This window comes from Gigantopelta aegis, chromosome 3 (genome assembly GCF_016097555.1).
Source record: "Gigantopelta aegis isolate Gae_Host chromosome 3, Gae_host_genome, whole genome shotgun sequence".
NCBI lineage: Eukaryota > Metazoa > Mollusca > Gastropoda > Neomphalida > Peltospiridae > Gigantopelta > Gigantopelta aegis.
This window is the reverse complement of record NC_054701.1, coordinates 26002249-26074337: the sequence shown is the minus strand read 5'-3', so window position 1 is coordinate 26074337 and position 72089 is coordinate 26002249. Positions and strand designations below refer to the sequence as shown.

At 38.5% G+C, this 72089-nt stretch overlaps 2 protein-coding genes across 2 annotated transcripts in view; both read right to left on the bottom strand.

The window, feature by feature from the left end:
- The window catches only part of LOC121367769 (putative universal stress protein SH1215), a 50349-nt gene extending 36234 nt beyond the window's left edge, over nt 1–14115 (bottom strand). The window contains exon 1 of the mRNA XM_041492131.1: nt 13823–14115. Within this exon, the coding sequence (XP_041348065.1) occupies nt 13823–13946 (124 nt within the window). The 5' untranslated portion in view covers nt 13947–14115. The remainder of the gene's footprint in view (nt 1–13822) is intronic.
- A 28146-nt stretch (nt 14116–42261) lies between these two features.
- LOC121368566 (MAM and LDL-receptor class A domain-containing protein 2-like) lies at nt 42262–71408 on the bottom strand. The gene is made up of 18 exons (XM_041493304.1): nt 71231–71408; nt 67138–67391; nt 66115–66196; nt 64872–65051; nt 63636–63889; nt 63293–63374; nt 59431–59733; nt 58176–58430; nt 57437–57613; nt 56094–56350; nt 54719–54800; nt 52993–53172; nt 51001–51254; nt 50304–50385; nt 47497–47888; nt 43748–44015; nt 43105–43218; nt 42262–42476 (listed from the first exon to the last, which is right to left on the bottom strand). Exons 1-18 carry the CDS (start codon nt 71406–71408, stop codon nt 42313–42315), a joined length of 3558 nt encoding a protein of 1185 aa, XP_041349238.1. The 3' UTR covers nt 42262–42312.
- Between the last annotated feature and the right edge of the window lie 681 nt (nt 71409–72089).

Here is a 72089-nt window from a genome sequence, read left to right as displayed (position 1 = left end):
AGACAGGACAGTACATACCATGGCCTTTGATACACCAGTGGTGGGGCACTGAGCTACATGTACATCCCACCATGAAATTATTATTAATACTGATGGATTTAGGTGGATATAAGAACATTCTGTTTTTGTTATCTCCACCGCCTGTTACCGGCCCCGGTAGGACTGCTCGTGATCTCTTGCACCAGCTAGTGCAGGCGGTCCCCTCTCCAATCCACCCTACCTCTTTCCTGTCCTGGACGGAGGAGCCGGCCAAGGCCGGCACTTGTGCCCAGGACAGGCGTGCGCTACAACAGCTTGTTCTGAACGTGCACGTTAAACACTCTGACCTGACCTGACCTGACCTGACCTGGCCTGACCTGACCTTGTTATCTCAATTCAGAGTATCGGTTTGGCTCTACCGATGCGACGGTCGATTATAATAAAAACAAATTAAAAAATTATTGTGTTGAAAAACGTCAACTCCAACTGTTTTTCCAGTGTATATATATATATATATATATATATATATATATATATATATATATATATATATACATTGATGTAAATAGGTTTGTTTCATGTGTACATAAAGAAAAAAGAAATTAAATAGTCATTAAAGATAAGATTAGCCATCTGTATGCAGGGTTTAGATCCGGTAAGTGCATGGTCTTTATTTTCCAAATCCTTCTTATGTTTATATAATTCCAACCGACTGTGTAATAGCAAGGTGATCGGTTGGTGCCAACTGATTATAACCGATGATCGATGATGAAATCCCAACCGATTCCCTGCACTCATTCTGAGACATCTGAAATCCGCTTTTCCATCACTTGGTTGACGCCATCGCTCCAAACCATCTCGCTTACTCTAACAAATGTGCATAAACAAATGTAAATTTGAATAAACAAAAATGTATTGAAAGGTTTATTTGTTTATTACGCAAGTGATATGGTTAACGGATCGTGCTGTTAGAAAAAAAGAAAAAGATATGTGATTTATGGATGGTACAGACTACCATTAATTGTTTACCTTCAGATTCGGCAAACCTGACAGTATGACAGTTTGAAATTTCAATCTTTAAAGTAGTTTCACTTTGCCGCGATATTTCGTAAACAAATAAATATAATAAGAGATCTCTAAACATTAGACGTATTTACATATGATAAAGTAAATACGGATATCGGTTTTATCTGACAAGTTCCATTTCACATAAACAGCGTTTTCCAGTTATCTCTACGTTCAGCCCACAGCTCTGTTACAATATACTAGATTGTTAAAGTGCACAGAACTGTGGTTTTGGCACACAACTGTGTTTTTGGCACATTGCTGTAATTTATTTTAAAGATGTAGCAATATTTTGTAGTTCTTGTGAAACATCACCTTTTTTTGGTGTTGGTTCTACAAAGAACTCTTGATTCATCCATCCATCCATCCGTCCGTCCGTCGATCCATATACAAGATAAGACAAGACAATTTTTATTCAGTATAAAGGCCATAGACTCATAATACAGTCAGAAACTTTTATACATATTTGCTCCTGTGTAGTGTTTGCACAGTATATTATAGGTATATATTTAAATATATTAAAGTATTTCTAAGTTTTTGCACGTTATAAAGATAAATACATATATTGAATAATACATCCACATTTTCTGATGTCATAATATCTATAAAGGTTTGCAATGAATGATTTGTTTTTATAAATAGAAATATGGTGATCTCTTAGTACATTATAACGCTTACATACAAGCAAAATATGGAGTTCATCCTCAATATATCTTAATCCCTGATCCAGGCAATATGGACAGAGTCTTTCAGTGTAGGCTATGTTGTTATATCTTCCTTGCTCAACAGCAAGTCTAAAGTTACTACATCTAGATCTTGTATATATTACTTTAAGATAAACAGGGATTTCATAAGTGAGCTAAAATTCTACATTTAACAATGACTTATAATGCTTATAATAAAAAGTATCAGATAAATCTGTAACCGAACTACACCAATTTTGCTGAAGATTATGAAAACAATCGTTGTCTAAATTTAACTATAAACAATTTTACATCTCCAATATTCTGAGCTATCCAAACGTAGCCAAATCCTGATCTAAAAAGAATAGTTTTAATATAAGTCACCCACGTGGTGCGTCCTGCTTCATCCAGTGTCCGTAGCATTTTATAACATTGACGGGGCAGCCTGTTTACATTCAGCTGTAATAGCCTATACCAATACTTAATAGCTCCAGCAGTGTAAATAAGCTGTAAATGAGCTCTACCACATTCACATAAAGCCATAATATTACTGGTGTTTTCCCCTAATTTTAAAAACCATTTACACATTTTAATCGGAACATCTTCAATAATTGTACAGTAACAAGTACCCATACTTCTGGACCATAATTGTACAGTAACAAGTACCCATACTTCTTGACCATAATTGTACAGTAACAAGTACCCATACTTCTGGACCATAATTGTACAGTAACAAGTACCCATACTTCTGGACCATAACCTAAAATTGATTGGTGTTACCACAGAATCAAATATCTTAAATAGATCTTTACAAGGAATATCACCAAATTTCTTTTGATACCTATATATTACCATCACGGCTTTTTACCTTGTGCTGCAAGACAAGTAGGGGTTTAGTCCATTTTAGTTTTGGTGTAAACATAATACCTAAATATCTATAGTATGAGACAACCTCAATACTATTTCCATTAAAAAAACATTTTTCATTATTCTTTAGAGGACCTCCATTTCCATATATCTATCTATCCATCCATCGATCCATCCATCCATCCATACTTTCATCCTTCCTTCCTTCCTTCCATCCATCCATCCATCCATCAATCTTCCATCCTTCCATCCATCCATCCATCCTTCCATCCATCCATCATCCATCCATCATCCATTCATCTATCAATTCATTCATCTATCCATCCATCCAAATATTCATCCATCCATTCATCCATTCATTCATTCAGGGTTTGACGTAGCGCAGTAGTTGAGCGCTCTCCTGGGCTGTGATAGGTCATAGGATCGATCACCATCGACGGACTAGCGTTTTCTCCCACCCCATCCATTGCTACACAACTGTTACCTCAAATGTTGTGGTATGTAATGTCCTGTCTATAGCAAAATTATATAAAAGATCCCTTGTTGCTGTTTCGGCAGGAGTCGCCTATATGTGGAGACCGCGGGTATTTTCTCTGTCTCTGTCGACCGAGGGTCAAAATAACCACATGTCAGATACGAAATAGCTAGCGAGCTAAAATGTCGAACATATTCCTTTCTTTTTATTCATTCGTTCATTCGTTCATTCATTCATTCATTCATTCATCCACCCATCCACCCATCCATCCATGCAGTTTAGCTCTTCCTGTGTTCGGGTTTAAAGGCGGATCTTAAGCAATTCATTTATGTCAGTTTTAAAATAACGAATAGCAATTACATTGCAAAATGGCAACGGCATTTTAATTGCATTGTCGGCTGGTGATGCTTATTGTCAATGAAAGGTACGAGTTTCTTAATTGTAGTAACAGTGTGTTTCACATAGTGGGTTTACTGGATGAGAAAAATATAACTTTTTAACACCGTTGTTAAAGTGTGTTGCACATATAATGCAGCTAATTGGTAGAGAAAAATGTAACCGTTTAACACCGTAATTTAATGCAGCTAATTAGTAGAGCAAAATATAACCTTTTAACACCGAAGCTTATGTGTGTTGTACATATGATGTAGCGCACTCGTAGAGAAAAATATAAGAGTGTTAACACCACACTGTGAAGTTATAATGCGTTTTACGTTAAGGGAAATGTGATGAATTATTACAAACGACGTAGCCACTTCCAATATAAATGTAGTCCCAGCAGGTGCTTGTTTAATAACCTCGATCTGGGTAATGAGTTCGTCCAGAGCGCTCGCTTCGCTGGCAGTCTTTGCATTTAGACGTTTCCGGACCAACAGCCCACGTGTTGCTGTATCCATCAATATTAGATGCCATCTTGAGCGCAAGACAGAACCGCTTCGGTGGAATAAGGCTATTTATTATTCAGATGGATGGTAATAAGTTACCGTAACACCTGCCTTGGTTATAACGCAGGCCGTATTCAGCAGGTGGAGTGTGTTGGTTGGGTGTGTGTGCACGCACATTCACGTCAACAGTCCTGTCATGTCTTAAAACTGGAATATGACCATTTCACGTAATGCTCTCCTTTTTGACTTGTCAGGAATACTCTGTTTATTACAAGTAATTTTAAAACAAAAACAACGATTAAAATTGCCTACTTTTGTAATTATTTATAGGGTTTTTAATCACTACAATTTCAAACGTTTAAAACAATTCTTTGCAATAAACAGAATGTTCCGGACGGGACGTAAAGGAAGCGCTTAAATATGAAATGGCCCAAAGCCGACTTTAGGGCACTGAATTGTGAAACGTTACATGTGGAGGGCACCGTGAAGCAAGCAAACATTACGTCAACGACAAATCTGTATGTATTTGATTTGGAATTGGTAGGGCATGCTCATCTTTCTTGAACACTTAGTGTCATCACTGGATTGGCAATAATTCATCAGTATATGCCGTCTCATTTGTTACATTTTCCACTGAGCTCTGCTTGAGAGTGGCAGTCCCTCTAAAGACAAAACAGGACGGATATATTGTCCTGGGGAGTGGTTGTCCTACAGGGGAAGCACTTGACAGTGACACATGGGAACATACCATCTCGACCTTGTCAAAACATCATTTGGGCTTTGCCTTCTTCAGTGTAATTTTAGAGTTTAAAAAGTCTGTTAGTCATAAATATGTTACAGCATCTACAAAGTCAGAAATATTCTTTTAAGTAAAGTACTAATTATTATTTTTTAAAATTAGAATGCAGACGTTGTACAAGTTACTTGCTGTAAGCTGAATTAAAAATATATCACAATGTACTTTATATAATATGACACAAGTGACACACACATTAGTTTAATATATGCAAGTGTACTCATCAAATAGTACTCTTAATAGATATCTGTACGTCTTTTGGTCCGGTATTTGAAAAGGAAGACGATTACTGATTAGCACAAAAAATATATATTACATGTAACCATATTACAAAAGAAGAAGAAGAAGATGTTAGTTTTGTTTAACGACACCACTGGAGCCACATTGATTAATCGGCTATTGGATGTCAAACGTTTGGTAACTCTAAATCGTAGTCATCAGAGAGAACCCGCTACATTTTTCCTAATGCAGCAAAGGTTCTTTTATATGCACTTTCCCCACTGATAGGGAAGCACATACCACCGTCTTTGACCAGTTGTGGTGCACTGGTTGGAACGAGAACAATCTCAATTAGTTGAACGGATCTACCGAGGAGGTTCGATCCTGCGACGCAAGCGCCTCAAGCGAGCAATCAACCGACTGCACTAAATCCCGTCCCCAATACAAACGAAGACGATGCAACACAATATTTCACTTGAGCTGTCATTCCGTTCGCATGTTGCTGTTGGTTACGCTACTTGAAATGCATCCAAACCTCCCAATACATGGTCAACCGTTATATTCCAAAATTTAAAGTTGTACACTTGAGGATCACAAGAAGTTTACTCATATATTTAGAAAAATACATGTAATTTAGGGTCATTTTTGTACACTTGATGCTTAGCATATTAGTAGTCAAGTTTAAAAATACTACCCTATTGCAAATCCGTTTGTTTAAAATACAATTATGAATCCCAATGTACAGAGCTGTAGTATAAATATAAAAAGGCGATGCCAAACGATACGAGTGCCTTATATGAGAATTGCCACGACAATAGCCGATTTTACCAAGACAAATATTAGGATTTCATCGATTGATAAGCAATCGGCTATCCGCGTACGATGAACTAGTATTGTATGGCTTTGCTTATAAAGTTAGGTAACTCACTAGTTACGCCTATATAAATTACATTGTTGAACAATCTGGGTTAAAATTACGTGAACAGACTTTCAGTTTAATACCTGCGGTTTATAAATACTGTACTCTCCTGCGATGTTTGTAATATTTCTGACATTGCAGCTTTAACCACTGAGCTTTCTCTTTGTTAAAGGGACATTCCCGAGTTTGCTGCAATTTTAAAGATGTTATCGACTAACAGAGACTTTTTAACGATTGTAATTACATATCAAATATATTTTTTCTGTATAACATATTAGTGGTTGTGTATCAAACGTGTTTCTGATCGTTCTAATATTTGTACTAGGTTAAATTTCATTTTATTTCCTAAAATATTATTTTTTTCGTACGTACGAAATTATTTGAAGACAAACTCCAGTTTGGGCTTCTTACAAATATTAAGACGACCAGAAACACATTGAATATACAGACACTGATATTCTGTACAAGTTAATATATTTAATATGTACGTTTAATCGTAGAAATATTTTATTAGTCGGAAACATCTTACAATACAGCAAACTCAGGAATGTCCCTTTAATGGAAGAAAATAGAGAGATATCTGCTCGCCAAGTATAAATAATTAAATTATGTTTTGTATGCAGCTCAGTGTACGACTCGCTATAGTGTTTCACCTTGGGATTTGTTTTTACTTGCAGCCATCGAAATAGGATTACAGTACTCCTAGATGAAGACCAGATCTCTGCGCAGTGCACGGTCCAATGGACATTTGGCAAAATAGTGGTTGATTGCATGAATGTCGCTTTTACATTTTAATGTCGCATTTACATTTTCATTTCATTTCAACTTATGTTCGTGCTTATATCCAATTAAGGTTCAAGCACGCTGTCCTGGGCACACACACACACACACACCTCAGCTATCTGGGATGTCCGTTCAGGACAGTGAGTTATTTGTTGTTTGTTAGTGGTTAGTAATAGAAAAGAGGGTGTAGTGGTCTTACACCTAAACACTGAGTCGTTAAAACTCACTCTGGGTGGGAGCCGGTACCGGGCTACGAACCCTGTACCTTCCAGCCCTATGTCCGATGGCTTAACCATAAGACCACTGAGGCCGCTTTCATTTACAAAAGACAGCCACTCCCAATGAGATCCTTTACGGACAATGCGTCCTTCTTGCACCGCCACATAGAGGACTGCCACTCCCAGACTAGTTTAAATCAACTCATATAACCTTTGTATTTCTTGGGGTGACCTTTTTTTAAACTTTTTTTTTAATTTGTATTTTTGATGCTTCTTGAAAGTGAAATGATGTATATCGTTGCATCACGTTTCTATTTGTATTACTTTCTGATAGATTCTTGCTTTTAACTAACATCAAGTTCAAACTCTTTGGTTAAAGATTTGGGTTTTAATGTTTTAATTTTCAGGCGATGTCATGTAACGTGATATTTTTGTTATCAGCCCTCATTTCGGTTTTTTCTTCTGTTTACTCGAAATAAATCCCAAGGTAGTTCTGACCTTGAAACGTAATTGGTAAAACACGACAACAAATTCAATGCATAACGTCCCGACATGCATTTGTAAAGAAGGTTTGCAACAACAAAAAAAATCTACAAAAAAATCAAGACAACGTAAATGATGCTTGTTGCAGCTTGCACACATATCGCACTAAAAGCTAAGAGCCTGAGTGAACATTTATCTGGAACCGAACCACGTTTTTTCTTCCCACACATCTTATCTTTCACAACCAACAAGATCAATACAACATCCAGTTAAGCATTGTTTGAAAACCACTCTTTTGTATAGGCACCAATGTCACTGCCGTCTTCGAAACTGCCAAATACTGGAAAGAGAAACTAACGGGATCTTATGGACCATTACGAAGTATTGCTGAACACAGGCAGTTTGCCATAAGATTGATATCTCGTTCGATTGTAGTTCTATTTTTCTTGGGCCGATGTCAAACGCATGGAAAGGAAAGGAATATTTGTTTAATGACACCTCAGCACATTAAAAAATGAAATGAATGAACGAAAGAACGAATGCATGAATGAATAATTGAATGGATGGATGCATGCATGGAAGGATGGATGGATGGATGGATGGATGGATGGATGAATGGCTGGCTGGCTGGCTGGCTGGCTGGATAAATGAATTAGTGTTTAACGACATCTGAGCACAAGCGGATATTGGGTGTCAGACGCAATTCGAAACAAACATTTTGTCAAAATTAGTGTATGGAAATGTGGTGAATAATTAAAGTTAATGTTTAAAATGTATTGTTTTAAATTATATCATTTCAAATATTCGTTTAACGACATCCAGCAGAAAATTAACACCAATGAAACAATATACAAAATAAAATGAACAAAATAGCCACTGTTTGGAACGGGGTAAAACCAGGGCTGAGTTCAGTCAGAAATGTTTCGCTGACGTGACCCATTAAAGTCGATTGATTTTACGATCGAACGCGTCTCCAGGGAGAGTTCTACCACTGAGCTACATCAAACCCGTAAATACAAGGAGTGTTTTTTGTGTGTAGATTGTCCAAGTCTGAGAAATAAAAATCTATAATATAACTTTCGAATCGTTCTGACCGCTTCTCCTCTTTTGATATGCACCGGCGATAGCATTCTTTCTACTTTTCGCAAGGATTGTTTTGCGCTCACACCCTGTTGACTACCGCGCACACATCGTACAAAGATTAATTTCATAGACAGACAGACAGACAAATTCTTTATTTACGTCTCATCTTGTGTACAGATTAAAATAAAACAAGAGTTCAACAGTAATAATACAATAATACAGTAGTAAAAGTACACAAGACACTCCTATGGAGTTACGATAGACTTTAAAACTATTAAAAGACTATCAAAAGCATTTTAAAAATATTGCATTTACAAGAAGTAAAACTAAAACCCCTAAAATGTGTATATTTTCAAACGTAATGGAGGTCGCCACCTGTGTTACTTAACACATAAGTGGCTATATACAGTGAACACGACGACCGTGTATATAACCTTAGCTAATGAGCGCTGTCTATCTGTGTTTGTGGGTAAAAGCCGAGTGTAAGTCTGGCATCTGCTATCTACACTTTACCGTGCGTAGTACGGGTTACAGCCAGTAATCATAATAAAGGTATTTAATTTGGTTCATATATTTATTACTTAAATACTATATAAAGCATGAACGAAGACATCAGCTACCTCCACTTAAGCAGCAAGTGGGTTTTAAAACACATTTCTGGTCAAACTAATGATGGCATACACTAAAGTCTTTGATGTAATGCCGAGTCGGAGTGGAAATAATCCACCGTTATCCCTGAGGCGGGTTGATCTTATGATCCTTTGTACCCCAGACGGAAACAGTATCTGTGAGTGTATCTTGATCTGACGCACGTGCGTGGACAGAGGTTAACCAAGGGCATAACACTGGTGCACGGATGATGAGAGAGACTTCCCGATCAAGGTGTACGTTTCCGGAAAGACCATTTTCAAGATCTTATCGTTTTTCAAGATCAATAAATAATAACTGATGAAAGAGGAGGTGTTGGTGGTTTGGCAATGAACGAGAGACGAGAAATAGTTATTACACGTGTAGCTCGATCATAAAGTAGATCGTTTTCAAATGTAAACGGCTAAAGGACTTTCTTGAATATTTGAATTATATATATGGATATATATGATATGGAGAATAGGGAGAATAGTACATGAGTGGCAGTTAAATACCAAAATTTTATTTTACAAGTTGTTTCGGAACGTACATTCCAACTAAAACGTATTTACAACTGAGTACGTGTGTGTGTGCGTGTGTGTGTGTGAAAGAGTGAGTGAATGTGTTTACTTTACATGTGTGTTGAATGATAAAAAAAACCCTCATGTAAAACCATTTACGTAATTTAAGTAACAGAATTATAGAAAGTAAACTGATATTTATTTCATGATTATCTGAATTTTATTTTATTTTTATTTTTTGTAATATTTGTTTTTCATTATTATAATTATGTTTATCTCGCCTTCATGTAAAATTCTTTAATCCCATTGGTTGTTTGCCGTTGGACAAATCCCTTATCCCCCTGTGGGCGGAGCCAAATTCTCTTATACCCCGTCTGTAATTTCCAACAGTTTCCAGCCGCCCCAGTTAATGCTAAAGCAATAATTAGATTATAAATAACATTGATGATCAACCAAGTATACATAATTAATTTTATTTTTACTATAAAATACACTATTTCAATACTTTTAAAAGCTACAATGTTGAACTCGGCCACCTAATTACGGTCGTGGTGTTATTGTATTAATGCGCGATTTTTTTTTTTTTTTTTTTTTAATATATATATTTTTTTACTACATACATTTCTGATATAAAAAAAAGTTTGTTTTTTTTAATTTTTATTAATATCTGTTTCAGACAATTTCGTATTAAAACATTTGAAGTTAAAAACTCGTTTATCGATGGAACTATTTTTTTCGTCACTGGCAAGTGGTTTCGTTCGCGTCCGCGTGGTACGGCTCCGTTAATAAATTGTTAACAATTATTGTCTGGCGTTATTTTGATTATTTGGCTATATGGTTTAACATGTCGGCAAGATAAATTCGTTGTAGAAGCATCTCTCGGGGTATATGGCTTTTTTATGTACCCTCTGTGTGTTCTTTTACCCCCTCGCCTTCGGCTCGGGGTAAAAGAACACACAGAGGGTACATAAAAAGCCATATACCCCTCGTGATGCTTCTACAACTTATATTGTTCTTTTTTTTTGCCATATGTGTTGTAATGAAATGATCACTTAATTGTCCTTTCTGAAACAGGAATGAAGGCATCTACTGGTACCACCGTGTGAGGTAATTGCGATGATTTGATACGCCAACAGATGTCTTCACGTGTTACTTAAAAGATAATTGAGTAAACAACCAGTCTTATTGCATTGCAAGCACGGTTATAATCAGCGGGGTAAGGGAGAGCAACTGTTTCGTGAAAAGAAAATTCGAAAATGAGCCAAATTCTACCACCATCCTTGCTTCTCTCTATCTCTGTCTGTCTCTGTCTTTGTTTTGCTCTCTCTCTCTCTCTCTCTCTCTCTCTCTCTCTCTCTCTCTCTCTCTCTCTCTCCAAATGTCTCTTTTCTTGTCCCTTCCCCTCTCTTTCTTTGTCCCTCCCTTCCCTTCCTCCCCTCTTCATCTAAAGTATCTCTCTTTCTTCTCTTTCTTTCTCTTTCTTGCTCTCTTTATCTATCTCTTACTCTTTATCTTTTTGTGTGTGTCTCTCTCCTTGCCCCTTCATCCTCTTTCCCCTCTCTTTGTCCTTACAATCCCCTTCCTCTCCCTCTCATTCTCTCTCTCTCTCTCTCTCTCTCTCTCTCTCTCTCTCTCTCTCTCTCTCTCTCTCTCTCTCTCTCTCTCTCTCTCTCCAAATGTCTCTTTTCTTGTCCCTTCCTTCTCTTCCCCTCTCTTTCTTTGTCCCTCCCTTCCCTTCCTCCCCTCTTCATCTAACGTATCTCTCTTTCTTTCTCTTTCTTGCTCTCTTTATCTATCTTTCTTACTCTTTATCTTTCTGTGTGTGTCGCTCTCCTTGCCTCTTCATCCTCTTTCCCCTCTCTTTGTCCCTACAATCGCCTTCCTCCCCCTCTCATTCCCTCTCATTCCCTCTCATTCTCTCTCTCTCTCTCTCTCTCTCTCTCTCTCTCTCTCTCTCTCTCTCTCTCTCTCTCTTCTCTCTCTCTCTCCTCTTTCTCTCTCTCTCTCTCTCTCCCACGCCCTTAGTAAGTTTCCGCCAGGAACATCACTGCCAACACAATTAAAACTATTTTCGTGAATTGGTGATGGTTTAAAACTCAAGCACTATTCACTCTAGAACAAAATACATGTTTATTTAAGAAGATTTATTTTACTTAAAGAAAATGCACTAATAAAACGTGTTAACTGTTTTCCACTGTAAAAAAAAAACTAAATTAATTCTTTAATGTATGTGATGAACAGGTGGAAAATAAAACAGACTGCGTATTACCTTTCAACAGGTGATTGAAAAAAAGACCAGTAATAGTCTAACTCGGCGGAGGCGAAGAATAACACGAACGAAGGCGTGAAGAATAAACTCCATAACAAACCGTGTATAAATAGAAATCAATAACCGCGGTAACCGCTAATAACACCACTCATTAACCTCTGTCACGAACAGACCAGCTGGGGTGTGTGGTCAGGACAGCCAGCGAAAACCTTAATTGGATGTAACACCGTAACACGAAAGCGCATTGTGAAATGGATGAAAACTAAATACAAAAAGCACAGTTGCGACTGTATAAAGTGTTTACAGTAGCAAACACTATCTAAATCGACGCTGATACTGTTTTGTTTTGTTAATGATACCACTAGAACACATTGATTTATTAATCATCGGCAATTTGATGTGTAACATTCAGTAATTTTTGACATTAGTCTTTGAAAAAATCCGCTACATTTTTCCATTGGTAGCAAGGGATGTTTTATATGTACATTCCAAAAAATTGGACAGCATATACTACGGTCTTTGATATACCAGTAGTGGAGCATTGGTTGGAATGGGAGAAAAACAAGTCAGCGAATAGGTCCACTGTCATGGTTCGATTCTTCAAAAGCAAGCACCTCAGGTGAGCGCTCTGCTAGATTTCTCATCTTGATACAAATATGTGCAGAGTTCAGATTCCCGTCAAGGGCGGATGCAGAAATTTTGAAAGAAGGGTATGTACTTTTTAAAGAAAGAACACAAAAGGACACCCACTGTTTTCTAAGTACATCTACATTAATTGTAAGTGTGGCAGTTTCGCAAAGAAAGTGATGTTCAGATATCTATCTGCTTTTTTTTTTTACATAGCTGAGCACACAATAATTATCCTATGTAGTATTTAAACCTGAAAAACAACAACATAGTTTAACTTTCTAACAGATGATAACAGCCCTTATGTCGTCATTCTACAAAGTAATAATAATAATACGTTCGCCACTTAAAGTAGAAAATATTACCACACTTTAGTTAAAGGGGTCCGAAAAGGTACAACTGGTGTAACAAAGGTCGTGGTATGTACAATCCTGTCCATGGGATGCTGCATATAAAAGATCCCTTACTACTGGTCGAAGAGTAGCCTATTGCGTGGCGGCGGAGGGTTTCTTCTCTCATTATCTGAGTAGTCCTTAACCATATTATGTCTGACGCCTTATAAACGTAATTAAAAGTTGTTGAGTGCATCATTAAATAAAGAGGGATGCAACTCTCATTAAACTTCAGTGTACTACATGATCTGGCAGCTAAGTTCTTAGATGCTGCAATCAACCCTATTTTTACATCATACTGATGGCAGTTGGCCTTCTGTCAATATTGCATAAGCCAGCCGGCAGTTGAGTTCTGATGTCAACAATATAAAAGGTAAAAAGGGAGCACTCCTTTTAAAGATCTAAACCAGTGATAAAATATTGGTGTGATCCGTTAAGACCAAAAGTTATCAACACGGCATCAACAACATCAGGAGCAGCTCCATAAAGACAGACGCGTGTGCAGGGGGGGGGGGGGGGGGGGGGGGGGGGGGGGGTCAAAGGTCAACTCCACTGCTCAAGCAAATTTTGTTATTTTATTTTTTCAATATATTTTCCGGGGAAGTATAATTCATAATCAACAACAGCAACAATAACAACAAAAAACTCCACAAAAAAACCCCACATTAACAACAACAAAAACATTAACAACAACAAAAACATTAACAACAAAAACATTAACAACAGTTACTACTACTACCGGGTACTACTACTACTACTACTACTACTACTACTACTACTACTACTAGTGGTGGGATGATAGTAGTAGTAGTAGTTGTAATAGTAGTGTGATAACAAAAATAATAGTAGTAGTAGTGGTGGTAGTGGTAGTAGTAGTTGTAGTAGTAGTAGATGTTGTTGTTGTTGTCGTACTATTGTTACATAATACTCACAGTTAAAAGCGTACTCCGACGGTTCACTGTTATCAACAGCAAGCAACACAATGGTACTAAATCCCGCCATTTCTTGACGTCTGCTTAGGGCCAGGCGAGCCTGGACTACGTCGGCTTCCTCCATCTACGGTGATGCTGAGCACGGCGTTAGCGCGACGACAGAACTGCAGTCAGTGAGCACGACGTCAGCCTGTTCCTCTTTTATGTATGTACCTGCGCGTATGGAAGACAGCTGTGGTTCACCAGCCTGCCTGCTCCGAGACATGCGCGGGGAGGAATACGATACAGCAGAGGACTTGTGGAAGGCATATTATTCTGGCAGACGAGAATGTTTTTTGAATCGCGGTAACGTCTTCCCTGCATAGCCGCGTCTGAACTATATAAATCCTCTCAAATAACATACCCGAGAAGATAACAATGTTGTTGTTTGTTTGTTTTTTTATATATAAGTAATGAGGAAAAGGAAATCATTATTTGTTTAATGTTAAAAAAAAAGTTTGTTTTATTTAACGACGCCACTAGAGCACATTGATTTTTAATCTTATCATCGGCTATTGGACGTCAAACATATGGTCATTCTGACACTGTTTTTAGAGGAAACCCGCTGTCGCCACATAGGCTACTCTTCTTTACGACAGGCAGCAAGGGATCTTTTATTTGCGCTTCCCACAGGCAGGATAGCACAAACCATGGCCTTTGTTGAACCAGTTATGGATCACTGGTCGGTGCAAGTGGTTTACACCTACCCATTGAGCCTTGCGGAGCACTCACTCAGGGTTTGGAGTCGGTATCTGGATTAAAAATCCCATGCCTCGACTGGGATCCGAACCAAGTACCTACCAGCCTGTAGACCGATGGCCTGCCACGACGCCACCGAGGCCGGTCTTGTTTAATGTTATTACATTTCGTAACATTTTTAATTGCGGATATTTGGTGTTTAACGTTATGTGGGGGGAGGGAGAGACAGATAAAGACAGAGACACAGACATAGACAGACGGACAGAGACAGACAGACAGAGAGAAACAGAGGGGGAGAGACAGAGAGAAACAGAGGGACAGAGAGACTCAGAGAGAGTAGAGTAGAGACAGACATGCAGACAACTTATGGAAAAGACAGTATGGGAGACAAAACAGAGATAGAGATATTAACAAGCAGAAAGAGAGACAGAGAGTGACAGAGACAGACAGAGAGACAGACAGAGAGAGAGAGAGGGACGGGCATACAGACATGACTAGAGAGAGACAGAGATAGAGAGACAGAGACAGGTGATGGGAAGGAAATCAAACGTATAGCCTTAACGGGGTTTAAAGGACAAATGTGTTAAAACGCTTGGTTGCTTAAACAATTTATACAAAATTAAATGATTTCACCTAATGATATAAAGTGGTGTCTGAAGAAAAGTGACTGCCTAATTATATTAGATAAACTGAGAGACTAGAAAATTTTGTTTCTTAAAATTACTCCTAAAATTTAGTAAAATGCTATTATGAACACCATGACAACCAACTTAGGCAAGAAGTGTTAAGTAACTTAGGATTAATGTAAGTTAAATGTAAAAAAGCTTTCAAGGTAGGGTCAACTCAAACAAGAGCCTTATGTGTTGAAAAGATGCATACCCGAACCACCAACACATACTGACACATTAACAAATGAAAAACGAGTAATTTTAGAGTTAATAAAAAAAACATGATTATTCCTGCTAACTGGGGGTCAGCCATTTTGTTTCGTTTTTGCTTGGGGTGAAGTGACGTCAGCTCCTCTATGCACAGTGTAAACAAACGCTCTAATTTACGACAAGGCGCTTCGCTTTCATCAACCTGACTTGTAAAACAATATAAATGACTTGATAGTATAATAAACCATTTAACTAAATATATTTCAGTTTGCATCAATAGAACGAAATGGAGTTATAGTAATTTTCTTTAAAAAAAAAAAATCCAAAGAAAAAATGCATATTATTAAGCCTATTGGTAGAGTACGTTCGAGCAAAAACGACCACTCACGATACCCAAGTGATACTTTTCTTTTTCTTTGGGACGACGTAATTGGTCAGTTTTTTTATTTTAGATGGGAAAGTCTACTTAATCAAGGGTTTTACAGAATTACTTACAGTAATAAAGCAGGACGGCTGATAATGTTCATTACGATTTGAGGGGTATCCGTTCGGTTATCACACAATACCCTGTGATCTTAACGCATGTCTTTTTAGTGTGCCTAGACACAGTGTCTGGGGACCGTCTAAATATACACCTGTCAACCAGGAACCACAGGTACAGGCCAAGGAAAGAAAAGACCAATTAACCCAGAAAACAATCCGATTATTATTTCAGTATATGAGTTAATTTATGTACAAAAGATAATACAGTTATTTCAACACTTTAACAATGGTGGTTTATTTTGTATTACTACCGAACATTGCGATGTATCCGCAAAATTCAGGTATGTTTTGTTTCTTCATTTCGAAAACTAATTCCTGACGTGACGTGTTAGGCATTACGTAACCACCAGCTCGCCAGAGGGCGTATTCACTGGGATGGTACAAAATGGTTGCGCCCGTTATATAAAATAGCCCTCACATTTAACCGTTTTATTAATTAACTATACGATTATACTTATTGATATTAAGCAATAATGTACATTATGTATCGTAGAATATGCCTACCATCCCAAAAGCCTTGCTTAAGCATCCCTTTAATCCTCAAACATTAGACATGAAATGAATGCATGAATGAATTAACGAATGAAAGAACGGACGGACGGACGGATGAACTAACAAACGAATGAATGATGAAAAATTAACGAACGAATGTTTAAACGACGCTCAGTATGAGAAACACACCGGTTACTGGGTATGGATGTTTACTACAGAACAATATCTACCATAGGAGATGGTATCTTAGCTGTTTAATCCAGGCTAGTGTAAGAGAAACACACCGACTACTGGGTATGGATGTTTACTACAAGTCAGTCTCCGCCATATGAGATGGTATCTTAGCTGTTTAAATGAGGCTAGTTTGTACTCTTACTTAGAGGTGTTCTTTAATAGAGGTTTTTTGATTAACAGAGGTTGCTGCTTAATAAAGGTGACGTCTTGAACAGATGATGCATAAATAGAAACGTTCGTAATTTAAGTGTGTTCGACTGCAGACATCGTCTATCAATTCATGTTTCTTCGATGGTATGAATCAGATATCAAGTTAAATTTTGTTATGTTTAACTATACCACTAGAGCTCTTTGATGTATTAATAATCGCCTATTGGATGTCAAACATTTGACAATTTTTACATAATTATAGTCTTGGAGAGAAAACCCGCTACATTTGTTCCATTTGGTTAGGTCAGGTCATAGGTTTTAACGTGCAAATTCAGAAAAAGCTGTTGAGCACAATCCTGTCATGGGCGCAGGATCGACAGGAAAACGTTTTCCATTAGCAGCAAGGGATCTTTTACATACAATGTCCCTTTGATATACCAGTCGTGGTGCACTGATTGTGATGGAGAAAAAATATCAAAGAATGGGTCCACTGAAGTGGTTCGATCCTTCGAGGCAACCATCTTAGTGGACTGAGATAGACCCCGCTCCGAATCAGAAATAGGTATATTGTTAAAGGTGTAGCAGTGATATACTTACACAGTATTCTCGGATACAGCGTGGACCTGTTCTATTTGAGGACTGATATTTTTCATACTGTAAAATCCAGTCGTTCTGTTATACAGTTTTAACAATTGTACATATTGATTTTTTTTTCAAGTTGAAGATATAAGGATATCTATTGTTTTCGACTTTTTCCTCATTATATATTTATTTTTGGTATTTTGGGGGTGTATGTTTAATTATTTCATCCTTTTGTTCTTTTTTTTCACGACTCAAATATTTCTACTGAAAGAGTATAACATGTCTGCTTAAATAAATATATGTTCTCCGTGTTATTTTAATCATTGGTTCGTGTATATGTAAATATTTTCTATACTTTCTGTTTAACGTATCATTATAATTAATGCATGAACGTGTTGCTGTGAAAGAAATATTGTATAGAAAAATAAAATAAATCGATCTCTTGGTTTATCCAGCTATAGGTAGCACTAAACCAAATAACTTCCGACTGGGTCATAGTTTAAGGTGCATTCACCATTTGATAGAGCAGTTAATACCACAAGTAAGGTCATTGGTGATAAATGTGTTGTATAAAAACAACATCTGGGGGGAAAATGTATGCAATTTTATTTCATCTAGTACCACTGTGTCAAGTAGCCTTGTGCTTGAAACATGTATAGGGTACCTGTAAACAAAAAAGTACTCAAATTTTATGCGGAACTAGGGTAGGCATAGACGCTACTCGTTATTTGTGAAATGAGCAGCTTGACCACCTTTTTTTATTCACTTTAAGGATGAGGGGTGGTGGTATTTATATATGTGGTGTATATGCCGATTGATGCACTGCAGGTATGAGGTTTAGCCAAATATGTTACTACTGTCATCTATGGGATTTGATTTGGTGGTATATCCTATATGAAGAAAACAAGAGTACAATGCAGCTGAAGAGGATGGTCAATAAAAGACATTAAAGAATTAAGTTGTTTTACGACACCACTAGAGCACATTGATTTATTAATCATAGGCTACTGGATGTCAAACATTTGGTCATTTCGACATACACTCTTAGAGAGGAAATACGCTATATTTGTCCATTAGTACCAAAGGATTTTTCTATATGCACCATCCCACAGACAGGATAGAACATACTACGGTCTTTGATATACCAGTCGTGGTGCACTGGCTGTGACGAAAAATAGCCCAACTGGGCCCACTGACGGGAATCGATCCCAATTGACCACACATCAAGCGGGTGCATTACCACTGGGCTACGTCCCTCCCAGACATTAAAGAATGACATTTTAATTATGTTTATATGTGGATGGATAATGGGATTGATGGATGGATTGACTAATTGATGGATGGATAAAGGGATGGATAGATGGATGGATTGACTAATTGATGGATGGATAAAGGGATGGATAGATGGATGGATTGACTACTTGATGGATGGATAAAGGGATGGATAGATGGATGGATTGACTAATTGATGGATGGATAAAGGGATGGATAGATGGATGGATTGACTAATTGATGGATGGATAAAGGGATGGATAGATGGATGGATTGACTAATTGATGGATGAATGGATGGATGGATGGATTTATTGGATGTATTATGAATGGATGGTTGGATATATATAATCTGAGGGATGAATGGATGATATAATATAATGGATGGATGGATGGATGGATGATATAATATAATGGATGGATGGGTGGATGGATGGATGGATAGATGGATATAATCTGAGGGATGGATGGATGATATGATATAATGGATGGATGGATGGGTGGATGGATGGATGGATGGATGGATGGATAGATGGATGGAGTGGTGGATGGATGGATGGATGTTATGATATAATGGATGGATGGGTGGATGGATGGATGGATAGATGGATATAATCTGAGGGATGGATGGATGATATGATATAATGGATGGATGGATGGGTGGATGGATGGATGGATGGATGGATGGATAGATGGATGGAGTGGTGGATGGATGGATGGATGTTATGATATAATGGATGGATGGGTGGATGGATGGATGGATGGATGGATATAATTTGAGGGATGAATGGATGATATAATATAATGGATGGATGGGTGGATGGATGGATGGATAGATGGATGGATGGATGGATGGATGGATGGATGGATGGATGGATGGGTGGGTGGTGGGGTGGGTGGGTGGGTGGGTGGGTGGGTGGGTGGGTGGATGGATGGATGGGTGGGTGGGTGGGTGGGTGGGTGGGTGGATGGATGGATGGATGGATGGATGGATGGATGGATAGATGGATGGATGATATGATATAATGGATGGATGGGTGGATGGATGGATGGATGGATGGATATAATCTGAGGGATGGATGGATGATATAATATAATGGATCGATGGGTGGATGGATGGATGGATAGATGGATGGATGGATGGATGGATGGATGGATGGATAGATGGATGGATGGATGGATGGATGGATGGATGGATGGATGGATGGATGGATGGATGGATGGATGGATGGATATAATCTGAGGGATGGATGGATGATATAATATAATGGATGGATGGGTGGATGGATGGATGGATGATATAATATAATGGATGGATGGGTGGATGGATGGAAGCACCGATCATTCGAGCCATCGAAGAATTCTGCGAGTATCTGAATCAATAGTCATGTTTTCTTGAAATCAAAGCATATTTCCATTAAATTTCTTAGTTCTAATACAGTGATTCCCAAAAGTAGAAGTCTGACATTGTGTGTGTGTCTCCCGCCGTCTGGAGGCAACTAACGTAATGTACAAAAGACCAGAGGCGCCAAGGGATTTCAATCTAGATTGTCTTTGGTGAAAATAAATGTTCTAACATGATTCATAGCCAGTGTACCATTATCTTTTGGGAAACGTAACTTGATAAATGTTTGCGGGTTGTTTTTTGTTGTTGTTGCATCCTTATTTTTCCAGACAGTTCATAAATCAAAATATAAAATATTAGCGAAATAGAACTCTGGCATTTCTGGTCTATTAAATTAACATTATACTCATATTTAAAAAATAGGATTCATTTTAAATATTTTAAAATTTGTTTTTGTATTAGTGATATTATGCCTAAAATTCTAAAATGAGTCAAACATATTTATATATACTCTTGACACCCATACATCCTTGTTCATTACACCTTTAAAAATCTCCATTTGGATAAAACTTTAGCTATGCTGTTAGATGGGGGCTTTTTGTACAAAATCTTATTAAAAAATTATTCAAATCGGTTGCGTCCCACTTTTAAGTAACATTAGGTTCATGTTACATGGCCTCATTACACCCAAATACGACAAAACCCCCGCAAAGTGTAAGATAATTTGCAACGACTCCTGGCTACCACTGTATTTAAGAATTTATCTTATTTTCTTAATAATTTGCCCTCACAGAAGTTATAAATATGTACCTATAAAAACAACAAAGTCTGCGCAACAAGATGCCGGGAGGTAATTTTGTATCGTTACCCAAAGAAAACAAGGCAACTAACTATATATTGCTTCCCAAAGAAAACAAGGGATCTAATTATATATTGCTTCCCAAAGAAAACAAGGGAGCTAATTATATATTGCAACCTAATTTGCCAAATCGAAATTCACATCCTTTGAATAGGGGGCGGGACGTAGTCCAGTGGTAAAGCGCTCGCTTGATGCGGGGTCGTTTTGGGATCGATCCCCGTCGGTGGGTCCATTGGGCTATTTCTCGCTTCAGCCAGTACACCACGACTGGTATATCAAAGGATCGTGGTATGTGATATACTGTCTATTGGATGGTGCATATAAAAGATCCCTTGCTGCTAATCGAAAAGAGTAGCTCATGAAGTGGCGACAGCGGGTTTCCTCTCTCAATATCTGTGTGGTCCTTAACCATATGTCCGACGCCATATAACCGTAAATAAAATGTGTTGAGTGCGTCGTTAAATAAAACATTTCTTTCTTTCTTCCTTTGAATAGCCAGTGATCTTTTGAATGTTGATTGGAGACCAATAAAACAGTATTATTTGGACTTCTTGAAGGGTTTAGCTTCTAAACAGAAAACCCGTCTTTTGAGGGTAATTTGCGTTTCTTGTTGTGTATGTCGCAACAATTGTTTCCCCTATTTACGTGCAGTTGTGATCGGTTGTAGATCGTGGAAGTCATCTGACTCATTCATACGCCACATCTACGTCAGAGCTCATGTGACGCACCGTCACAGATATTTACGTCTGCTGAGCAGCACGTTTATTCCTGGATATTTCATCATCCCTCTCTCTCGTTCTCGTTCTATTTTCTCTTTTCTCAAACTTAATGGAATGTTTCACGCAGGAATCGCATCGAAGGTAACAAGGAAATGATACTAGATGCCGTGAAGGTATTTGTGGATAGTTGCAATGATACGTGAAGTTTGGAAGTATGCTGAGTCAAACATATTTACTGTTGTTGCTGTTGTCAGGCATTCATCTTCTGTTTCTTCTTTTTAATTACGCAGTGTTTATTTACACATTTATCAGCAAGATTATTGTCTAACTATAGCAAGACTTAAAAATACACCAGTGTGAAATAATCACTGTATATTTTTGTTGTTGTTGTTTGCTTTATTTTTGTTTGATTTATGGTCTGTCTTTCTGGAAAACACTTTTAGGTGGATTACTGATTTTAACTTATGATGGTAATATATAATATATTTTCGTGCGTGTGTCCATCTAACTTTTAAGCGCATGATCCCAGATAAATCACTTGTCTGTGTTAACCATGGCAGTCTGCCCAGGATGTAGGTTAATGGTTTTGTGTCAAGGAGGAAACACGCTGCCTCCATTATAGGCCATTTCGTTTACTGTGTTCCAGCACTGAAGTACCAACCTTTACTTAATATTATAATCATGTATGTCCACTGTAGGAGTCGATCCTACAACCCACTGTAACTCGGATAAACCTTCTGAGCTGTACCTCACATTCAATTATTCGTGGATGACGACATAGTGTATGTTCGTTATTGCATCATTAAGTTTCAAACATGATGTCATGCTTCTCGCGAATAAAAGTTACGTTTTGTTTACGTTTTATGATACCACTTGAGCAAGTGGAATAATTAATCTTCGGTTACTCGATGCCAAACATTTGAAAATTCTGTCTTCAGAGGAAATCCTCTACATGTTTCCAATAGCAGCAAGAAATATTTCATGTGTACTTTCCCACAGACAGGACGGCACACACCACGCCCTTTAGTTAGGATATATCTCGGTATAAATATAATGACAATGATACATGTCTAACAGTCGTAGTTTACATGCACGGCGGTGTATCGTCAAACAATTCCTTTCATCAAGGACATAGACATTCAATTTATTGTCCTCCTTATATCCAACTGAAGGTCAAGCACGCTGTTTTGGGCACCTCAGCTTCATGAGTTGTTTGTGTAGAACAATGGTTAACAGTGAGTTGTTAGTGGTTAATATAATGGTTTTAGATCTTCTCGCAGAGTCATCAACATTAGTCCTGGTAATCAGCTCAATTTTATCAACGATCATCGGTTATAATTAGTTTGCACCAACCTACCAACTTCCGATTATGCAGTCGATTACAAATACATGTTGTATATAAACTTAAGAAGGATCGAGTTATTTGAACCATGCACCGGGGTAGGGTCTCCGTGAGTCCAAAATATTCGACTCGAGTATTCGAGGGTCAAACTAGACCCGGACCCGAGTACCGGTGTGATGGAACATGCTCTTAATTTCTTTTCGCCTGTGGCGATATTAATTGTTTTAGAGGGCCGTGTGCAGTCCCAATATGCACTTAGACTAGGTGGGCACCTTGTTACGTAATACCTCCGCGCGACCGTACCCTCTAATACACACCCAGACCAGGTGCGGAGGCCATGTGGCCAGTAGTTACGTAATACCTACGATAGTGCGGTTTTACGATTGTGATTTTTTGCGAACTAGGCGACAGTAAGTCTGACCATCTAAGAAAAATATGCCGTCTTGGTCGCTGTGGAAATATCACTTGTAGGTATTCGGTACCGCCTTGTACCCCCAGACGATATTCTGATTTTATAATAAATAGCTAGGATTTTAGATATATCGAGGATAAACATAGGAAGGCTCCCAGGAAACGTTGTCCGTCTGGACTGGTAAATATATTTTTCTGCTCTGTTGTATAACCTTGATGTGATTGATGTGACTTTAAATATTTTAATACTGTATTATACCAATATTATTTAGACAGTGTTTCCGGTAACTGACGAAGTAAATTGTAGGCTTCACTGTTCTAAAAATATAAAGCTTAGCCGGTCATCCTAGAGGACCTAGGTAAACTGTATGTTATTGTCTTTATTGTGATAGGTACCAGTATTAATTCTGTATTACAAGGTTACTGAATGAGTAGTTAAGAGTTAATTAAAAATTAACCAAGTAGGAATGAGTTGTAATTCCTTTATTAATTAAGTTCCCCTGGAAGCGTTTCTCAATTATCACACGTGTGGGTGTTGTGTCACGGTGAAGTGATTAGAATATTGTGTGAACTAGACACCTAGTGATTAACTAATTAAGTGATTAGTTCTGGGTTGTTATTATATTGTTGTTGTTAATTAACTACTGTGGCAGTACATTAGTCAGCGTAGTATTAATACAGATTCCAAAGTGTATTGTGTTTTTGTTGTGTTTTCTAGTAAACTAAACGTGCTATAATAACACAATTTATGTAACATCGTATCTCTGATATACCTAGAGCCGAGCCACTCGGGTATACACTGCCCGATACAGAGAGATCTAATAGATATACAGTTAGGAGAGATATTTGGATAATCGTGTTTTATTCAGTTACGGGTATTAGGGTATTATAGGATCCCCGTGACAACCGGACATGAGACTAAGGAATAAAATAAAATAGCATTATACATCTTAATTCCAGCGCTGAACCTAGATGCCAAATCATGCCATTGATAATACTGCATTTCACACATTCAACCCTTCATGTCTCATAGCCCTGTAAAATAACGGGAGGCAAGCATAATGATAAAATTACGTCAAAAATATAATTAAATGAAAGTGCTTTGCCTTGCATAGGTACTCGAGTCTTGTGAACGGACTCGAGTCTCGCTAGACTCGTTCCGTGCCCGAGTACTCTGGTACTCGTGGAGACCCTACACCGGTGCAGACACTACAAATCATTTATTTTCCCTTTAATAACTATTCAGTACCTGTTTTCTTTACTTATATATGAAAACAAACACACACCCCAGCATATTTTACAGCAATTCCATCACGTAAACTGTAGGAACAATTATTGCAATCAACAATTTCCACGGCAATCGATTATAGATTCTTATAATCGATGATCATCACATCGGTAAAGCACAACCGATCAGGTTTCAGTTATAATCGATCATTGGAATACCACTGATTAAATCTCACTCTAGGTTGGACCCGGTATCGGGATGCGAACCCAGCACCTGCCAGCTTTGGAGCACATGGCATTAAAACCGCACCACTGTCATCCGTTAGACTTGACTAGCTGTGACGGTAATTATTATAACTTACCGCGGTGGTCTTTCAGATATCGGTCTCGCTGTTTCAAAGCTTAGCACTGCAAATAAACCAATTTGCTTCAGGTGAATTGCGAAAGGGTTCCTCGCACCTGAAGCCAGTTAGGGATGATGGGTGCAGCTTTCATAATAATTGACAACACTGTATCGCCAAGCGTGTAAAAGAAAACACAACTTAACGGACGTGTCCACGTGTTCCTCGTTTGCCACTTATTTCACGAGGGCGCATAAACACCAAAATCGCCAAGACTTTGATTAGATAAACGTGGCTTTGGTTAAAGGCTGATAGTGTTTTTGGTGGGGAAAAAAATATATGTATATATACTTGTAACTACGTAAATAAATTAATGGTGTCAAGGGTTGGACCAGGAATAGACGTGTGTGAACCTAATAAAGACACGTTAATAGACTACCTGTTCCAGTACGTTAAAGGCACAGTTGCGTGGACAGTTGATTTTAATTGTCCTTCCTTTCTTTTGTTCTTCAGTTTAAAACCTTTATTACCCAACAGATCATTGGCAATGTCAAGGTTTGTGGCGCCTTGAATCATTGCATTATAACGAACAATAATAATACATGATTGTGTGTACATATATAAATAATGGATAAAGATTTTATGACATTTCACTCTTATAAAAATGTATGATATATATTTCTTACACACCTGTTGGTGAGACCATCATTCGTTATTTATGGTAACACATACTGTTACCACGTATACGTGTGATAACAATTTAAAGCCATACGACTGGCTGCTCCTAGACTACTGACATACCACCAAATGTAAAAACCCACAGTCGAAATCGATTACTCTCTAGCGTGCACGTTAAGCTGAAACTGATTACACTGGGTCAACTATAAGCGCTAGGGACATAAATAAGTTTTAGCTGGAAAAGACGTTTAAATTTAGTTCTGAAGGTGTGTAAGAAGCGGAATACTACATTCATGTCTGTTAGATACCATTTATCTTACAACTCGTTGGTTAGCAATGTTTCCAACTCGCTTCCGATCGTTAGATATCTTTTAAAACAACTCGTTCTGGGATAAATGGTATTTAACGGTCATATATATACACACACATATATATATATATATATATATATATATGACCGTTAAATACCATTTATCCCAGAACGAGTTCTTTTAAAGGATATTTTAACGAGCGGAAGCGAGTTGGAAACGTTGCTAAACAACGAGTTATGCGATAAATGGTATCTCTCTCTCTCTCTCTCTCTCTCTCTCTCTCTCTCTCTCTCTCTCTCTCTCTCTCTCTCTCTATATATATATATATATATATATATATATATATATATTTATTTATTTATTTATTTATTTAAGAATTGACCGCAAATATATTTTGTTTCATACAAGTATGAACCGAAAAATAATTGCGGTCAAATCTTATAATTAAATTTATATGCATACTTTAACAATACATAACTGAATTTATTTTGTTTAGCTTTAAATACGCCTGTAGTATTGTTTGTGTAAACTTCATTGATACTTATGTCGCGTAAGAATGCGAACGTTCATTCAATATCATTTGAATCAGGTGATTTTTTTTGTAAATGACGTCATTTCCTCTAGCTGCTGTGCATTTTTACGGATCGTTTAGTTATATTGGAAGGAATTGTCCTATTCGTGTTTAGTTTATATTTTATGAAAGTGAACGAAGAGAACGTGTCTAACATTAATGCTGTTGGTGGAACCGTTTAATTTTCGCCAACAGCTGTAGAACATCGCTTACAAGTAAGTTACAGAAGTGAAGTTTCCTACATGATTTCTTTGGCCACCGACCGAGTCTCATGTCATGATTAGCGAAGAGGTTGGGGTTTTTGGGTGGGGTTTTTTTTTAAAAATCAATGCGTATATATCTACATGTCTACTCTGCAATAGCATTTTCCATTAATTTATCATATACATTTTTTGTAGCTTTCACGTGTGTTTTCTTCAAAATATCTAAATATGATTGCCAGAATAATCCGGCTTGTTACACAAAAGTAGTGCGAGTCGGGGGAGGGGCTAGTAGGCGTGGCTTAAATTTTTTCAGTTCATCGAGATATGAACGAAAAACAGTAAGCACCTCTTGACCAATCAGATTGCCGTAAAGTGTATAGACGCAAAGAAAATTTAATTATATATATATATATATATATATATATATATATATATATATATATATATATATATATATATATATATATATATATATATATATATATATATATATGGTGGTTACATAGAAATCATATTCCATTCATTGTCATATACTGTACATGCATACCCATAATTATTCATAAATATAATCTCAGGATCAATACAGGAGAGACGAAACGAGTATACTGGAAAGAAAGAAAGGGACAGAGGTGGGGAAGTAAGGATGGAAAATGTTTGTTTATCGATATCCAGATGAATTTTAAAACATTAACTGATACAAGTAACCAATCAAAATATGTCCTAAAATATGTAATGTGTCATAAAAAGTACTTTATTGAACCGACTATACAATCATTATTCCGATTATTACCAATATCTTAACTACGTTTGGAGAATACATGCTAATGAAATATGGTTACATGCCCATAAATAATAATAATAATAATAATAATAATAATAATATAGCTTCGTTCATTGTCAGTTAACGTTAACCATTAAAAATATCTAACGTGTTTCAAATCACGTAAAATCGTTAAGGATATTGATATTGACTTTCCTTTTCCGCAATTCATTGAACATGCTTTTTGCAGAACAGTAGCGATGTTTAGTATTCAAACTAAATATAATTTTCATCACAATCCAAAAATTAGTAGAACTTTATGGTCTGTGAGAATATGCCTTTAATTTAGTTAAGATCCGTTAAAAAATTCAAATAATTTAAGATCCATAACGATGATTTCGCCAAGGTTGAGAAAGGGAGTGTTGTCAGCGTTAGAAAAGAAAGAAATGTTTTATTTAACGACGCACTCAACACATTTTATTTACGGTTATATGGCATAAAGAGAGGAGGGAGGGAGGGAGGGAGGGAGATAGGAAGAGAATGTCATACAGACAGAAACAGAAAGGTTTCGGGGAATTTTTAACATGTCCATATTCACTTACTCATAAACACGAATTATTGCTTAAAGGCTAAAATCCTGCCAATGTCAAAATGGGGAGAGATAGGAATTCATTTATAAATAATCTCTCTATTTAATCTTCCTATTGAACAGTAGCTTCGTTAGCTAAACTTCAAATGGGGGAGGGCGGTCACAAAGAAAAAGATTCATTTATTGATAACAATCTGTCCAATCTTCCATCTGAACAGTAGCATCATTAGCTGAAATTCAATATCTTTGTTAAAAACCATGCATCTATGGTAACATATTAGCAACCTTGTTGCCGAACTGTTTAAACAGTTCTGAGCTGTTTGTAACAATCACGTCGATTGGCCGCTGACCGGCGCCCCTCTCCGAGGCGGTCCCGTTACGTTCTATCTGCATGCTGGAGTTGACGACGTTGATGATGGACACGATCAGGATGAGGACAGCGGTCGCCTCGTTCATCCGCTCTGCTCTCGTCTCCTGCTCGCTGGTCCGAACCTTCATCTGCGCTAGGATGGTGAGCATGATGGCGACGACGGCCTGCAGGATGATGGAGAGCACCGTGAGCACGGTGAGCAGCTTGATGACGACCGTGTTGTCCTTGACGTCGAGCAGGACGACCAGCTGAGCCAGATTGGACATGAGCAATGCGAAGTCCATCGCGCCCTGAGACATCGTCTTGCGGTTGGCGTAACTCGGCTTCGTGTAAGTCGACCTACCATCTTCCGGTGCCTCTGGTATCGACTGACGGAACAGTTTCTGTAAAAGATAAGTAAGGTAAGTGCATTAGATCTTGGGCTAGGTATGTAGTTTCCAGGACAGCTGCAGTCAAATTTGCTCGAAGAAAATGAAAAAGGTAAAAGAAGAAGATGATAAAGGAAGAGAAGAAAAACAAACAAACACACAAGAAAACTCCAACAATTTTTGAACAACAAACTTCATTAAATTTACTATTTGCATCTAAACGCAGGGCAGGTAACCTTTTTAAAACATGTACAGCCACTTATTTACAGGAATGCATAGGCTTGACAATGAAACGTTTTGTTTGTTTGTTTGTTTGTTTGTGTTTTTGATCATGGTTCAATTCGAAGTGTTCCGGAAAATAGTTGATGATTGTGAAAAGCAGATTTTTCTATAATTCCATTAACACTAAAGAAACTTTTTATGCTGTTACTTTGATTGCAATATACTAAACACGTAATTTCTGTACATTTCACACACAAGTTTTTAATATTAAAATGTGAAATCAGCAGCTACAAATTTGCATTTGTTACATTAATGTATTTAGGACATTATTGTGAAAGACGTTATTGCGGAGATTCATACTGACACCAAGGAACCAACACTAATTTACTGTTTCGGAGTAAGTTAAAAGATTATTTTTAATGGAAACGTTTTATCGGTGTTCCTTGAGTGACATCACTGACATGCTCTACAGAATGTAACACGAGGGTTCAAGCTGTATCGGTATTCTCAACAACCTTCGCAAACAGCTGTCGATCGGCCAAAATGCATGTTTGACATCGAAGTCACACATTGGCAATCTTTTTACAGTGATTTCCATCCGAGACTCGTTTTCATGTGACAGTAAATCAATATATCGCTGGGATACAATGATAGATTGAGATCAACTGCGCTCAGGGGAGTCTCCGCATTCTGAAAATAGTACTCTCTGAATTATATCCCTCACCCTCCATTGCGGCGCCAGCACTATGGACGCCAAGAACCTTTACTGGAAACGGGTAGGAGTTATCTGGAAATATATTATTCATATAAAGCTCCCATTGTTTAAGCGTGCTTAATTTTTAAATATTGCTATTTTGCATGCAGTATTTATAAAGTGAGCACAGTTATACAGTTTTTATGAATACATTAAATTGTAGCTACATAAAACAATTAAATAGGCTAATTCTACCAATTGGATATCCATAGTAATTACTGGATGGATGTAGTCTCATATGAAATGTAGCGGTGGCGAGGAGGTTTGAGGTATTTATGTATGCAGCAGTAAATCAAACTATTCAAAATAACCTTATTGGTATCATTATGTTCTTCCAAGGTAATATAAGTTAAATATGTTAACGAATATATAACACCATTATGTAAAGTAAACAAGTGTCTAAAGACTACATAGTAATTAAACAAACAATTGACCTTTGTATGTATGTATGTATGTATGTATGTATGTATATGTATGTATGTATGTATGTATATACATGTATGTGTGTGTGTGTGTGTGTGTGTGTGTGTGTGTGTGTGTGTTCAGTTTCAAAACATGGATAGATATATGCATATAAAACAAGGTCTTATAAAACTTCTTAAGTCTAGACTCCAGTCTCTAATAACATCAAAGGCAGTGCCAAAGTACACATTTAGTTGATAACAATATAACTGGCTTAATGGGCGCTATACTAATACGTCTTTAAAATATTATCTCCTGTTTGTCAACGCATATAAATTGCCATCTTCGTAACATTTCATTTCTCGCTCCAGCTAGTACACCACGACTGGTACATCAAAGGCCGTGGTATGTGCTATCCTATCTATGGGATAATGCATATAAAAGATCCCTTGCTGCTAATCGAAAAGAGTAGCTCATGAAGTGGCGACAGCGGGTTTCCTCCTTAATATCTGTGTGGTCCTTAACCATATGTCCGACGCCATATAACCGTAAATAAAATGTGTTGAGTGCGTCGTTACATAAAACATTTCCATCCTTCGTAACATTTCGTATAGACGACTACATTTCGTAGTATATGGAATATGACAAATTGCCTGCGTGTGACGTCTTTAAAGATTTTAGTCTAGACTCGTACGTTTAATTAGCACAGTCCCCACAGTTCCAGTTCTATTCGATCGCTGAACACCGACTAAGCCTACACAAAACATTGATGGACTATGACAGGTGAATTATAGGGAGAGAAGGAAGGAAGGAAGGAAGGAAATGTTTTATTTAACAACGCACTCATCAGATTTTATTTACGGTTATATAGCGTCGGACATATGGTTAAGGACCACACAGATATTGAGGAAGGAAACCCGCTGTCGCCACTTCATGATCTACTATTTTCGATTAGCAGCAAGGGATCTTTTAAATACACCATTCTATAGAGGGGATAGCACATACCACGGCCTCTGATATACCAGTTGTGGTGCACTGGCTGGAACGAGAAATAGTGTAGGGAGAGAGACAAGAACTGGAATGTGGAGGTGAACAACCATAGTAATTTAAAGAGAGGAGAGGCAGAGAGGTAAGAAATGAAATGGAATTCGAAGAAATATAATGGAACAAACAGAAAGAAATGAAACATTTTTCAAAGATTGATTTAAATATACACAAAAATGTAAAAATCGAAGAAGAAGTGTTCGGAATAGATACAAAGATATGAAACATTTACCCAAAACCCATTTAAATTTATGTACACTTTAAAAGATCGAAGAAGAAGTGTTCGGAATAGATACAAAGATATGAAACATTTACCCAGGACCCATTTAAATTTATGTACACTTTAAAAGATCGAAGAAGAAGTGTTCGGAATAGATACAAAGATATGAAACATTTACCCAGGACCCATTTAAATTTATGTACACTTTAAAACATCGAAGAAGAAGTGTTCAATGTTCGAACAAAAGAATCCTGCCAAGAGTCAGTCTTGTTGACGCAACTCAGTTTTTGCTCTGGTAAAAGAGACGGACCCCCCCCCCCCCCACCCCCCACCCCCACCCCCCGGCAACTCTTAAGAGACAAAATGGTCAATATAATGTTGTAGATTTTTTTAGAGAGAAATGCAGAAGGAAATTGCGTGAGCAGACGACCACAAAATCCATTAATGTTAGTTTTTGCCACCGGGGACCGTACAGACAGCAGGATATAACAGTTTTAAGACGTATTAGTATAGCGCTCATTAAGCCAATTACATTGTTATCAACAGAACTTGTACTTTGGCACTGCCCTTTGATGTTTGAAAAATGATGCCAAAATTGAAATTAATGAAATGTATTTGGATCATGAAAGAAATGAAAACGTGACTAATATGGGTTACTATAGATATGGAGGGGGGGGGGGCGCGTTCAACAATTGTGTAATACTTGGGGGTGGGGGTAGTGGGGGTGGAGAGGTAAAACCGGATGCGTTAGAGAAACATGGGGGTTGGGAAGGGTGTGTTAAAGAGTTACGTAAGTTTCTAAAATCATATGAGACATTTTATTTATACATTACAGAGGTAGTCATGGCCAATTGTTCTATGACAAATACAATTGTTCCTACAATTTTATCTATTATTTATTAAAAACAAAGCGACAAATAAAAACATTCGAACAGTAAGACACAAATAGTAGTCAAATTATGTCAAATGTTGTGACAGTGACGAAAAGGAGTGTTGACGTAGTGTTACATAATTTTAGAGGGTGGGCGGTCTTAACGATACAAAACATTACATGGGGAGGGTGTTACAAAAGCACAATCAGATTTTGTGTTAAATATTGTTGAACAGCTCCTTTTAAAAAGATATTGTGACTCGTGGCTTAGAGCGCTCGAAAGAGGTGTAACAGATTGTTAGGATAATTAAATAATTCAAAGATAATTTCGATGAACATTTAAAACTGACCTTTTTGATTTGTTGACCTCAGTATATAAGGTCAAATGTGAAGGTGGTAACGTTTTGTTTCCGGTTTTGTTTTTTTGTTTTTTAAACTTTGGATCATGACGAAACATCCAACATGGTTACTCATTTTTAACTCCAAAATACCATCAACATTTTTTTTTTTTTATCACAGTGTTGGTCGTCCAAAAAAGGCAGAATTGTACCCATCTCATTTGAAAAGAGTAGATTGCAATGACTTTGTGCCAACTCATTGGCTTCTAATCTCAGTTGCACGCCCAGAACAACGTGGTTGAACATTAGTTTACTATATGCAGAGGATTATTTGCACCATAGCCGGAGTACTCTGCTTTTCTAGAGCTAGGCGGATATTTGGACGGTTATTATCGCTCTCTGCCAGGCAGACAACTCTATAAATAGCACGCAGGATTTTTGCCTATCACCGGGTAGGTAAAGATTCCCGCTCTAATACAATAACGTTTGATAAACTATGTTTGATCAGTTTTCGAGTTCGCTGATAACAAATATTTCATATATTAATATCCTGCACGCCCACGGCCACGGCCACGGCCCACGGTGGTAGGAAAAATAAACATGTTTTCGTTATAGAGATGCCTCTAAAAGTAGAGAGTGATTATAACTATCCGAATATCCATCTAGCTCTCGCACGTCAGAGTACTCGGAACTGCCATCACCATTATCGTAAAAATAATGTGTGGACACTATGGACATTAATTCCTCACAGGTATTGATTACAGAGATGTCAACCTCTGTATGCCTGGTACTACCAGTCTACCTACAGATGTGTTTCCATGACAACTACAAACCTCTGCACCCTGAAATGCTGAGTTCCAGTCTGGTTCAGGGTAAACGTGCGATTCGTTGACGTTCTCACCGGAAGTGAAACCCCGGTTCGTCCGGCCATCATGAGAGGAAAATTGTCTCTCTTCTGAAGAGTCGCGGAGCTGACTTTCTATTGTCTGTAGTAATAATAATAATAATAATAGTGCGTAAAAATGAACAATAATATAGAATAGTGTACAGTATATCATACTTTATCCCGCAATCTCTATATATATATTTTTTCAAGATATGATGAGTAGATAAATTTGTGATCAGCAAAGGAATGTTATATTGTTCAAAGTTACTTGTTCTTTTGCTTTCAATTTATTATTTTGATTTTTAAAACTGTTTTTGCAGACAAATTTAACTTAAAAAATTTAAGAACTATTTTGTTTTGATGTATTTAAAAATATAAATTTAAGAAAATTTAAGAATTATTTTGTTTTGATGTATGGATATTTTAGGCATTCCACACTTGTGGACATACTACTCTGGAAAACGATAAAATTGTGAAACAAAACGGTTAATTTCATAAATTTTTTGTTTTATGTGGATTGCAGGATAAATAAAATATCTAGTTACTGTCTTAAGATAAAGTCGATATCTTAAGACAGTAACCAGTTATTCTCTATGTAAAGTAAATTATAAATACACGTATAGCTTAATTAATATTGCTCATATATATAATTGAGAAAACACCTAAGTTATGAATCCATTTAAAATTATGCTAAATCTATTTCTTATCTTCTTCTTCTTCTTCTTCTTCTTCTTCTTCTTCTTCTTCTTTTGTATATTTTATAACAAATCATAGACTCTCGCCGATGTAGACGAAAAGCATGATCTATTATCAATGATTAAATACTACATGTAAACCCTGAGATTGCTGCTTTAAGATATATTTATTTAGAGCTGACCAAAATATTCATTATTCTTGTGAATGATAACGATTTTGCCTTAATTCAATACTTCTATCCCAGCCAAAAATACATCCGAATCATTTTATTTACTATTATTTTAAAAATTGTATGAAAACATCCAATTAGGTTAAGACGTGACATTACATTTTGAATTTGACAAAGAACTGGCTGCTATTTTAGTGCCACGAATATTTTTATGTACTTAATATCATTCCTACCGGTGACAGACAACGAAGTATTACTGTACATAGTTCTGGTCTACTTTTATTCACTGTCAGGCGCGGATCCAGTAGAAGGCTGCTGAAGGTGCGCATTTTGATGGCATTTCGACATTTTCCGTTAAGTTACGAAAATTGCCGAAGCCGTTACCATAAAAACGTCAACATTCTTTTGGCGTGACGTCAACAATGCTTTGGCGTTTTAATATGCTTTTTTATGTCAAAGCGATGCTACGCACATTCGTCTGAATACAATTTAACTTCAGAAATGTGCGAAAAGATCGCTGGTTGACATTTATAATCATATTTATTTTAAATATGTATAATATAAAATATCTGTGCATGGATCAAATTCTACCTAACAAGGTCCTGTAGTGCTGTTCTGTTCTAATATCTCCTGCAAATGTTGAGTGGATATAGCAATAGAGGTAAGTGATTAATTGTTTCTTGTTTGTTTGTTTCTTTTTAAGGACCGATGAAGTGGGAGGTGCGATGCACAGGCATTGGCGTAGCCAGTATTTTATAGTGTGCACTGGCGTAGGAAGCGGAGAGGGGGTGGGGGGGGGGGGGGGGGGGGCACGTTAATATAATTAAAATTAGCTCCACTATTACATGTGGATCTAACAGCAGCCAGTTGGAGCTCGTGTCCACCAATCAAAACCTTACTTGCAGAATCATGCCAGTGGTTTGAAAATAATTTGAAAACATTCCGTGTGAATTACGAATATCTTATTTAGACCAGTAGAACTAATTTTAATCAGATTGCTAACAGTGCTGTAAATAAAATTTTAAATATCGACCAATCACACTTCGCCTTTTATAACGTTATTTGGGAGCGCACAAATTCTAAAAATACGTACCAATACGTACGGGATGGGTTATCAGTCTTCAATTTTACATTATAAATTATTTATTTTATAAAATAAAACATGTTTTAAGGCATTCGTAATTCACACGAAACATGCCGTATACCCTCAGGATAATTCAGAATGTTTTCAAACTATTTTCAAATCACTGGCATGATTCTGCAAGTAAGGTAACAGATTTTGATTGGTGGACACGAGCTCCATCTGGCTGCTGTTAGATCCACATGTAATAGTGGAGCTAATTTTAATTAGATTGGGGGCAGGGGGCATATGTCCCCTCACTTTGTAGCCACAGCGATGGTTTATATATATATATGTATATATGTATATATGTATGTGTGTGTGTGTGTGTGTGTGTGTGTGTGTGTGTGTGTGTGTGTGTGTGTGGTGGTGTGTGTGTGTGTGTGTATGTGTCAGTTTGTTGCATCAATTTAAACATAAGAACTGCTCCCGAAAGACTGCAAAATCGTGGATCTAATAGGCACAGTCCCCCAACCCCGAAATTCGAAGTGTCCTGAAAATTCCAGTACATATCAGATGAAAATAATGCATTTACTGGCTTTTAGCGGGGAACATGTTTACAATGTTTTGTTTTATATTTCTGTGGGTGATTACTGTACAGGTAATACATGTTAGTTTACTTTTGAATACTGTAGATGACTCTTTTAAGTGTTGCACCAACTACCTTGAAAAATCCTGCATCCGTCCCTGCCAGTTATGACAATATAATAAAAATTGCTAAATTATCACCCACACCATGACCCACCCCTTCTCCATCGCCAGCTTCATAGCCTCGTTGTGATTCCACGCTGAATCCGCCACTGACTCGCTATTTTAAAAATAAGCCATGTATCAAAATTATAATTTTGTTTTCAATATACAACATAATAAACTGGTTTTGCACAAAATTTCAAAGTTCTGCCATGTATACTTACTTTCGCTAGGCTATTTTTCGTTCCAGCCAGTGCACCACGACTTGTATATCAAAGACTGTGGTATGTGTCATCCTGTCTGTGGGGTGGTGCATATAAAAGATACCTTGCTACTATCAAAACATGTAGCGGGTTTCCTCTAAGACTATATGTCAAAATTACCAAATGTTTGACATCCAATAGCCGATGATTAATAAATCAATGTGCTCTAGTGGTGTCGTTAAACAAAACTTTGTTTTTCTTTATTCAGTTTCAATACTGGTAAATGTGATACATGCCAGAGTAGAATCCTGTTGTAGAATACGGCGCAAGTAAAACGTCTAAATATGCCGACTCGCAACTTTTTGTTCTATAATATATAGCGGTTTACCGGCCTCGGTGGCGTCGTGGTTAGGCCATCGGTCTACAGGCTGGTAGGTACTGGGTTCGGATCCCAGTCGAGGCATGGTATTTTGAATCCAGATACCGACTCCAAACCCTGAGTGAGTGCTCCGCAAGGCTCAATGGGTAGGTTTAAACCACTTGCACCGACCAGTGATCCATAACTGGTTCAACAAAAGCCATGGTTTGTGCTATCCTGCCTGTGGGAAGCGCAAATAAAAGATCCCTTGCTGCTAATCGGAAAGAGTAGCCCATGTAGTGGCGACAGCGGGTTTCCTGTCAAACTCTGTGTGGCCCTTAACCATATGTCTGACGCCATATTACCGTAAATAAAATGTGGTTCATTAACCGATTCACTCGAGCTGTCTCTTATGCTATATGCCCATGTCCTAAAAGGTCAATGCATAATATTACAAAATAGCATGGGCAAAATACAGCCAGAAGGCTAACCATTAAACATACATATTGTTTTAATTCTTCATCATTTTTTAGAAGTGAATATGTGAGCCATAATTTGTGCCACAATTAGGAACTATAGTGGACCGTGTTGAATGAACTCTCACCCGGAAGTGTTCTGTGTAGTGAGACCTATAGTTTTTAGTAAGTACAGTAGATTTTTCAGTTTTTTACTTCTTTTTTTTTAGAAAACTAATGCTAAGTTCAGACTGCCAACTGTCATAACTATTTTGGCCAACGCGCTGATCTCTCGACTTCTACGACTGTCCAGTTGCTAATCTGATTCCCGTCGTATACAACTCCTACAACCGATTAGATGCTAATCAGAGCGCACTCATCGTAAGTCGGTAGTTGGGAAAATTATAACGCAACTGTCGAGTTGACCAATTCCGTCGTGACAGTTGATAGTTTGATCCTAACATAAGAAATATATCGGAGAAATATTTACCATAAATAAATATATATATATATATATATATATATATATATATATATATATATATATATATATATATATAGTAAAGTGGTTTTGTGCAAATAAAAATATATAATGTTAATTATAATAATGCTATGCATTATTTCCCCAGTTAACCATGATATGCCACAGTTAGCCATGATTCGGACATCACTTACCTGGTATTTTATAATGTCTTTTTCTTCGTGTAAAATCTTCTGTTTATCGGTATTATCCATTTTGCTATTTACAAGTTGCACATTTATTTTAAATAATTACACGTTTACTTCAATAGGTTAAGTGGAAACTATGCTTATATAATCCGTTCACTAGAATGGCCAGGCAATTGCGAGTACTTCACTATTCTGCCAGGCACTTGTGTATACTTCTCTAGAAAGCAATGGTCTTCTGTTGTAGATTTGCAGTACATAGAATTCTGACAGTTTCCTTGGTAGGCGACGTTTTGGGAGGACTTTACTAAAATGTCAGATTTGCAAATACTTCACTATAATTTGGAGTTCTTTACCAGACTATAGGAATTTGTGGATATGCGGGGGATTTTCGGGTAATTCACTAGGTTGCCGAACTTTTGCAGGTACCCTGCTAGGTTACCGGAGATTTGTCGGTACTTCATAAAACTGTTGGATATCTGTAGCCACTAAACTATACTGTCGAAGGTTTGCATCTACTGCACTAGTCTTCCGGGGATTTGCGAACACTTCACCAGTCTTCCGGGGATTTGCGAACACTTCACCAGTCTGCTGAATATTTCCCGAAACGTCACTAGACTGGCGGAGAAATTAAATTGCTGGTACTTAACTAGACTTGCTGAAAACCTGTGGGTACTTCGCTAGACTGCCGAAGATTCAAATTTAGTTCACCAGTTAGTCGAAGATTTGTGGATACTTCTGTAGAAAATTAAAATATTATGACGACTTCACTAAACTGTCATATATAAGTGGCGTTCCCGATTAGACTACTAAAATACATATTGTACAATAAATATTACTATGACTGATTTTGTTAACTGTTATTCTATTAAATGCTTTTGCTTAACATTAGTGCGTATGTGTACAGCTGGGTTTTGGTTCCACTGGTAGTCAATTAATATTCACCGAGTAAATCAGACAAAAATGACATCTCTCTGATTGGGTTCTGTCAAACAGAATATATACACGTTTAACAATTCACAATTAACACGGCATGTAGGTAAATATTTATTGCATAAATCTGTTCACAACTAGAGATAAATCACTGACCATTAATAAAGGAAATTCCGTATGTGAAAACGTCATCAATTGACGTCAGTTTTTAGAAACATGCAATTGCAATGTACAAGCTTTACATTTGCAGTACATTAAATACATGTGATGGCCGTAAACAGAAAAATACAAAAAGTGTAATATTAGCTTTAATAGGACATTCCTGAGTTTGCTGCAATTGTTTAGATGTTATCGACTAACAAAAACTTTTTAACGATTGTAATTACATATCAAATATATTTTTCTGCATAATATTTTAGTGGTTGTACATTAAACGTGTTTCTGGTCGTTCTAATATTTGTACTAGGTTAAATTTCATTTTATTTCCTAAAATATATCTTTTCGTACGTACCAAATTATTTGAAGACAAAATCCAGTTTGGGCTTCTTACAAATATCAAGACGACCAGAAACACATTAAATATACAGACATTGATATTCTAAACAAGAAAATATATTTAATATGTAAGTTTAATCGTAGAAATATTTTATTAGTCAGAAACATCTTACAATGCAGCAAACTCAGGAATGTCCCTTTAAAGTGACCTTTTTTTTATACACAGTACATAATTTTTTACTTTTACATACCCTAACCTGGTTATTTTAGGCTACGTATTTAATCTTCCAAAAAGAAGAAGAAATTTTGCCTCTAGTAATGTTAGAAAGTCCAGGCTCATTAATTTATATATTTGTGACACAATTTTAATATTAGATCATAGTTTTTTTGTTCGTGGTATTGTGTCTTTATCCGTCAACTCACTACCCATTCTGCCCATTGGGCTATTTCTCGTTCCAGCCAGTGCCGTGGTATGTACCCTGTCTATGGGATGGTGCATATAAACGATCCCTTGGTGCTAATCGAAAAGAGTAGCCCATGAAGTGGCGACAGCGGGTTTCCTCTCTCAATATCCGTGTGGTCCTTAACCATCTGTCTGACGCCATATAACCGTAAATAAAATGTGTTGAGTGCGTCGTTAAATAAAACATTTCTTTCTGTCAGTGCCCATTCTATTTCATGTAGCAAGAAGAGGTCAAATGGCAATGTGTCATGTTACTTCTTGGATGCGTTACTTGTCCTGGATTCCTATTTTACTGTCAATGTTCACATTTAATAAACGCCAAATCGATATTTTCAATACCGACCTCTCATTGAATGGAAGACCCAAACGCCTGTGCGGAAAGACGAATTAGTCCATTTGAGTGCGGCATTAGATTATCAACCCAGGGAGAAGTCTTTTATGAACAATGTCTTTCGTCAATGTATACTGAAGTCTATTACAAACGATCTCACTGTCATATCGGATGATGTACTTAAAATCTAATCTTTGTATGGTAAAATGACGCTGAATTTCCTGATAAAAATCACGATTCTGTGTATTAAACCTGTACCGCGGTTCATTGTGCGAAATAAGATGAGGAAAAAAATTCAACAAGAACTGCTTGCATTTAATGATCTGTCGGGGGAGGAGGGGGGGGGGGTCCATGTATCCGGTAGTGGTTGCTATGTGGTTGATAATACCACGATTGTCCATTATTGAGAACAGAAATAAGTGAAGGGTTTCTCGGTGCTAGAATGTACAAACACCATGTAGCCAGGTTTAATTGTACTTCCATGGCTTCTCTAGCCCTGTTATTGTTTATATGTGAGAACAGAGATAGATCGCATACAACATAAACCAAAAAAACAATCAAACAAACCACCATCACCACCACCAAACCTGTCAATTTTCGTCACCCCAAAGGTCGCCATGTGCTGTGTTTAAAATCCACATATTTAAAAAATATATATTGGACGCCACAGACCTTTATCATTTATGACGATTCCATTTGAATTTACTCATAACATGAAACTTATCTGTTTAATTAGCAAGAGGGTACGAAAGTAAAATTACGAAGTGCTATTTAAAATTTGTCAAAAGTACACAACACGGTTGTGTTCAATTTCAAGAGACTCCAAACCAAACCAGTAGTATTGTTTTGTTTTTATTACGTACTCTCGGGGGGGGGGGGGGGGGGGGGGGGGGGGGGGTCTTTCTCTTTTTTTCTGGGGTTTTTTTTTTGGGGGGTGGGGGGGTCAGGACAATCACAATCCAAGATAGCGTTTGGGTTGGAGAATCGAACCCCCTGGTGGACCCATAACTTTATTTGATTTTACCCCTCCCCGCCAGTCCCACGAATGGTATATTAAAGGTCGTGGTATATGCTGTCATGTATGTGGGAAAATACATATAAAAGATACCTGCTGCAACTGAAATAAATTACTATACGTCAGAATTAGCAAATATTTGACATCCAACAGCTGATGATTAATTAATCAATGTGCTCTAGTAGTGTCATTAAACAAAACAAACTTTAGCAACACGCTGCGTTCAGTGATTGGGTCTTGTTGGGAACATGGACGTCAATCCGGCTTTAAAAGTGTGTGTGTGTGTGGGGGGGGGGGGGGACATGTTAGTGTTTGTGTGTGTTTCTTACGTCCAATTACGTCAACAATGACGTTCGTACAAAATTATGTTAAAAGGGATGACTACTTGCCATTTTAAATAAATAATAAATACAGTAATTAAATTATGTTTTTTGTTTGTTTATATTTATGTTTGTTTTTGTTTTTTGTTGTTGTTGTTGTTATTGTTGGTGGTGGTGTTGCTTTTGCTAAACGAAAAAGTGTGGGGGGGGGGGGGGGGGGGGAGACATTTATATAGATTGTCCCCCGGCGTTGAAAAGTGAGGGGGACGCGTCTCCCCTGTCCCCCACCGATCGACGCCCATGGTTGGGAATACTCGTTACGATTTGAATGTTTCCCACCCTATTACTTTCAACATCAAGAGTAATAATGCCTCATGTGCCTTTCTTAGTACCGAGGAGCGAGGCGTAGCCCAGTGGTACAGCGCTCGCTTGATGCACGGTCGGTTTGGGATCGATCCCCGTCAGTGGGTCCATTGCGCTATTTCTCGCTCCAGCCAGTGCACCACGATTGGTACACCAAAGGCCGTGGTATTTGCTATCCTGTCTGTGGGATGGTGCATATAAAAGATCCCTTGCTGCTAAACGAAAAGAGTAGCCTATGAAGTGGCTTCAGCGGGTTTCCTCTCTCAATATCTGTGTGGTCCTTAACCATATGTCTGACGCCATATAACTGTAAATAAAATGTGTCGAGTGCGTCGTTGCCTTCTTCCTTGTTAGTACCGCCCCCGCTTTGCAACATACTCCTCTTCCCAACCACGAAACAAAATACAACCCAATTGAAGAAAACAACACAAGGAAGGTCAAAGTAAGAAATGTAATAATTATCTTTATCTATGAGCCTATCACGAATCACGTGGTTAACAAGGGTCAGTTCCACAGTCAACGAGCGACTTTTCGCAGCGGGTTCCCGCGAACCCTTGTCGACAGTCACATCGAAACCCGCCAACCCGATCGCGACACGTGGCGCCGTTCTTACACGGGTTGGACGCGCATTCGTCAACATCGATCTCACACCGGTCGCCTGCAAGAAACAAAAGCAAAACAAAATTAATATATATTGTTATGAAATCGTGTGATGCAGTTATTGTATTAAAATGATAGAACTATAGTACAATGGAGACTGTTCCGAGTTAAAAGCATGTCAGGTAAGCGTCCTTCTCGATGTATTGTCCCATAAAGTAATCATTATATATGTATTTAACGACGCACTCAACACATTTTATTTACGGTTATACGGCGTCGGACATATGGTTAAGGACCAAACAGATATTGAGGGAGGAAACCCGCTGTCGCAACTTCGTGGGCTACTATTTTCAATTAGCAGCAAGGGATCTTTTATATGCACCATCCCACAGACAGGATAGCACATAGCACGTCCTTTGCTCTGGCTGGAATGAGAAATATCCTAATGGGCCCACTGACTGGGATCGATCCCAAACCGACCGCGCATCAAGCGAGCGCTTTACCACTGGGCTACGTCTCGCCCCCTGTGGGATATGATGACTAATAGTTGCCCATTAAAGGAACCCACAAATTCAGAATACGGGTAGTCTTTTTTCATGCCAAAAACAAACATACCGCAAGCCAGATTCTGTCTTTTCTATTGAAGAAGCATTGAAATTGATTAATTGTGTTTATTTTAAACTGACCTCTGTACGCCACTGGACACAAACATAGATACGTGTTCTCCTTGTCCATGCATGTTCCGCCATTTTGACATGGCGATGACCAGCATTCGTTCACATCAGTCGTGCATGTTGTTCCTGGAAGTATACATGAATATCAGTCATATAAAGTAACAGCTACCTTCAAATGGGGCTTCTCACTTTTAGAGATGAGGATCAAAGTCAAAGCCAGATCAAGGTAACAGCTGAGTAATGAAGTAACACACCCAAAGTAGCAAATTTTGTATTCTTATGGAAGACTTTTGAAAGGGGAATACTCTATTTTAGAGATCACGGTCAAAAGTGATTGAATATAATGTTATCAATGAATTCCATCTTTGTATAATTTGGTCCCACGGAAATGTGATTTCCCAATTCACTGTACAGTGATTTCCAAGAGGATATGAAATTGGAAGAAGCATATATCGAAATAAATATAATTGTATATGTCTAGAAAACTAAATTGTTTCTGAAACATAATTAGATCATCAAAGATATTAATTTGTTACAAGTATTTGAGAGTTATATTAGAAATGATTCTGCATGATGGTTTAGGCATGTTTAAGGACTGCATTTTATGGCGGAGTGGTGGTGGTGGGTGGGTATATTTGACCCTATCTCCACCTACCGGAGTATCCCGGCTTGCAGTAGCAGCTGTATGCCGCCACCCTGTCGACGCACCAGCCGCCGTTAGCGCATGGCATCGACAGACACTCGTCTATTTCCGTCTGGCAGTTGGGTCCGGTATAACCTGGAGCACAGGTACACGAGTAGAAGTTGATGTCATCGTCACAGGTTCCGCCATTTTGACACGGGCTAGATTCGCACTCGTCGATGTCAAACTGGCAGTACACCCCGAAATAGCCTGGTTTACACTTGCAGGTGTAGAAATTTACCTACAAATAAATGATATTGGTAGTTATTAGTGGTGTGCTTTGGATCGAACAAATACGGCATCTGTTAAATGCATGAGTTTTGCAATGATTCACTAATAAGTGTATAAGTTAATAAGGATTTTAACTTACAATATTGGAAGGCAGAGGCGGATCGAGGGGACCCCAGGGATCCGCCCCCGCCCCTAAATTTTGCGATAGTTATAATTTTATTATATATTAATTTTAATTTTTTTACGATCCCCCTCCAAACCTCCCTCAGAGTTCCCTTGGCAGGCCATCTTATGTCACTGCCCACCCCCACCCCCCTAAATGGATTTTCTGGATCCGCCACTGGAAGGTATCACTGATGCCACATCAGTGGTACAGGCAGTTAGAGTAGAACATATAAGGACCTTAAATGTTTTCAAGGTTTTATTGACTGAAGAAGTAAAATATTTTTTTAGATAAAACTAATGAAAGCTATATAAAATACTTTGTTATCAGTTTAAACCTTGAACTTTTAAGGGCGCAATGACTCTTGCCATGGGCTTCAATAGCAACAACTTCATCCCTGTAGAAATCAACATTACTTTATGGAGCTGTAAAAAGATCCATGCAGTAGGTTTCTGTCTCTGACAAAGAGCATAGGGGCGACACTTAGCCTAGTGGTAAACTACTCGCTTGATGCGCGGTCAGTTTGGGATTGATCCCCGTCAGTGGGCCCATTGCGCTATATCTCGCTCCAGCCAGTGCACCACGACTGGTACATCAAAGGCCGTGGTATGTGCTATCCTGTCTATGGGATGGTGCATATAAAAGATCCCTTGCTGGTAATCGAAAAAAGTAGCCCATGAAGTGGCGACAGCGGGTTTCCCCTCTCAATATCTGTGTGGTCCGTAACCATATGTCTGACACCATATAACCTTAAATAAAATGTGTTGAGTGCGTCGTTAAATAAAACATTTCCTTCCTTCCTTCCTGACAAAGAGCAGGATTTAGCTCAGTCTGAGGTGTTTGGATCGTAGGATCGAACCTCCACGGCGGACCTATTTGTTTTTCCCATCCCAACCAGAACCACATCAATGGTATATCAAAGGCCGTGTACTGTCATGTCTGTTTGAAAATTTATATAAAAGATCCCTTGCTGCTAATGGAAACATGTAGCGATTTTTGCTTTGACATTAAGTAGCCGGTGGTGTAGTTAAACACAATAGAACTTTAACTGGCCTTCTCGTTCTCTAAATCTTTATGTTAAGATCAACGTTAGGAATGACAATGCAGTCATCTGAGTTCAGTTTCAAATCAGCAAGTTACAAAGCATTGCCATGGAGACGAAAAAAAGCTGAAGTTGAAAGATACCTTTACAAACACATGCTATTTACAATTTTATAAGGGAAACTACTCTGTTTATTAATTTGTTGGAAGATGCACAAGAGTTGTCGATTTGTGAGGAGGAAAACTTGTGCGCGTTCTATTAGAATGTATTATAAATAGTTTTATTGATTCTGTTGCCTGCACCATTTAATACCGACAAAGACTGAAATCAGATTCGAGTTAACAACACAGTGTCATCCTGTCTTTGTATTTTACCAGGAATACCAGAAGAAGATAAATATTAAATCAATTAATCATTACAACAGTAAAAAGTTTGTTTTATTTAACGACACCACTAGAGCACATTGATATATTAATCATCGGTTATTGGATGTCAAACATTTGGTAATTCTGACTCGTAGTCAATAGAGGAAACCCGCGACATTTTCTTAATGCAGAATGGGATCTTTCCCACAGACGGGAAAACACATGCCACGATCTTTGACCAATTGTGGTGCACTGGTTGGAACGAGAAAAACCCCAATCATTTGAACGGATCCACCAAGGTGGTTCGATCCTGCGACGCAAGCACCTCAAGCGAGCGCTCAATCGATTGAGCTAAATCCCGCCCCCTCTTTACAACAGAAGCAGATCCAACGATATATAGCTAGGCGAGGGTAAAGCCGAGTAATTGCCCATTCGTTGATGATTTATTGGTTAGGTCAGGGTGGTCTACTAGATATATTAAACATGGTGTCTATAGCTACAGGCGTTATGATGACCTATCGTCTCAAATATATGTTAGCTGTATACAGTAGTCATACGCTAAGACAAAAAACAACAACAGACAAACAAAACATGGCATAATAAAGCTACGAGGATCACAAAACCTACTTTAAATTTTTTATAACAAATCCTATAATGCTGGAGATATTTGTCCTCAAGCTATAGAGGAAACATTATGTTGTATATGTCACTATGTATGGAGCTTACAGCATTTTTAATCCAGATACCGACTCCAAACCCTGAGTGAGTGCTCCGCAAGGTTCAATGGGTAGGTGTAAACCACTTGCACCGACTAGTGATCCATAACTGGTTCAACAAATTCCATGGTTTGTGCTATCCTGCCCGTGGGAAGCGCAAATAAAAGATCCCTTGCTGCCTGTCGTTAAAAGAGTAGCCTATGTGGCGACAGCGGGTTTCCTCTAAAAAACAGTGTCAGAATGACCATATGTTTGACGTCCAATAGCCGATGATAAGATAAAAAAAAATCAATGTGCTCTAGTGGCGTCGTTAAATAAAACACACTTTAATTTACTTTTAAATGCCCGAAACCTATCGTTCATCCAGTTTATTACTAAATACTCATCTGTGTTATACCCCGTTCCCCGTTAGCCAAAACCAGAAAGAAAAAACCTCATCAGTTACAGAGGAGAATCCAAGAACTATTTGGTGAGGGGACTAAGGGGAAAAGGGCACATGGACGAACTTGTTTTTAAAGCAAGAAAAAAGAGGCACATCAATATATATTTAGTGGGCGGGTTCCCTGGTCCCCACGCCTTGGATCAGCCTCAGGCTTAACAAACCTACCTCAAGGTTAACAAACATACCTCTGAGTTAACAAACCTACCACTGACTTAACAAACATACCACTGACTTAACAAACCTCTGACTTAACAAACATACCTCAAGGTTAACAAACATACCTCTGAGTTAACAAACCTACCTCTGACTTAACAAACATACCACTGACTTAACAAACCTCTGACTTAACAAACATACCTCTGACTTGACAAACATTCCTCTGAGTTGACAAACATACCTCTGAGTTAACAAATCTACCTCTGACTTAACAAACATTTCTCTGACTTAACAAATATATGACTTAACAAACATACCTCTGACTTAACAAACATACCTCTGACTTAACAAACATACCTCTGACTTAACAAATATGACTTAACAAACATACCTCTGACGTAACAAACATACCACTGACTTATCAAACATACCTCTGAGTTAACAAACCTACCTCTGACTTAACAAATATGTGACTTAACAAACATACATCTGACTTAACAAACATACCTCTGACTTAACAAACATACCTCATGGTTAACAAACATTCCTCTGAGTTAACAAACATACTTCTGGCTTAACAAACATTTCTCTGACTTAGCAAACATACCTCGTCTATACACTCGGCTCCATTCTGGCACGGACTTGAGATGCACTCGTCGACCTCGTGTTCACACTGCTGGCCGTAATAGCCGGGCATACAGCTGCACGTGAAGCCGTTGAATTTGTCCGTGCACGACCCGCCGTGTTCACACGGGAATGACAGGCACTCGTTCCGCTCCTCCTTACACGTCCTTCCTATCCACCCCGGCTGACAGTCACAGGAGAACCTGTCATCTGCCAGGTTGGTGCAGTTGCCGCCGTTAGAGCAAGGCGTCAGGTCACACGCGTCTTGTTTCGTCTCACACCTCTGACCGGTGAACAGGTACGGGCACGTGCACTGGAAGTCATGGAACTTGTTGGTGCACGTTCCGCCGTTCAAACAAGGGTTGCTCTTACAGTCTGGAACAAAAACATATCACGTGACAAGTATCCCGTGGTGCAGTATTCAAGCACAATACTTCATGCAAACCGTAGTTCTGTTCGTGTGACTATTCCGCAAATTTTAATTCATTCGAACTGTCAGTTGGTTACGTGGTGATTCGCTGAACCTTTACATTCTAAAATTAAAAGTTACAAACTTCATGATCAAAAGAATTGTGTTTGTTATGGAAATATAACTCGTGCAACCAAACAATCGGTTGCCTAGGTTTGACATATTGTCCCCTCTGGTATTGGTACTAATATTAAAGTGACAATCTCCCATATTAAAACTTTTATTTACTAATGCCAAACATAAACACACTATTTAATAAACGTTTATTATTGTTGTCAACGGTTAAAGCCGAACACCCTAGTTCCATCCAGCGAAAATAAATTATAATTTGGTTAATCTACAAACCTGTAACACACTTAGATCACGTTTTTATCAAATGAAGTGAAAAAGCAGGTTTTATATCGATAAATACCATGGAAATCCCCATGTCCCAATTGCTTGAAATAATTTTGAAAGTTAGTATTCTGATGTCACCGGTAGAAGCACAACAATGTCTACGTCACGACAAATTTCACAGACTTGGGGTGTGTTCGTTTCACCTCTCCTGAACATGTTCCAACTGTTCTGTCCTGGTTGTATCCCCTCTCCAGATATCGTAAGACTTAGCAAAATTATTGGTTTTAAGTGTTTGTAACGTTTTGTATTGAGACACTTACTTGTCTGAACTTTATTGTTACTGAAAATGTTCACGAACTGTGAAGAAAAATCTCACAAATGAACAACAACAAATCGGATGTTGATTGCGCGAACCGTGCACGAGAAAACAAACCGAACCAAAATGATAACGGTCACGTGATATACCAACGTCTGTGACATTAAAAATAGATTGGACCTCGCTTGCTTAACGGTTTTTTCTCGACAACACGTTTTGTGAAAAAATGCAAAAAATGCATTTCGTAGTTTTACAAACATCAGGATTACCAAAAAGCACTTCAGGTGAATGGAAATGTGTATTCTAAATAATAAAATGTAAGTAAAGTGCAATTTTATTTGTGAAAAATGGGGTTTAATAGCGAAAAACAACGCCGTAATGGTTAACAAATAAACATAACTAGGGTGTGTCCCTTTAAAATCCATACAAGACAGACCTCTGTTGCCGTATTGTTAATACCATGTGACACAGTAGGGGTAAATGCATAAAAAGGATATCGAAGAATGACTTGAATCTATAGTGGCTTTAAATGTAGTTTATGTTAAACAGAAATGATGCATACCTCGTTATCTAGGATCAGTGACTTCAGACTTTAAATATCTATTAGAATGAAACTGCGGTCCAGTATTGCATTCAGGGTAACTGGCGTGGTCAGGATTTCACAAGTCCGTTTACACGTATAATGGGGAAACACCAACGGGCAAGTCCATTTACACGTATAATGGGGAAACACCAACGGGCAAGTCCATTTACACGTATAATGGGGAAACACCAACGGGCAAGTAAAAAAGGTGGTGGAAAAAGGAAAAAACCCGAGGTATGACACGCGTGCCCCTTGCTGTCTTAAAAATCAACGCCACGCATATATGGAAGTGACATCATAAACACTAAAATTGCTACCGAAGACTATTTGAATTCTGGGATCAATGCTATGTGAAGAATCTGGATAAGATAGATCATCAGTTGAAAGACTGTTTGAACTTTGATGTCAATGCTAAAAGAAGAATCTGGATGGTACAGATCATCAATTAAAAAACTAATGAACTCTGAGATCAATGCTATGTGAAGAAACTGATTAATGTTGATTATCACTTTATTCTTAATAACTTAAACTTCAATATTGTGTATCGTTTTAAATATGTAAATGTTTAGAAGAAACCATACATCATTGCTGTTTTCTAATGCCATACCATTTTTCCATTTCTATTTCCTGCTATACGTCTGTAATCTTGGTCACGTGCAAATTTTATATTCACCATGTTGGGGTTTTTCATATAACACCTCTGATCTGTTTAGTTACCACGAGACTTGTTATCTTGCATTAAAGTAGCAGTTAAAGTTGTAGTTGTTTGTGTATTGCAAAATTAGTCAAATATTTTAAATATTTAATATTGATTCAACAAAGTATAAATTTATGGTTTGAAGATATTTTTAGTTGTTTTGTTGTTGCTGTTGTTGTTGTTGTTGTTGTTGCTGTAGCTGTTGTTGGTTTGGGTTGTTGTTGTTGTTTGGGTTTGTTTGTTGTTGTTTTTGTTTTGGGTGTTGTGGGGTTGGGTTTTTTGGGGGGTTTTGGGGGGGGGTGGGTTTGGGGGATGGGGGGGTTAAGACACTATAAAAGCATTTATTTAAGTGTGAACCAAATATAATCAGAAATTGTGAATATACTCACAGCACGAAGAACCCTCAATGTCATCTACAACGTAGCCTACAGTCCATGCCTGGTCATCTGGCTCATTCACATATATAGCAATCTATCAAATTAAAATTAACAGTCAATATGTGACATATTCGGCCATTTGTATCCGGGAGAAAATCTTGTAAAACTATTATGTTTAGAACCGTGTACATTATCATATTCGTTGAGTGTCAAAGCATTTCAACACATCCATACTGTAAAACTACAGTGGTGTAATGGATTAACACAAGACCACATCCCCAGAGCACATCCTGCAATTCTGCCCCCATTACGATGAAGCCAGGATAAAGCACTGGCCGAACGGAGCAACACTGGTTGTCAAGCGTTGGGGTTCCAAAGACGACTTGACAGAGACAGCATGTTTTTATCACCACAACCGGACTCCAAATCTAAAGCATGATCAGATATAGCTTGAACGCAGAAGAAGAAGAAGAAGAAGAAGAAGAAGAAGAAGATTAACTCTAGTATTGTGTTGTGTATTATTATCATCTTTGTCATTTTTGCCATGGTATCACAGCATTAGTTCGTAGTATCACATTGCTGGGTCACGATATGTTTTCAAAACTGTACACACTTTAAAACAAAATTTATTAAGCTACTCTGTTGCAGACCATGATAAATAATTACATGTTTCACAAAACTATATTCACAATTGCAGCACAGCACTTACCTCGTATTCTCCAGTCTTGGTCTGATTGTGCACATCAATCAGGGCCTTCTGCCAATCGTTGCCCTGGAAACCATTTACTTTAAAGACGGTGTATGTCGCATCCTGTTTCCTGACGGAGACGATGAGGTCATTAAGGAAGCGTGAACCCATGTGGTAGAAGAACTGGATGAAGCACATTGGACGTCGCTGTCGTGGAGACAGCAGGGTGGTGTTGGTCCCGGAGTTAATGGGACGCACGGCGTACATGAACTTACCTGGAACAAAGCTCACACTAATAAACCAATTAAAGGGACAGTCCTGACTTTGTTGCTATTGTTAAGGTGTTGCCATCTAACAGAGACGTTTTAATGTTTGTTTGTTTTGGGGTGGGTTTTTGGTTTGTTTTGTTTTGGGGTGGGTTTTTGTTTTGTTTTGTTTGTGTTTTTTGTTGTTTTTTTTTAACGACATCACTGGAGCACATTGATTAATTAATCATTGGCTATTGGAAGAAGGAAATGTTTTATTTAACGACGCACTCAACACATTTTATTTACGGTTATATGGCGTCAGACATATGGTTAAGGACCACACAGATATTGAGAGAGGAACCCGCTACTCTTTTCGATTAGCAGCAAGGGATCTTTTATATGCACCATCCCATAGACAGGATAGCACATACCACGGCCTTTGATGTATCAGTCGTGTGGCTATTGGATGTGAAACAGTTGGTAATTCTGACACGTAGTTATCAGAAGAAACCCGCTAAATTTGTCCTAATGCAGCAAAGGATCTTTTATATGCACCATACCACAGATAGACGTTTCAATGACCAAAATTGTACATTAAAGTTAAAAGTGTATTTTGTTTAACGACACCACTACAGCACATTGATTTATTAATCATTGGCTATTGAATGTCAGACATTTGGTAATTTTGAAAGATAGTCTTAGAGAGGAAACCCGTTCCGCTATATTTTTCCATTAGTAACAAAACACCATCCCACAAAAAGGAAAGCACATACCACGGCCATTAATATACCAGTGGTGGTGTACTAGCTGGAAATAGCCCAATGAGTTCGAAAATTGCCTATTAAATATATGTTTGTGCATAATATCAGTGACTGTATATTAAATGTGTTTTTGAACGTTCTAGTGTTTGTACTAGATCAAGCTCTCCAAAAAAATTTAAAAAATTCCCGTACGTATGAAATTATTGGAAGACCAAATTCAGTTTGTGCTACTTACAAACTTTAAGACGACCAGAAACATTGAATATACAGACACTGATATTGTACACAAGCAGCTACAGCTTGTACTTTTAGTCGTTAAAACGGATTTTGTTAGTCGGAACCATCTTACAATTGCAGTACACTCAGGACAGTTTCTTTAAAGGGACAGACCCTAGTTTTAAAACACTAAGACATATTTTTCACTATTAGAGCCGTTTATGATCACTGGAATCAAACTTTACTTATATTTTATTGTTTAGTGTATCCATTTCCGTACAACCGAAGCGTTTCTGGGCATCCTGGTGTTTCTAATACCATAAAATGCATTTTTCATATTTTAAAAACGCACGTGCGTCTGAAAAGTAATGATTATGGAGTCGCGTTTCAGTCTATTTTTAAGGTTATTTCAACGTCACAAACTCTTGTTTCAGGTTTGTAAATTAACCAAACTTAGTGCTCGTTTTTACGTGTTGAAACTAGGGTCTAGGTGAAAAACATGCCTTAGTGTTTAAAAACTAGGGTCTTTCCCTTTAATAATAGTGTATACGTAGTGGTTTGATGTTGTTTTGTATACCTTTATATTATGAGGACGATGATGATAATTATGATGACGGTGACGACGATGACGACAATGATGATGATGATGATGATAATGACGGCGATGATGGTGGTGAATGTTTTGAAATCATTTGAAATCAGTTGTCATTTCATGATTGCTGTTGTAACTGAGAATTAATTTATTTCATCATGCTTGACTTCTTGGTTTTTAACGAGACATTACTTACCGGTTGTCAGACCAGTCGTGTGGTCGCCGTTGGGGCCATTGCGGAGTAACTTGATGTCGCTGAAGACGGTCTGGAGGACGGCGGATCCACGTCGCCACTCCATCCTGTCGTAGTAGTCGTTGTCACGCTCGATCAGGTAGTTGCAAGTATTATTCTCAAAGTCGCAGTCGAGGGACAAGTCTGGAGAGATAGTGTTTTATTTAACGACGCCACTAGAGCACATAGATTTTTTATCTTATCATCGGCTATTGGAAGTCAAACATATGGTCATTCTGACACTGTTTTTTTTTTAGAGGAAACCCGCTGTCGCCACATAGGCTACGCTTTTACGACAAAAACGTCTAGCAGTTTGACACTACTACACATGTGGCCCCGTTTTACGAAGTGATCTTAGCTCTAAAATCATCTTAAGCTACATTCATTGGTGTGACAGTTACGCATTCCATTTTGTATTGAAAATCTGTTATTTATACTGAAAAAATTATGCTTCAATTTGAATTTAATTGAAGCATAATTTTTTCAATATAAATAACAGATTTTCAATACAAAAAGTTTATTTTTATTTAAGCACATTTACTACTTTACTGAATTGAAAAAGTGTTTTGTTTTAGCATATACTGACACACTACGCATACATTGCATTATATAAGTTAAGAAATTACTGTCAGAATCCAAAATGAGATCGACGGGCGGTGGGGGGGGGGGGGGGGAGAGGAGAATACAGTGATTTGTATTCGTAACATTAGTGCCTTAAAGAAATTCCAAACAATGTGATGGGAGAGGAGATTAATCTACACTATTTGGCAAGGGTAGGGTGCATTATGTAAGGTCGGGATGAAAGAAACAAAAGCCTTATTTCATAGTTTTTGGGGTTTTTTAAAAATATATATACAACTGTTTATACAGCTTTTGGTATTGATATAAATGGCCGAATTTGCAAAGTCGGGGTGTGTGTGTGTGTGTGGGGGGGGGGGGGGTCTATCTTACAAGCGTGTGAGAAAAACAGGCATCGTAAATTAGACACAAAGTGTTATATGAGAGCTAAGATAGTAACGAATGCAACACAATGTATTGTACATTTCGGGATATTCAAAACGGCATGTGCTGATAGAGCTTCCCCTTCCCGGTCCTCCAGTGTATATAATATTCAGTTTAGCAGAGGTAAACAAAAGTTTGTTTTGTTGAACGACACCACTAGAGCACATTGATTAATCAACCAGCGGATACTGGGTGTCAATTCTGACTTCCACAGACAGTAAAGCACATTCCACGACATCTGTCCACTTTTGATGCACTGGTTGGAACGAGAAAAAAAACAATCAGCTAAATGGATCCACCGAGGTGGTTCGATTCTGCAACGCAAGCTCCTCAAGCGAGCACTCAACCGACTGAGCTAAATTCCGCTCCAACAAAGGTCAAGTAACAGGCCTCCTAATCCCGTTAATCCTTCATGATGTATTTTACATACATACATACATATATAGATTTATATCTGTTTAGATTTGTGTTGATGGATTAGGTTCGTGTGCAGGAACTTGTGTAGTGATGATGAAGTAAACTGTGGCAAGTGATGGTGGTGGGGCTTTCTTGTTTGGGTTTTTTAACCAGAAATTGCCCAATGGGCCCACCAAGCGGGATCGACCCTAGACCGACCGAGCATTAGGCGAGCGCTATACCACTGGACTACGCCAGCCCCATAATTTAAAGACACGAGTATTAACCGTACCACAGTTGATGCCTCTGATGTCGTCGATGGCGTACCCCGTGCCGGTGAAGCTGTCATCAGGCTCGTCCACTTCAAACTGGATCTGCAGACAGAAGACACATCGCGGTATTGGAAATGTCGATCAAGTGAGAACGTTTAGATAGCTAACTGAATGGGACATTAATTATTTATTTATATAAGAGGCAGGCAAATTTCGTGTGTATTTTGGTGCTAATTATACCCAATCAGACAACTTATCTGTTGCCTCACCAACTTAAATCGAAAGTGTCATGCAATGATTTTGATTAAAGGGCTATCTTGGATTTTCGTACAGTAAATTAAAGCAGGTTTAGTTTTGGGAAATAACTAACAACATGGCACGATATCATCTTTATTGATTAATTTAAAGGTACATGTACATCTAAAATCCAATGTATACGAATCTGATATTGTCCAGTTATGGCTTTATCGGCAATAGCCACCACGATTTTCTAAACTAACATATTAACCTATGGGCTTTGGGAGATATCAACTGGCTGGGGTGTTTTACAACTATATATATAAAATGTATTAATTTGATTTTCAGTGAGAAGGTGGGAGGCAATGCATTAACTTCAATTGGAGAGGCAGTACCATCTGGCCCTTCCACTTCAGATTAACCTGACACAGGCCATGTGTGGAGTAATCATTAGTAAAAACCGGCCTCGGTGGCGTCGTGGCAGGCCATCGGTCTACAGGCTGGTAGGTACTGGGTTCGGATCCCAGTCGAGGCATGGAATTTTTAATCCAGATACCGACTCCAAACCCTGAGTGAGTGCTCCGCAAGGCTCAATGGGTAGGTGTAAACCACTTGCACCGACCAGTGATCCATAACTGGTTCAACAAAGGTCATGGTTTGTGCTATCCTGCCTGTGGGAAGCGCAAATAAAAGATCCCTTGCTGCCTGTCGTAAAAGAGTAGCCTATGTGGCGACAGCGGGTTTCCTCTAAAAAAAATCTGTGTGGTCCTTAACCATATGTCTGACGCCATATAACCGTAAATAAAATGTGTTGAGTGCGTCGTTAAATAAAACACTTCTTTCTTTCTTTCTTTCATTAGTAAAAACGCCAGCCCTCTAAAATACAATATATGTGAATGTATGTGAATGTCGTACAACATAAGATGACAGTAGTCAAATCATGTATAATGGTATTATTATTGATTCTGTTTCAAAGATTAGAACAACTAATCATTAGTAAAAACGCCAGCCCTCTAAAATACAATATATGTGAATGTATGTGAATGTCGTACAACATAAGATGACAGTAGTCAAATCATGTATAATGGTATTATTATTGATTCTGTTTCAAATATTAGAACAACTAAAAAAAAAAGAAAGAAAAAAGTATATTCGAACCTGGTAGAGACCAGTTATGGTGTAGTTATGGATATAGATCATAGCTCTCTGCCACTCGTAACCTTGGTAACCCTTGGCGTTGAAGATGAGACTCTTTGTCTTGTTCTTGATGATGTAGACGTTCAGGTCGTGCAGCGCCGTGGAGCCGAGGTGGTAGAAGAACTCCAGGTAGCACATACGTCCCTGCTGTAGTGGTGACGTCATCACGGCATTGTTGCTGCTGTTGTCAGACGTTCTTTTAGCGTAGGCGACCTTTCCTGTAACGAGGGGACACGTGTGAAATACCAGAGTACACAAGAGAGAGATTTAAAATTTGAAATCGAGTTTGCATGCTTATGTCTTATGGATTTATAGCAATCAATCCTGTTCAAACGGTCATCTCTATTAAGCATCCAACTGCCTCGAGAAGTCGCCCTTTTCTTGTCCCAAATCAGTGGTTGGACTACAGGCTATGACCCTTAAAGAATGGATCCAGTACGGAGATTAGGGAGAAATGATTCTATTAGATGTTCCTCGCTGAGCTGTGATTAGCAATCGTTGTGACATCAGAGTAGAACAGAAATTTAAGTGTGCTGAAGGAGACTGAAGAGGTTGGTGGTGACCATTTAGTGAGACCAGTCTTAAAACCAGCGGCTTATCAACTCTACCATCAAGGCTGATGAAAAATCCACGAGAATAATAAGTATACAACTCCCCTAGATTTAGGTATTAAGATTTGGTTACTGTTATATTTAAATTTAGTTATTGGTAAATTTAGATTTAGATATTACTATTGGTAGAGTGGATAATGGGCATAAGCGTAAGAAATTCGGGCAAAAACGATAGAGATATACGGACAAAATGTGCTAACCTGAGACCTTTTTAACAAACGTTTCTATCATTCTTCCCGCAAAATTAGTTGTAATCCATGTAAGAATGCGTAGTGGTTAGTTTGCATGTCTATATAGATGTTTGGCAGTAATGCTAATAATATGAATAAATATTGTTATGCAGATTCGGGCATTTTCGTTTAATTCGGGCAAAAGCCAGCCTGGCTCGCTACAAAAATGTGAGCCCGCACGCCTATCATAATGGAGTGAGTTTCAACGCGCCACAGATTCAAATGACGTGTGCTTGAGCGATGGGGTGATTGAGCAGTCGCTCACCTCATACACAATATAGCCTGGCGTCTCGTTCCATGTCAGCTATCTATGAACTCATTTTTAGTACCACTTCATTTATTCAAGGTCGTCCTATGCTATGTTGTACTTAAATAGACAGTCCTTTACTATTATTTCAAATGATAAACTTTAGGATAAAAAAAAATTGTCGCGTTGTATTTCTAGTTTATTTGACACACATACCAGTCGACGTCCCCAGAGTGTGGTCGTTGCTGGGTCCCATGAATATGACGCGGGTCATTCCGAACGCCCCTTTTTTGGCGACGGCCCCTCGTTCCCACTTCAGTGAATCGTTGGTACTGGCCTTGGAGGTCGAGTAGCCGCAGAAGTCATCTTCGAAATTACAGTCCACAGTGTTTCCTAATCAGATGAAAAATTAATCAACGTTAGATTATAGGCGACAACAATTGCTTGTACTCTATACAAAATTTAGAAGGTTAAACTTTTAGTGGGATTTTTTTGTTTGTTGTTGTTGTTGTGTGTGTGTGTGTGTGTGTGTGTGTGTGTGTGTGTGTGTGTGTGTGTGTGTGTGTCTCTCCATTTGATTTACTTTGTTTTTGTTTGTTCGCTCTGTTTTTAGCGTTTGGTGGGGTGCTTTGTATTCGTGTTTTGGGGTTGGGCTGTGAGTGGAGTTGCTTTGTTTTCTTTTTTGTTGGGTTTGTTGCTTTTTTGTTTTTGTTTTGTTTTAATTTATTTTAAAATATATAATATACTAAATATCATTCAAACAGCTACTAGGAACATGACGGTACACACATGTATCTATAAACACAATCGCACAGACACGCACGTACACACGCATGCACGTACACACACATATATATATATCAAATTACCATATTCACACACAGCATTTTCATCATCACCATTACCACTTATCATGGGAACATTTATTTCTGGTATCAATTAAAAAGAAACTCACTGATTTCACAGTACAACCCCGCGTACTCTTTTTGACAAATACAGTGGAAGTCGTTGATTTCGTCCTCGCATGTGCCGCCATTTTGACAGGGTCCGGAGGCGCACTCGTCGATGTTAATATCACACTGTGCGCCTTTAAAGCCGGTCACACACGAGCACGTGTACGAGTTGATTCCGTTAGTACAGCTGGCTCCATTCTGGCACGGGCTCGATTTACACTCGTCGATATCCTCGTCACATAGCCTGCCGCTGAAACCTGAAAGAAATGTTTTATTTAACGACGTACTCGACACATTTTATTTACGGTTATATGGCGTCAGACATATGGTTAAGGACCACACAGATATTGAGAGAGGAAACCCGCTGTCGCCAGTTCATGGGCTACTCTTTTCGATTAACAGTAAGAGATCTTTTATATGCACCATCCCATAGATAGGATAGCACATACCACGGCCTTTGATGTACCAGTCGTGGTGCACTGACAACCTGGTTTATTGTACAAAATATGTCATTTAGCTTGGTTAACAATATCCTCGTCACGTGGTTTGCTGTTTAAACCTGGTTTATTGTACAAAATATATCATTTAGATTCGTTAACAATATCCTCGTCACATAGTTTGTCGTTGAAACTGGTTTAGTGTACAAAATATATTATCATTTAGCTTGGTTAACAATATCCTCGTCACATAGTTTGCCGTTGAAACTGGTTTAGTGTACAAAATAGGTCATTTAGCTTGGTTAACAATATCCTCGTCACGTGGTTTGCTGTTTAAACCTGGTTTATTGTACAAAATATATCATTTTGCTTGGTTAACAATATCCTCGTCACGTGGTTTGCCGTTAAAACCTGGTTTATTGTACAAAATATATCATTTAGATTGGTTAACAATATCCTCGTCACGTGGTTTGCCGTTAAAACCTGGTTTATTGTACAAAATATATCATTTAGATTGGTTAACAATATCCTCGTCACGTGGTTTGCTGTTGAAACCTGGTTTCATGCACAAAATATATCATTTAGACTGTTTAACAGTTAAAAGTGCATATTCTTCTATGAATAAATTACATGTATTTCTATTTAATAGCGACTGATTTTGAAAAACGATGTTATAGATAGATAGATAGATAGATAGATAGATAGATATATTGACTGATTGATAGATGAATACCAGCTCAAGGCATTTTTGATGATATGCCATCTAAATATATGTGTACATTGTTAGGAAGAATGACATATTAGTTGATTATATACCAACCTGCATCACAGGCACACACAAACCCATTGGTTCGGTCAGAACATGTTCCATTCATACACGGCGAACTCGCGCATTCGTCGATGTTGGCGTCACATTTATGTCCAGTCCATCCAGGGGTACAGCTGCACGTGAAGTTGTCTCCCTTTGGCGAACACGTGCCGCCATTGACACATGGCCGATTGCGACACGGGTTGGTGTTTGTCTCGCAGTTTTTGCCCACAAAATACTGCGGACACGTACAGTTGTAGTCTTTAAAGGTATTTGTACAGTTCCCGCCATTCTGACATGGAGATGACGCGCAAGCTGAAGAAGGGGAAAATAAAGATTAATTATAAACTTCAGGGCCTCGTTTTACAAAGCGATCTTAGAGCTATAATCACAGTAAGTGCATTTACTAGGTCGCTTCGTAAAACGGGACCCAGGTGGTAAACATCAGTGACAAGTATTGCATAGTGAATACTACACGAGTGGCCGTTAGATATACCATATATCTTACAACGAGTTGTTTGAAAACGATTCTAACGAACGAAAACAAGTTTTGAGCATAGAATTGTAAAATAATTGGTATCTAACGAACACGAATATAGTATTGTATATGTTCTAACATATCCTGGAAACCAGGTTTAAAAATAATTTAAATAATTCACATTCATCTTACATTTCAAGAGAACGCAGTTTCACATTGAATTTCATACTAATATTATTCATAAGCATAGGCCTACAATACACTTCTCCAAGCTCTATTTTAAGAGTATGTTTGTTTGTTTCTGTGTTACTTGCTTCTTCTTTTTTTTTTTTTTTTTTTTTTTTTTTTTTTTGGGGGGGGGGGGAATTAATTTTAGTTTGGTTTGATGTAAAAAGATTTTTTATTTTGAAATTATTATTTTTGAAAAATCTTTTGTATGTACAATTTGTAAATGACATTGATCTTCCTAGAATGACTCAGTATCAGTATACTATTACCTACACTCAATTTATCAGCTGCCAAAAAGTATGGACATTTTGGAAAATAGTGTTAACCATTATCGTAATGGAAGTCGTGTAAAACTGCTACATCAGAGCCATGATTTAATCGGTTAAGTGAATGCCCTCCTCCCTATACTGACCAGTTTTGCGGTTGTTCACCCCTTTCTGGAATAGCTATATATAATTACGCGTGATTTTGGTACAGATTTCTGTTAAAAACAGAAATTATTTATTTCATTAATTTGGTTACTAGTTCAACTCAACATTTTGGCGGCATTAAGCAGCTGCCTTCATCAGCGGAATGTAGTTCTCTTAACAGACTATGTAGCGGTCATGCATCCTGAATTATGCCGACAGGGGAGACTGAATGTTTTCCTGCTCTCTCTCCCCCCCCCCCCCCCCCCCACCACACCACCACCCCAGTTCCGTTTTTATACATTAAAGGGTCACAGCGTCTGGTGAATGACGTAACGTTCTTGTTCTCGAGTTCAACAGAGAGGCGCCTCTGGACTTCAGGATCGATGGAATACGTTTCACTCACCTCGGCTCACCGGACGACTTATAACTTTTGGGGAGAAGATGTTATTGATGTTTGGAGATGTGGCGGCAAATTTATGAAAGAAATGGAGGAAAATCGAGACTGGAGGGCACTGAGGCTGGGGGGGGGGGAGTCGGGTTCTCTGTGTGTGGGGGGTGGGGTGGGGCTGGCACCGGAAGTTAGGGGATTTGGCGCTAAGGCGTAGGCGATTAGGCTTAGGGAGTGTTAGGATTGTCCGAGGGCGGCCTCTCCCCCCCCCATTTTCTGCCGGGGTCCCCCCACGCCAAGGTTACCAATACGATTGAGGACCCTCTAAATAATTTAAACTAAAATTAAAATAAATAATTTGTGAAGCCTTCCTGGGCGCAAGGCCCTACCCCCAATGTCCCCAATACCTTTCTTCCCCCGGAGATTAGGGCGATTAACAGTATAAATAATAATTAAATAACATTTTAGATTAGATAGCCCGATCAAATTGCGACAAAAATTTAAATTATAAAATTATAGTTCTTGATAAATAAGTATATTAAATAATGTTTAGGAACGCGCTTAGAAATATTTTTTCTTATGTAAATTATAATTGGCCCTTTTATTTTTTATTGATTTGGTTTAAATTTCAAAATTGTCCCTAAAGTTTTCTGCCCCAAGTCGGGTCTCTGGCATCCAGAGACGGGACTTGGGATAGACATGCTCGAAACCTTAGTGGTATAGGAGCATGATAAAAGTTACAAGACAAGGCATCCTGAATTAAGAATAGCCGTTTGATATCACACGGCTATTCTTAAGGAAAGGTGGACATCACATAGGCTGTTAAGAGAATCACCATCCGCTAATAAAGGCAGCTGAACCAAAGTAATTGCTTGTATTTAGTTCGATTCAAAAAGAATGTGTACTAATGTCACAGATTAGAACAGGCATTAGGCGTCGTTAATTAAGGTAAGACAATTGCAATCGATTTTTTTAATGGAAATGTCAGATTCTGGAAGCAAGCCATTAGTTGACCTTTTATATTTATCGCAAATGTTTTTAAGAACGCGCATAGCTGATATAGCATTGTTTATTAAGATGATTAGTTTATCCTGACTACAGCCACATAAGCATAATTTGAGGCATTCAACCTTGTAATAACAAATCTATAAAGTAAAATGCTATTTTAAAATATTAAAAATGCATTTTGTCTAATTTTCAAAAGTCTTACTTATATCCAATGAGTAAGCAAAGAATTATCCTTGCCGATAGGGGCGCTGATAACCAACCAAGTTCCGGAAGTGATCTTCTGGACAATGCATCACTGTGGACCGCTGTTGTCATGTGCACTCTTTGTTTAAACTTAAGTTACATATATTACACACCATTATTTATTATTTAAAACTTCTAGTATTATAAAACAACCTTTTTTTTAATGAGATAGGCAAATAAGATGGGCTATCACGTTGTCCTGAAACGCACCTGGACTTCCTGTACTTTCTCTCCATGAGACAGGTAACTGTTTTATTCATCTGGCGTTGAGCTGTTACTCACATTGAGGGGTAGGTGTGTGTGTGTGTGTGTGTGTGTGTGTGTGTGTGTGTGTGTGTGTGTGGCGGGTGGAAATTGCCTGAGATACGTACATATGGGTCGTTGGTTAAGCCATCTACTCTCAGTAGGTACACAAGTACATTCATATCCTAGTACTGGATCACATCTGCATGTGCCTGATGCGTCTGCGGCTTGCGTTTTGGGCATATAAACCACATACAATTATTTTATTGCGGCAGTCAGCGTGTGTTTTGCAGACACACACATCGCACGCGTCCAGTCTAGACGCTAATATTGAAACTAATGTATTTCGAGGTTATTATTTTTTTTACCGCATCGTACGCACGCACCGCATTCAGTCTATATGAGTCTTAAAGACCACGACACTGGCTACGGTCGGACTGCTGGTGCTCCCTTGCACCTGCCAGTGCAGGCGGTCCCCTCTCTAACCCACCGCACCCCTTTCCTGTCCTGGACGGAGAAGCCGGCACCTGTGCCCAGGACAGGCGTGCGCTATAAGAGCTTGTTCTGAATGTGCACGTTAAACACTCTGACCTGACCTGACCTGACCTGACACCGACTTCACTTCCCTCGCACTATCCACCAACAAGCAACCATGGTATCATTATCACCTGACAGACGGCCCAGATAGTTGAGGTGTGTACCCAAGGATGTAGACACAAAAATTAATTTCAAATTACTAAAGCAAAAATTCATTAGTAAATGTGTTCAGTACTGTCAAAGGTTTGATGATTTTTTTGTGTAGGCTAAACACCGAGAAGCATTGCGTGCAGTTGTGTTATCAAGAAGAAAGGAGACGACGTCAGCGTCTTGTCTTACCACACGTGTACGTGTTGATGTCGTCGATGACGTACCCAACACTCCAGTAGATATCGCCAGGCTCCAGAGCTAAAAACATCAGCTGTGAGAGAAGAAAAATCACTATAGCAACCAACAGCTATAAAGATAATTTACATTTTAGTTTTATTTTTAAATAGAAAAATGATTACTAAAGAGGTTGTGATTCTCAATTTGTACCTGTACGTTTACTGGTTTTAATAGACACGTATACGTACATGCATTGTAGCTAGCTGTGTTGAGATACAAGTATTCTCCCAACCATAAGACATATATATATATGTCTTCCCAGGACAGCGTGCTAGAACCATAACTGCATACACACCTCGTATCTACCTATCTTCGTCGCATCTTCGATGCTAACGAGCGCGTGGTTCCAGTGATTGCCGACGTCGCCGGTGACGTTGAAGATGACGTGGTCCTCGGTGTTGGCCCTCACGATCACCATCAGCTGTTTGAGAGACTTGGCGTGCATGAAGTAGTAGAACTCCAGGTGACACAGTTGTCGGTCCTGCATGGGGGAGCGCATGGACGCCTCGGTGTCAGCTCCCAGCGACTTGACAGCGTACGCAAAGTGACCTGTGACGGGTAAAATCATATTCCTGTACATGACATATATCAAGGGTTACTCTACTATGGCCTTTAATAACTAGCGGGATCAGTAAAACAAGAATCAATGTACATCACAGCCTTCTCTAGGTATCTTTAAATTCAAAATTCAAATTCTTTTTTGTTGTTGTATTTAGGTGGTAGATGCTTCCTACCCGCTCCACCTGTTAGGTACGGATAGTTATGCGTTCCAGCCAGTGGTCCAAGATTGGTTTATAATCAACTGTTTAAAATTGATTAGCAGCAAGTGGTATGCACCATCCTACAGAGAGGGTAGTACATACTACGGCCTTTGTTACACCAGTTGTGGAGCACTGGCTGGAACCAGAAATAATCCACTGGGCGATTTCTGTTTAAGAGTATTTAATGTTCTTGGTACATGTATTATGAAACGTGATTAAATTCTCTAATGTTTGTGTTATTCTATGTTATATAGTGGTCAAACAAAAGTCATGTCACCCAAGCTCTTGTACAGGAATTTTGTCATGGGGGTCTAGGTTGTGGCGACCAAGGTTTATCGGGGGTCCATTTTACCCCTGAGGAAAAAGGTAAATTTAAATTTGATGAAAAAGGTAAATTTGCTTGAGCAGGGAGGGGTTTCGACCCCCGAAACCCTCCCCCTGTACACGCGCCTGAGCACCTTAAAACACACCACGACTGGTACATCGAAGGCCGTGGTATATGCTTTCCTATTTATGGGATGGTGCATATAAAAGATCCTTTGCTGCTAATCGAAAAGAGTAGCCCATGAAGTGGCGACAGCGGGTTTCCTCCCTCAATATCTGTGTGGTCCATAACCATATGTTTGACGCCATATAACCGTAAATAAAATGTGTTGAGTGCGTCGTTAAACCATTTTCTTCTTCCTTCCTTTAAAGAGTTCATGGTAAATTCGTTCCCACCCCAGTAAATGTCATACCATATGTGTATTTGTTTTAATGTTCGCGTTTACCTTTGCTCGTGCCCGACGTGTGGTCGCCAACGGGCCCGTCCCTGATGGTGTTGATGACACCGAACCATGACTGGGTCTTGCTGCCACCTCGTCGCCACACCATGGGGTCCCAGATGCTGTTGTCGCGGTCGACCTCAAAGCCACACATGTCAGTCTCGAAATCACACTCAATCTTCTGGTCTATCGTCAACGGAGAGAAAAGCACATCAAAGATTATGACGACGACGATAAATGCAACAATAACAACAACAACAACGTTATGCTTATGAGCTTGTAGGATTTTCAACCATCTAATGGTCTTCACGCTCCCCACCAAAAACAAACATAAAAAAAATCACACACAAAACAAACAAAACAAAACCCACAAACACTACCACAAAAAAATATACAAAACCACACACACAAACCCCACAAAACAACAAACAAGAACGAAAGCAACAACACTAGTTCTATGTTACGCATTGCAATAGTAATAACTGATTAAATATAAATATTTGTGTTCTTAATAAATACTTTTTATGAACACTGAACAGTATAAAATGTCCCAGCGTTAAAGCTGATGAGAATGTATCTTAAGGAATGCAAGCTGATCGTTGAAAACAGTTATTATTACAAGTACAAGGACATAATATATTAAAGAGACTGTCCTGAGTGTGTTGCCATTGTTAAGATGTTGCCGACTACATAATTATATGTATGTAAAACATTTTATTATTGATGTACATGTTACTTTAAGTATTTGTATATATATAAATAATTGTAAGTCAGTAAGCTCGGGGCTCCTCAACCCCGACACTGTCAAGAATCTCTGGGGACAATAAAATATTACGGTGGATTTTATTTTATTTTAAATGTTGCCGACTAGCAGACATGTTTTAATAACTAAAATTGCATATTAAATTTTCTTGTTTAGAATATCAGTGTCTGTATATTAAATGTGTTTCTGATCGTCCTAGTGTTTGTACTATGTCAAACCTCATTTTATTTTCTAATATATATGTTTTTCTTCATACGTACTTAATTATAGAGAGACAAAATTCAGTGTTGGCTGCTTACAGACATTATGACAACCAAAAACACGTTGAATATACAGATACTGATCAATAGTCTAATCAAGAAACTATATGTAGTATGTAATTTTAATCATTCAAAGATTTTATTTATCGGAAACATCTTGCAATAGTAGCAAACTCAGGACCATCCCTTTAAATTTATGTAGTTTAAATTGATGTGTGATACATACTGCATTTTATAACCTTCACGTCGTCAACGGCGTATCCAACAGTCCAGTAGGCTGATCTTGGTTCTGTGGCTTCGATGGCGAACTGTCCATAAACAATTATCAAAACAGAAATGTTATATGATTCTATATAACATCAGTTACAGGGGCGTAGCGTGAGCTGGACCTGGGGGGGGGGGAGGGGGGGGGTTCGAATATGAACCAAGTGGACTTTTTCTATTTTGTTTTTGCACCACTAGAAACTCCATATGTAAAAACCTGTATGTTTTAGTTCTGAAAGCGGACCACGGCTACGCTCCTAAGTTACACGTGTTTTCATTTCCAGGAAACCGATTATGCATTATGCGAATTATACGGTCGAGCACCGCCCTATATCGACGTGGTCTAATACATTTTAAATTAACTCCTACTTAATAATTGCCAACCCGTACATGCAGATGCGCTCTACCAGGTGCATACTATAATCTGTAAATTCATATTAACTTTGACCTGATATTCACAGAATTCTTTGTATATACAAATTAACTCCTGATATTCGCTGAACTCTGTGTATAGATTCACACACCTCTTACCTGATATTCGCCGAACCCTGTGTTTAGATTCACACACCTCTTACCTGATATTCGCCGAACTCTTTGTGTATAGATTCACACACCTCTTACCTGATATTCGCCGAACTCTTTGTGTATAGATTCACACACCTCTTACCTAATCACCACGACTGGTATATCAAAGGCCGTGGTATGTGCTATTCTCTCTGTGGGGTGGTGCATATAAAAGATCCCTTGCTAATAATGAAAATCTGTAGCAGGTTTCCTCTCTGAGAACATATGTCAAATTACCAAATGTTCAACATCCAATACCTGAATGTTAATAAATGAACTTGCTTTAGGAAGGGACAAGTAAGGCATTTTGGCCTGGTATGCATAGTCAACTATATATAATGCACATTACTGCTTAATATCAACAAGTATAATCGTATAGTTAATTAATAAAACGGTTAAATGTGATGGCTATTATATATACCTGATATTCGCCGAACTCTGTGTACTTGGCGATGTCATAAAGTGCTCGATTCCATTCGGAACCCTGGTAGCCGGAGATTTTGCCGAGTTTGATTCTCTCTCCGTACTTGACGACGTACACGTTGAGGTCAGCGAGATTTGAAGAGCCCATGTGGTAGAAGAAGGACAGGTCACACATCAAACCGCGACCAACAGGCGACACAAGCGAGGTGACGGTTCCAGGGTTGATAGGACGAATGGCGTACACAAACGTTCCTAAATTATTAAAATACGAATGGAACATCATAACTATATCAAGACTAAATTTTGTCGATTCCTTTTATTTGAAATGTCAATTTAAAGACTCAGTAACAAGTATACATTTCTATTTAAGATTTTAGAAAAACAAATTATAGCTTCTTTCTTACTATAAACTAACCATTAGCTTGTGTTAGCCCAGACCGCTGGAGTAGGCTATATGTCAAGGGCAGCATGCTTATACCGTAACTGAATATGAACATGGATATTAATTAAAATGAATGAATATATAAGCGACAAGAGAGCGAAGTAAAAGTAATTCTATCTATAATGCGAAAAATAAATTCCCTCCCAGACACGAAATACGAAAATGAACATATATCAGGCCGACCAACTTTCCGGAACTCGGAATTCCGGAATTGAATTTTGTTTTCAAATTCATTCGAATTGTTTTCTTTAAGCAACTAATTCTTATTATATTCTACATTCTTAGAATTAAATATCTTTATCACTCATTTCAACCTGAGCTACATTTTGTCCAGTTTTATAATTTTGCAAATATATGTCAAACATTTAAATTATTGTTTTGAAAAGGGCGTTCGCGCGCATAAAAATTATAATATCAGAAAATTCCGGGGAAATATTTTTATTAGGTTGGTCGCCCTGATATATTAATTGAAGATTGAAGAATGATTGGATTAATCATTGAACAAAACAGCAATTAACTACTGCATCATCACACCCCATAATATAATACAAAAGCAGATTGTGGCTAAAACAGGTATCTTCTCCTACACTCCAGACCATGTTTTACATTCGTCATTTGTTTAACACCTAGTTGTAGCTGATTAAATAGTGCTGTTAAATAAACTTTGTTTTTGGCTTTACTTTGGTTAGCTTGGTTTGCTTGACTTTGCATTACTTTACCTTGCTTTGCCTTACCTTGGCTTCATTGTATTGCCTTGCGTTACTTTACCTTGCTTTGCCTTACCTTGGCATTGCTTCATTGTATTGCCTTGCGTTACTTTACCTTGCTTTGCCTTACCTTGGCATTGCTTCATTGTATTGCCTTGCGTTACTTTACCTTGCTTTGCCTTACCTTGGCTTCATTGTATTGCCTTGCGTTACTTTACCTTGCTTTGCTTTGCCTTACCTTGGCATTGCTTCATTGTATTGCCTTGCGTTACTTTACCTTGCTTTGCTTTGCCTTACCTTGGCATTGCTTCATTGTATTGCCTTGCGTTACTTTACCTTGCTTTGCCTTACCTTAGCTTCATTGTATTGCCTTGCGTTACTTTACCTTGCTTTGCTTTGCCTTACCTTGGCATTGCTTCATTGTATTGCCTTGCGTTACTTTACCTTGCTTTGCCTTACCTTAGCTTCATTGTATTGCCTTGCGTTACTTTACCTTGCTTTGCTTTGCCTTACCTTGGCATTGCTTCATTGTATTGCCTTGCGTTACTTTACCTTGCTTTGCCTTACCTTGGCTTCATTGTATTGCCTTGCGTTACTTTACCTTGCTTTGCTTTGCCTTACCTTGGCATTGCTTCATTGTATTGCCTTGCGTTACTTTACCTTGCTTTGCTTTGCCTTACCTTGGCATTGCTTCATTGTATTGCCTTGCGTTACTTTACCTTGCTTTGCCTTACCTTAGCTTCATTGTATTGCCTTGCGTTACTTTACCTTGCTTTGCTTTGCCTTACCTTGGCATTGCTTCATTGTATTGCCTTGCGTTACTTTACCTTGCTTTGCCTTACCTTAGCTTCATTGTATTGCCTTGCGTTACTTTACCTTGCTTTGCTTTGCCTTACCTTGGCATAGCTTCATTGTATTGCCTTGCGTTACTTTACCTTGCTTTGCTTTGCCTTACCTTGGCATTGCTTCATTGTATTGCCTTGCGTTACTTTACCTTGCTTTGCCTTACCTTAGCTTCATTGTATTGCCTTGCGTTACTTTACCTTGCTTTACCGTACCTTGGCTTCATTGTATTGCCTTGCGTTACTTTACCTTGCTTTGCCTTACCTTGGCATTGCTTCATTGTATTGCCTTGCGTTACTTTACCTTGCTTTACCATACCTTGGCATTGCTTCATTGTATTGCCTTGCGTTACTTTATCTTGCTTTGCTTTGCCTTACCTTGGCATTGCTTCATTGTATTGCCTTGCGTTACTTTACCTTGCTTTACCATACCTTGGCATTGCTTCATTGTATTGCCTTGCGTTACTTTACCTTGCTTTGCCTTACCTTGGCTTCATTGTATTGCCTTGCGTTACTTTACCTTGCTTTGCCTTACCTTGGCATTGCTTCATTGTATTGCCTTGCGTTACTTTACCTTGCTTTGCCTTACCTTGGCATTGCTTCATTGTATTGCCTTGCGTTACTTTACCTTGCTTTGCCTTACCTTGGCATTGCTTCATTGTATTGCCTTGCGTTACTTTACCTTGCTTTACCTTACCTTGGCTTCATTGTATTGCCTTGCGTTACTTTACCTTGCTTTGCCTTAGCTTGGCATTGCTTCATTGTATTGCCTTGCGTTACTTTACCTTGCTTTGCCTTACCTTGGCATTGCTTCATTGTATTGCCTTGCGTTACTTTACCTTGCTTTACCTTACCTTGGCTTTATTGTATTGCCTTGCGTTACTTTACCTTGCTTTGCCTTAGCTTGGCATTGCTTCATTGTATTGCCTTGCGTTACTTTACCTTGCTTTGCCTTACCTTGGCATTGCTTCATTGTATTGCCTTGCGTTACTTTACCTTGCTTTGCCTTACCTTGGCTTCATTGCATTGCCTTGCGTTACTTTACCTTGCTTTGCCTTACCTTGGCATTGCTTCATTGTATTGCCTTGCGTTACTTTACCTTGCTTTACCATACCTTGGCATTGCTTCATTGTATTGCCTTGCGTTACTTTACCTTGCTTTGCCTTACCTTGGCTTCATTGTATTGCATTGCGTTACTTTACCTTGCTTTGCCTTACCTTGGCATTGCTTCATTGTATTGCCTTGCGTTACTTTACCTCGCCTTGTCTTGCTTTGCTTTACATTGCTTTGTTGTGTTGTTCCTTGCTTCGTGTTGCTTTGCTTGTTTTGCCTAGCCTTTCCTTTTCTTTCCTTTCCTTGCTTTGCCCTACCTATTCTTGTCTTGCCTAGCCTTTTGTTGCCGTAGCGTGCCGTGGCGTGCCGTGGCGTGCCTTGCCTTTCCTTGCCATGTCTTGTCTTGTCATTACCTCCTTGTGTTGTTTTGCGTTGCGTTACTTTGCATTGCCCTACCTTGTCTTGATTTGCCTAGTCTTTCCTTTTCTTTCCTTTCTTTGCCTTGCCCTACCTAGTCTTGTCTTCCCTAACCTTTGTTTCAGCGGCGTGCTTTGTCTTACCTTGTCATGTCTTACCGTGTCATTACCTCCTTACCTTGCTTTGCCTAGCCTTTTGTTTCTTTGCCATACCTTGCCATACAGGCAGCGTGCGCCTTTCCTTGCCTTGCCGAATCCCTGTCATTGCCTCCTTGCTTTGCGTTGTTTTACGCTTTCCTTTCGAGTTGCTTTGCTTGATTTGTCCCACTTAGCCTTGTCTTGCATTACCTTTCCTTAGCTTGCCCTACTTAGTCTTGCTGAGCCATTAATTATCTTGCTTTGCCCCACCTTGCCTTCCCTTCCCTTTTCTTTCCTTACCTTGGATGCATTGTTTTGCAGTGCCTTGCCTTGATTTGCGTGGCATTACGTTGCCTTGCCTCATCTTACTTTCCAGTGATTATTGTAGTGTGCTTTGTATTACTTTGTTTTCAGTAGCTCTGCGCTTTTTTTTTTTTTGCTTACATCAAATCTAACAATATGTTATTGGTTGTTGTTTTTGTAAACGTCATACCGTCTTGTTTTCCAGTCGTGTGGTCCCCGTTGGGTCCGAACGTGAGGAGCTGCTGCTCGAAGAACTGCTGTTTCTCCACAGCCTCGCCCCGCCTCCACTCCATGACGTCATACAGCCCGGGGGTGTTGTTCTTCTCCACCGTCCAGCCACACAGGTCTTTCTCAAAGCTGCAGTCCATCACCCCGGCTAGACAGTTAAAACAAAATAGTGTGTTTTGTTTAACGACACCAGTAGAGCACATTGATTTATTAATCATCGGCTATTGAATGTTAAACATTTGGTAAATCTTAAATATGGAGTGGAAACCCGCCACAATTTTCCATTAATAGCAAGGGATCTTTTATATGCACCATCCTAAGCACATCACACACCACGGCCTTTGGTATGCCAGTCGTGGTGCACTGGGTGGATGTGGGGACCACCGACGGGAATTGATCCTAGAGCGACCGCGCATCAGGCAAGCTCTTTACCACAAGCTACCTCCTCTCCCCCCCCCCCCCCCCCCCCCCCCCCCCGGCTGGACAGAAACACAAATAATGTGAAAGATGAGTGCTGATCAGGAGGGCGAGCGATCGCTGTTTACATTTTTTTTAAATATGATTACGCTGGTAGGAGCCCTTCCCGCACTATGAGTTACCCAGCGTACGGGTTGTAGAAGTAAGCTCGTGAAATGGATGACAAATGTGATTGGCCCTTGAGAAAATCATTAGGGTTACCGATAAATATTCCTCCTTGTCAACCCCAACCCCCTTATCATAATTCCTCTTAAAGGCATTATTCTGAGTTCGTTGTCACTGTTAAAATGTTGCCGACGTTTTAATGACTAAAATTGCATATTAAATATTCTTTTTTTCTGCAT

Coding starts and splice junctions, on each gene's coding strand:
- LOC121368566 (XM_041493304.1), bottom strand. CDS start 71,408: ATGGACTGCAGCTTTGAGAAAGACCTGTGTGGCTGGACGGTGGAGAAG. Junction 50,386..51,000: donor CCAAGACTGGAGAATACGAG/GTAAGTGCTGTG, acceptor TTAATTTGATAG/ATTGCTATATATGTGAATGA. Junction 44,016..47,496: donor GAGCCGAGTGTATAGACGAG/GTATGTTTGCTA, acceptor ATTTATTTGTAG/GTAAATTTCTACACCTGCAA.